Genomic DNA, 72,089 nt, shown 5'->3' on the forward strand with positions numbered 1-72,089 from the left:
TTATTGATCCAAAGCCTGTCTTTAGTTCTGGTAGACAGAGACACGATAGAAGTCGAACAGTAATAATACATGTACCTACTTGAATGTTATGTGTTGTGGTTGCTGCAGTCTATGTTCGGCACCGCGATTGTAAGAGTGGTCCAGTTGCCAAAGAGGCCGAATTTATGAATGGGTACCCGTAAGTTGTGTTGTTGTTGTTGTTGTTGTTGTTGTTGTACAGATTCAAATAAAAAATGCAACAAAGGGGATTTGGGTGGCCCTTGCCCTTTACACGCAGCAGACAGCGAATCAACACAAAACTTTTCGGAGAATTGAAGACTCCCCAACACTGCAGACTTCTGCATTATCCAGACTGTCGGATTCCTGACAGCAAACCCGGGTACTCTCCCAATGTCAGTCAACAGATTGGGAGGTACCAAACCTAAAGCACCGAGTACAAGTTGGTACTTGGGATGCAAGCGTGACACTTCGAAAGCGAGGTCTGCATATTTGCCATGCTTTTCTTGAATCGTGTGAATCATATTAACGTCAAAAGGGACAGAAAATTAATTCAATACTATAAACGATTTCATTGGATTCATCAACAAGAACATGGGTGCCATGGGTGGACCTCTGTGTCAAAACCAAAAGCATGGCGAAGACAGTAATAAATTTACTCAATCATGTCGCTTAAGATACTGTGTTTGTGTCAAAGCTTGACATCCACTGACAATGTGTTGAACAGTCTCATTAAATTCGTTACATGATTTACATTTCATTATTTGTATTTACATTTGATGCATAATCACACATTGACGGTTTCGACTGGGAAGTGACTGATCCTGAGCAACAAACAGATAGCCTTCTGTTTCACTTTTCAGGCCAGACGACTTAATCCAAGGACTCTGCAGGGTTGCCGATCTTCTCATCACACTGCATATAAAATCGATGCAGTGGTCGTTCAGATGGCCTCTCCCTTAAAAACTGAGTCTGGGCCGATTGGAAATGGCACTTCGTTTGGTTGAGCCATCAAGAAAAATCAACATCGACATTGAGATTGTATCCCACATCCTTGTCTCTTTTACGAAATCTAGTAGTAGTAGTAGTGGAATATTCTGCGAATTGTATGTCCGGATTAACGGGTTCATTGTATAAAGCATGTGCGTCTTGTGAGGGGCTTAAAGTTAACCGTTAAGATCTTAGAGATTTATTGCTGTCATGTTGATACTAACAAGTATGTTAATATGTATATACTTGACATTTATACGTGTCGTGTATTGATGTCTATTTCATATGAAATGTACAACCCATGTACATAAGCATGTGGTGTACAACCGTATATACGGTCTGCCAGTATACATATCCCGGTGAATTAAGCCCACGTGGGAATGCCGCATCTGTACAGCCCACGTAGGAATATAGAGCCAGACATTATTCCTTCACCACGATGAAACAAGCCCCTTTTTCCCTCTAGATAAAATTACTGTTACACATGTATTGAGAGAACTGGCATTCATCCGAGGAGGTATCTCTTTTGAAAGCATGAATCATTCATTGATTTGGAACAGATGCATTAACTGAATTAATTCACATTACGTCATCACAATTTATGACTTTGCTATGTAAGGCTAGTTATAGCAATTACATAAAAACAAATTATGTATCCTTTTGTATTTTGTACTGTGAAAAAATAAGTCTTAATATTAATCTAAACTATGATATTTGTTATTTCGATGAAATAAAAAAATACATTAACTTAAAAAATTACAATTACATTACATTCTTTATAAAATACTTCATGATTATACTTACAAAAATAATGATCATATTTAATTTCAATACTATAGAAATACAGTGCATGGGAGAGTAAGAATTAAAAGGCGATTTTTCAAACATTTCGAAATAAATAACATGATTAAAACGTAGGTATCGTTAGTGTATGGAGCAGAAACAGTTGCTTTCCTATCCTAAACACGTACAACTTCTAAAATAACAATCAGTTTTTGTAACTATTTCAGGAAATTACAGTAAGTTCTTAAATGCACCGAAACGAATAAATTCCTTAAGAAACTTACCTGGATTATACTTTAATACCCGTGCAGCGATACGTGTGCGGCGTCTCGAAGAGCTGCCTGTTTTTGTCTGATGTTACATTTACAGGCTCTCTCAGCGGGGATTTGTTGGAGAAACGTATGTAAACACGACCGATTGTGAACGCATCGGTCTATCTAGTGCAATATGAAATGGTCGCCAGGTGTGACGTCACTTTATCACGTGACAAGTAAGTTTCCATCCGCTTGCTGAAATACCTATCACCATCGATTGAAGAACCTCACCGGTACACACCCAAGTGGGAGAAGGGAGATGGGCTTGGTGTGTGTGTGTGTGTGTGTGTGGGGGGGGGGGGGGGGGGGGTTCTATCTGTCTGTCTCGGTGTGTCTCGGGGAAGGGGGATACATGCTGCGGTTTATGCTATTTGCGCCAACCACGACTCGTGCAGTAGTAGTTATATATTATGTATGACATACCTGCCGTTCAAGGCGTGAATGAAGTCATATCACGCAATGCTGCATTTGTGCAAGCTTACAGTACTGTTGAGATACTCCTCACAAACATACACCACAGTATGACATCCCCGCGCACTGTAAGCACCAGGTCGTGTGTGGTCTTATACAGTTGTCACCGTATATGAGATAATTTGGGGTATGATAATATTATGTGGTATTAAAACAGTGTGATGTATTATAGCAGTGTGAGATTACTGCAGTGTGTGACGTTATAAAAGTGTGAGATTGCTGCAGTGTGAGGTATTGCCAGCAGTGTGAGGTAATATAACAGTGTGAGAGTACTGCAGTGTGTGATGTTTTGACGGTGTGAGGTATTATAGCAGTGAGAGATTGTTGCAGTGCTAGGTATTATAGCAGTGTGAGGTATTATAGCAGTGTGAGATTGCTGCAGTGTTAGGTATTATAGCAGTCTGAGGTATTATAGCAGTGTGAGATTGCTGCAATGTTTGGTATTATAGCGTGTGAGCTATTATAGCAGTGTGAGATTGCTGCAGTGTGAGATTGCTGCAGTGTGAGATATTGCTAGCAGTGTGAGGTAATATAACAGTGTGAGAGTACTGCAGTGTGTGATGTTTTAACGGTGTGAGGTATTATAGCAGTGAGAGATTGCTGCAGTGCTAGGTATTATAGCAGTGTGAGGTATTATAGCAGTGTGAGGTATTTTAGCAGTGAGAGAGTGCTGCAGTGTGATGTATTATAGCAGTGTGAGGTGCTATATCAGTGAGAGATTGCTTCAGTGTAAGGTATTATAGCAGTGTAAGGTATTATATCAGTGAGAGATTGCTTCAGTGTAAGGTATTATAGCAGTGTAAGGTATTATATCAGTGAGAGATTGCTTCAGTGTAAGGTATTATAGCAGTGTAAGGTATTATATCAGTGAGAGATTGCTACAGTGTGGGGTATTATAGCAGTGTGAGGTATTTTAGCAGTGTGTGGTATTATAGCAGTGTGAGATTGCTGCAGTGCGTGTGCGTGTGTGAGGTTGCTGCAATGTGAGGTATTACAGCAGTGAGAGGTATTATACTTTTGTGAGGTTGCTGCAGTGTGATGTATAATAGCAGTGAGAGGTATTATAGCAGCGTGGGTACAATGTATGAAGCCCATTTATGGTGTCTCCCGCCGTGATATTGCTGGAATATTGCTAAAAGCGGCGTAAAACCATCCTCACTCACTCACTATTATAGCAGTGTGAGGTATTACACTTTTGTGAGATTGCTGCAGTGTGCGTTAGTATAGTACTGTGAGATTGCTGCAGTGTGCGTTAGTATAGTACTGTGAGATTGCTGCAGTGTGCGTTAGTATAGTACTGTGAGATTGCTGCAGTGTGCGTTAGTATAGTACTGTGAGATTGTTGCAGTGTGCGTTAGTATAGTACTGTGAGATTGCTGCAGTGTGCGTTAGTATAGTACTGTGAGATTGCTGCAGTGTGCATTAGTATAGTACTGTGAGATTGCTGCAATGTGCGTTAGTATAGTACTGTGAGATTGCTGCAATGTGCGTTAGTATAGTACTGTGAGATTGCTGCAGTGTGCATTAGTATAGTACTGTGAGATTGCTGCAGTGTGCGTTAGTATAGTACTGTGAGATTGCTGCAGTGTGCGTTAGAATAGTACTGTGAGATTGCTGCAGTGTGCGTTAGTATAGTACTGTGAGATTGCTGCAGTGTGCGTTAGTATAGTACTGTGAGATTGCGGTATGTGGTAGATATTACAGCATACCAGGATACATCGCCACACATCCTGACCATTGAGCGTGTGAGTGAGTTTGGTTTAACGCCGCTTTTAACATTATTCCAGTTATATCGCGGCGTGTCAGCTTAATGTGGGAGGAAAGCCCGAACATATGCAGGCGTTTACCACTCAGACGTTTACCACTTCGGTGAAACCCACGAGCACAGGTATGGTGCTGACAAACCTTGAAACATAATCGGGGCGAACCGGGATTCGAACCCACAATCATAAGTTTCTGGTGTGCCCAAGGGACGCAACTCTGCACAGCGAATCGCGGCGCCTTAGACGACTGGGCCTCCCGTGCCCCCTCCTGACCATTGAATACGTACATTCGATAACCTGTATTCTGTACAACAACTGTTATTTTAACATGAATGAAAACATGACAAAGACAAATCTCTATTCAAGACGTGTACCGCAAGCAATTACACCCAGCAAGCTAGGATTGTAACGCACACCGGTTCAATTATTTAACGTAATGTCTTAGGGGAGAGAGTGAGTTGGTTTTACGCCGCTTTTAGCAATATTCCAGTAATATCACGGCGGGGAACACCAGAAATAGGCTTCACATATTGTACCCATGTCGGGAATCGAACCCGGATCTTCGGCGTGACGAGCTAACGCTTTAACCACTAGGCCCCTAATGACTAACGTGTTGGTCGGTTAGTTACAGGTAACTGCCTTAAGAGGATATGATGGTTACTAAAATTGAAACAAACAAGAAAGGGTAATTCCATGGTGGTGTAATGAGCAGAGTGAAGCAGGCATTGTCAACTTAAGATTGAGTTGATCCGAAGATGCCAAGTAACGTTTAGATAACGTTTGTAATATTTTGGTCAGATCCTGTTTTCAAGTCTTAGAGTATTCTTACTCTTGCCCGGCAGTTTATTGGTGCTGGTACCGCAAAGGGACCCGTGTTAAACAAGGTTTCTAAAACCCTATTGCTGGTCGCAAAGGGCGACCAAGTGTGATGAGTACTCAAGCTCTGTGCATTGTCTGATTGTGTGTTCATTGTACCCTGGTTATGTGGATCGTTACTCAGGCTCTGTGCTTTGTCTGATTGTGTGTTCATTGTACCCTGGTTATGTGGATCGTTACTCGGGCTCTGTGCATTGTCTGAGTGTGTGTTCATTGTACCCTGGTTATGTGGATCGTTACTCAGGCTCTGTGCTTTGTCTGATTGTGTGTTCATTGTACCCTGGTTATGTGGATCGTTACTCAGGCTCTGTGCTTTGTCTGATTGTGTGTTCATTGTACCCTGGTTATGTGGATCGTTACTCAGGCTCTGTGCTTTGTCTGATTGTGTGTTCATTGTACCCTGGTTATGTGGATCGTTACTCAGGCTCTGTGCTTTGTCTGATTGTGTGTTCATTGTACCCTGGTTATGTGGATCGTTACTCGGGCTCTGTGCATTGTCTGAGTGTGTGTTCATTGTACCCTGGTTATGTGGATCGTTACTCGGGCTCTGTGCATTGTCTGATTGTGTGTTCATTGTACCCTGGTTATGTGGATCGTTACTCAGGCTCTGTGCTTTGTCTGATTGTGTGTTCCTTGTACCCTGGTTATGTGGATCGTTACTCAGGCTCTGTGCATTGTCTGATTGTGTGTTCATTGTACCCTGGTTATGTGGATCGTTACTCGGGCTCTGTGCATTGTCTGAGTGTGTGTTCATTGTACCCTGGTTATGTGGATCGTTACTCGGGCTCTGTGCATTGTCTGAGTGTGTGTTCATTGTACCCTGGTTATGTGGATCGTTACTCAGGCTCTGTGCATTGTCTGATTGTGTGTTCATTGTACCCTGGTTATGTGGATCGTTACTCGGGCTCTGTGCATTGTCTGAGTGTTTGTTCATTGTACCCTGGTTATGTGGATCGTTACTCGGGCTCTGTGCTTTGTCTGATTGTGTGTTCATTGTACCCTGGTTATGTGGATCGTTACTCAGGCTCTGTGCTTTGTCTGATTGTGTGTTCATTGTACCCTGGTTATGTGGATCGTTACTCAGGCTCTGTGCTTTGTCTGATTGTGTGTTCATTGTACCCTGGTTATGTGGATCGTTACTCAGGCTCTGTGCATTGTCTGATTGTGTGTTCATTGTACCCTGGTTATGTGGATCGTTACTCGGGCTCTGTGCTTTGTCTGATTGTGTGTTCATTGTACCCTGGTTATGTGGATCGTTACTCAGGCTCTGTGTTTTGTCTGATTGTGTGTTCATTGTACCCTGGTTATGTGGATCGTTACTCAGGCTCTGTGCATTGTCTGATTGTGTGTTCATTGTACCCTGGTTATGTGGATCGTTACTCAGGCTCTGTGCTTTGTCTGATTGTGTGTTCATTGTACCCTGGTTATGTGGATCGTTATTCGGGCTCTGTGCTTTGTCTGATTGTGTGTTCATTGTACCCTGGTTATGTGGATCGTTACTCAGGCTCTGTGCATTGTCTGAGTGTGTGTTCATTGTACCCTGGTTATGTGGATCGTTACTCGGGCTCTGTGCATTGTCTGAGTGTGTGTTCATTGTACCCTGGTTATGTGGATCGTTACTCAGGCTCTGTGCTTTGTCTGAGTGTGTGTCCATTGTACCCTGGTTATGTGGATCGTTACTCGGGCTCTGTGCTTTGTCTGATTGTGTGTTCATTGTACCCTGGTTATGTGGATCGCTACTCAGGCTCTGTGCTTTTTCTGATTGTGTGTTCATTGTACCCTGGTTATGTGGATCGTTACTCGGGCTCTGTGCTTTGTCTGATTGTGTGTTCATTGTACCCTGGTTATGTGGATCGTTACTCGGGCTCTGTGCTTTGTCTGATTGTGTGTTCATTGTACCCTGGTTATGTGGATCGTTACTCGGGCTCTGTGCTTTGTCTGATTGTGTGTCCATTGTACCCTGGTTATGTGGATCGTTACTCAGGCTCTGTGCATTGTCTGATTGTGTGTTCATTGTACCCTGGTTATGTGGATCGTTACTCGGGCTCTGTGCTTTGTCTGATTGTGTGTTCATTGTACCCTGGTTATGTGGATCGTTACTCAGGCTCTGTGTTTTGTCTGATTGTGTGTTCATTGTACCCTGGTTATGTGGATCGTTACTCAGGCTCTGTGCATTGTCTGATTGTGTGTTCATTGTACCCTGGTTATGTGGATCGTTACTCAGGCTCTGTGCTTTGTTTGATTGTGTGTTCATTGTACCCTGGTTATGTGGATCGTTACTCAGGCTCTGTGCATTGTCTGATTGTGTGTCCACTGTACCCTGGTTACGTGGATCGTTATTCGGGCTCTGTGCTTTGTCGGATTGTGTGTTCATTGTACCCTGGTTATGTGGATCGTTACTCGGGCTCTGTGCATTGTCTGAGTGTGTGTTCATTGTACCCTGGTTATGTGGATCGTTACTCGGGCTCTGTGCATTGTCTGAGTGTGTGTTCATTGTACCCTGGTTATGTGGATCGTTACTCAGGCTCTGTGCTTTGTCTGATTGTGTGTCCATTGTACCCTGGTTATGTGGATCGTTACTCAGGCTCTGTGCTTTGTCTGATTGTGTGTTCATTGTACCCTGGTTATGTGGATCGTTACTCAGGCTCTGTGCTTTTTCTGATTGTGTGTTCATTGTACCCTGGTTATGTGGATCGTTACTCGGGCTCTGTGCTTTGTCTGATTGTGTGTTCATTGTACCCTGGTTATGTGGATCGTTACTCGGGCTCTGTGCATTGTCTGATTGTGTGTCCATTGTACCCTGGTTATGTGGATTGTTACTCGGGCTCTGTGCATTGTCTGATTGTGTGTTCATTGTACCCTGGTTATGTGGATCGTTACTCGGGCTCTGTGCATTGTCTGATTGTGTGTTCATTGTACCCTGGTTATGTGGATCGTTACTCGGGCTCTGTGCTTTGTCTGATTGTGTGACAATGTTCCCCGATTGTACATTACAACATGATGACTGGGGACCAATTCTAACCATGATCCCCACAATGGGACGTGCTTCTGAACACATAGCCACATGATGACTTGGAACCAATTCTAACCCTGATCCCCACGATGGGACGTGCTTTTGAACACATTACAACATGATGACTGGGGACCAATTCTAACCATGATCCCCACGATGGGACGTGCTTCTGAACACATAACAACATGATGATCGGAGACCAATTCTAACCCTGATCCCCACAATGGGACGTGCTTCTGAACATATTACAACATGATGACTGGGGACCAATTCTAACCATGATCCCCACGATGGGACGTGTGCTTCAGAACACATTACAACATGATGACTGGGGACCAATTCTAACCCTGATCCCCACGATGGGACGTGCTTCTGAACACATTACAACATGATGACTGGGGACCAATTCTAACCCTGACCCTCACGATGGGACGTGCTTCTGAACACATTACACATAATAAATAAGAACATCATCACAGTGGACTAGGAAGTATCATCTAGAAGGTGGCACTAATACGCTTCCATATGAATCATCCTGGTTGTTGTTGTTGTTGGGGGGGGGGGGGGGGGGGGGGGGGGGCTTAAACTAAAAAAGATATTTCAGATTGTTGTTTTGTTCTTCACATGTACATTTACTCACGTAAGTAATTTTACACATGTGTAACTATACATACGTGTGTGTATGTAAAATTACTAAGTATGCGTTCACATATCAATTAACTTGGGTGTGTAAATATAAAGAGTGTAAGGCACATACATTCATCAGTCTGTTCACGACTTCACATACAAAGTTGAATGAAAAGAGAGTTACTTAAAAGAAATCTTCGCATGAAGCAACATGTGTTTATTTTACTCAAATTGTACACAAATTTTGGAATCCTTGAAACCCAAAGAAAACACCCTCCGCCCACCTCGGGATATACGCATAAAAGTAAGTATTACTGTTTAGAGAGTAGCGTCAACTTCAGAATACAGAACTGTTGACCATTTTGTTTTGTGTTGGCAAATCAACAGAAATATTAATTCTATCGTCCTCTAACGTTGGCATAAATGTTCACATTACAACGTATATATACAGTGCAAATTTACATTTACATTTGCACCTGCTCCAGACATGATGCAAATGTGCTCCTGGTGTAAATATACCCACATGAGTACGCGTTTACATGACAAGTATACTCACGCGTTTATTTTCACACACGTATGCAAATATGCACACATGTTTAGAGGTGCATGTTAACGGGGTATAAGTTATCTAAAACCATGCGTGCAGTGTTCAAGTATTTTAGCAAAGCTTGTTTGCTCGTTTAACATATTGCATCCAATTATTTTGTAATTATACCTACACTGTTCACAATTCTTTTCTGACATACATGTAGATTCACATTATTATATTTTTACATTTATGAATTTAGGGTCTGCGGAAAACCAATTTCTTAAAAAGTAACGTTTAAAACACCTATGCACCAGTCGTTCCTCAGTCGAAGCCCTCATCTCATCCGTTCAGCGTTGCAGATGAGCCTACAAGCATCGCTTTGCCACCGACATCAGGTTTCTTAAAAACGCCCGACATTCTTATTCTGAAGCGCTTCCTTAATGTTGCGGAAGTCGCGTAATATAAAGGCATTGTTAATCAATAAAGCATCGACCTAAAACTAAAAGCGTATAGGTGTGCGCTGAAGGAACAACAGTGATGACGCACATGTGTTATGTGGTCCAAATATATCCGATAGTAGCTTGCAATATGAGAAAACAATCATTGATCTACTTGTGACCAGTTTAGAAATACATTTAATCCATTCTAGACCTGGAAATAGCTGGCATGGCTTTCTTTGTTCTGCACCCTTGACTTAGTGAATCTATGGACTGAATTATTGATAATGCAGGTAGAACAGACGTAGTTTAGAATAATAAACTTTTCTTCCTGCGATTGTTCGCAAAACGGAATAATAAATCACGCGTACTTAGCATAGTGATTATACCAACTTGTCGGGGTGAAGGTGAGACAACCACAGTGTAGTGACGAACTTGATCTATCCTGGAGATTCCGGGAAAGAACATGTCCTGGTTGGTAATGTGCCCCATGTCGTAGTCTTTGTACCCCGTCACAGTACCCCGTCACTGTACCTCGTCACTGTTCCCCACCATTAAGCCCGTCACTGTACCTCATCACTGTTCCCCACCATTAAGCCCGGCACTGTACCTCGTCACTGTTCCCCACCATTAAGCCCGGCACTGTACCTCGTCACTGTTCCCCACCATTAAGCCCGGCACTGTACCTCGTCACTGTTCCCCACCATTAAGCCCGTCACTGTACCTCGTCACTGTTCCCCACCATTAAGCCCGGCACTGTACCTCGTCACTGTTCCCCACCATTAAGCCCGGCACTGTACCTCATCACTGTACCCTGTCACTGTACCTCATCACTGTTCCCCACCATTAAGCCCGGCACTGTACCTCATCACTGTTCCCCACCATTAAGCCCGGCACTGTACCTCATCACTGTACCCTGTCACTGTACCTCATCACTGTTCCCCACCATTAAGCCCGGCACTGTACCTCGTCACTGTTCCCCACCATTAAGCCCGGCACTGTACCTCATCACTGTTCCCCACCATTAAGCCCGTCACTGTACCTCATCACTGTACCCCGTCACTGTACCTCATCACTGTTCCCCACCATTAAGCCCGGCACTGTACCTCGTCACTGTTCCCCACCATTAAGCCCGGCACTGTACCTCATCACTCTACCCTGTCACTGTACCTCATCACTGTTCCCCACCATTAAGCCCGGCACTGTACGTCATCACTGTTCCCCACCATTAAGCCCGGCACTGTACCTCATCACTGTACCCTGTCACTGTACCTCATCACTGTTCCCCACCATTAAGCCCGGCACTGTACCTCATCACTGTTCCCCACCATTAAGCCCGGCACTGTACCTCATCACTGTTCCCCACCATTAAGCCCGTCACTGTACCTCATCACTGTACCCCGTCACTGTACCTCATCACTGTTCCCCACCATTAAGCCCGGCACTGTACCTCGTCACTGTTCCCCACCATTAAGCCCGGCACTGTACCTCATCACTCTACCCTGTCACTGTACCTCATCACTGTTCCCCACCATTAAGCCCGGCACTGTACGTCATCACTGTTCCCCACCATTAAGCCCGGCACTGTACCTCATCACTGTACCCTGTCACTGTACCTCATCACTGTTCCCCACCATTAAGCCCGGCACTGTACCTCGTCACTGTTCCCCACCATTAAGCCCGGCACTGTACCTCATCACTGTTCCCCACCATTAAGCCCGGCACTGTACCTCATCACTGTACCCTGTCACTGTACCTCATCACTGTTCCCCACCATTAAGCCCGGCACAGTACCTCATCACTGTTCCCCACCATTAAGCCCGGCACTGTACCTCATCACTGTACCCTGTCACTGTACCTCATCACTGTTCCCCACCATTAAGCCCGGCACTGTACCTCATCACTGTTCCCCACCATTAAGCCCGGCACTGTACCTCATCACTGTTCCCCACCATTAAGCCCGGCACTGTACCTCATCACTGTTCCCCACCATTAAGCCCGGCACTGTACCTCATCACTGTTCCCCACCATTAAGCCCGGCACTGTACCTCATCACTGTACCCTGTCACTGTACCCTGTCACTGTACCTCATCACTGTACCCTGTCACTGTACCTCATCACTGTTCCCCACCATTAAGCCCGTCACTGTACCTCATCACTGTACCCTGTCACTGTTCCTCATCACTGTACCTCGTCACTGTTCCTCATCACTGTACCCCGTCACTGTACACTGACACTGCACCCGGTCACTGTACCAGTCACTGTACCTTGCATCTCGTTTACCTTGTCCAACGGTGAAAGTCCGCCGCACTACTGCTGGGATATCGCACGCTTCAAGAGGTTTTCTCTTGGAATTCCGTGGCTCGATCGTAGCGCCACCAGTGGCTACTGCGAGTTTGTCCCTTCAATGTCCCTCCTATTGACCAATTAAGATTCATAATCCTGTCTCACTTTCGTTATTTACATCAAACAAAATGGCGGCGCACAGTCAAGACGATCTGATCGTTAGTCACGATCTATACTGTAATGAAATGGGTCTTATCTTAAATGGATCAAATTACTTAATCACGTTAATTTTAAAAAGTGAAAAGATTTGTAAAATATCTGTCCATTCCCAGGCGGTACCCGTGCTTTGCAAATCATGACCTAAACCTGCACGAACCGGATGTCGATTTCTTTACGCCATGTTTGATTCGTGTATGCGTAGACTCGTTAGGCCAGCCAAAATAAAGCTCAGAAAATCCAGCCATGTTCGGCAGGGTGTAAACTGTTTATAGTCTTTTTATAGACTTCCCTTGCTTGGGGAAATTTCTTTTGGCTTCAGGAGGCCAAAACGCACCAGCCAGTTCTTGCAACAACTTATATATGAAAACTGTCAGTATTACAAATTATTTTGAAAAGAGACTACTTATTGAAAACCATCGTTTTATAAATTTATTATTTTTTGTAGATTCCTAAACATATAAAACTCAAATGTTTGGGTTTTTTACCAAATGCTCATCGACTATTCTAAAATTCCAAAGTATTACTTTAATGGATCGGGTAGTCAGACTCGGTGAGAGAGTGGGTCGTTACTTACAAAACCAATTACCGGTTTACCGGGTCAAGTCTCGAATATGGACAAACAACAGTCAGATAATGTTTAGTGCGGCGTTAAACAACAAACAAATTTAAATATTCAAAGCTAGAAAAAATATTAAGAAAAAGAGGAACAATTACAATCTCACCAACCAATGTAAAGACACGTAGCTGAGAACGAACTATGTGCTGGATATAAAATACCACAGTTTTGGGTACAGCTGTTATTTCACCGAATAACTCAGAATACATGTATGTCATTGATTTACAATTTGATCAATTAAAACCCCTTACATTTCTTACCTTGTGAGATTTATATTTACGGCAAAAGTGATTACAATTTGTTTGGGATTTAGAAGACTTGAAGCCATTTTCGTTGGCCCACTTTTGAATTTTTGTTGTAGTTGTCTTTCCATCGTATGCATAATCTCACCACGACAGGAAATGTTGAAATCGTCTACAAAAAGTGACCCATCAATACAGGTGTGTAAAACTTTAGTGAGACTGTCAGTGTTGAAGCTAAATAGTGAAACTGATAGGATGCTGCCTTGAGGCACGCCCTGATCTTGATCGAAATGATCAGACAGGGTAGAGCCCACACGGTCTTGAAATTGTCTGTTGTTTAAAAACTGAGATAATCTGCCCCTCAATCGAAATTCATTCATTTAAAATACCATGTTTTCACGTTGTATCATATGCCTTCTCTGGGTCGAAATATTTTGATACAGTATGTTGTTTGTTGACAAATGAATTTTTAAAAGTTTAATAAATGATTCTAGAAGCACCAAATGGTCAATGATACTTCTGTTTTTTTCGGAAACCACACTGGATGTCACTCAGGACATTTCCGGTTGTCCATATTTCATGAAATATATTAAGTAGAGTTTCCAAACATGAATCGGGCAAGTGTTTCAGGAGCTGACAGTGAATGTTGTCGGCTCCTGGTATTGTTTTGTGAACCTGTTCGAGGGCAGTATGCAGTTATATTTATAAAGTGAAAATGTTTCATTTTAGTTCTCACCATTACCAGAGTTAAAATTGAAAAAATATCTTTTCTTGCTGTTTTTGCTATCTCTGAAACTGATGGTTTTAGTTAGATGATGACGAATGGTTTGCCAAAGTTACACCAGGTTTAAATATAGTGGGTAGCACCGGAGTGGATTGGGGATGTACACCTCCGCCCCAGTGTTACAATAACCAGCTTTGATAGATTGATGGATAGGTGTTCGAGAAAATGTAATGAGATAGGTGTTGTTTGGCTCCACCAAATACGGTTAATCCTTTGACAGCTAGGAAGGAATGTTGTTCAATTTCCTTGGCAATTTCTCCTTCGGTCATGCCGGACAGGCAGCGAGGTCCGTCACGGACAATGCCCTTACATGAGTTCAGTGTTTTGTGCACTTTTGTGCAACTTTGATACTGATATTGACAAACTTAATTTGAGCCAGATCGACGCTTTGTGACATTTGTAACCTCTCCGCAGATTCCAATGATACCTTGGAGATTCAAATGGTTTCAGTTTGATTGGTTCTTTGTGTAAAGCTTTAATAACCAAGAAACGTGGCCAATAGTCAGATCCAATGGGCGTAGTAGTCTCGTAAGATTCTGTATGTCGTCTTTTTTATCCAGGGTGTTGGGAAGCTATGTCGAAAGGAGAAAATTTTCAGCACCCCTTTACCCCACTGTTGACAGTCTTATGCTGCAGCATGTCTCCATGCTGCAAAGACCGAGGACAAAGGGGTGTTCTACTCCAGCAAATTTGACACGAAAAGCTATAGCTATCTACCGAATAAAAAGTCAGGCTGGTTCGATCCATGGCAATCAATTGGAGACGTACAGAATTCGGAGGTCAGCATCACCAGCTTGCCCCATGAACCGCCGTCTTGTGGGCATATGGCAAGTTTATAGATTGGTACATATATAATAGACATTTAGAATTAATATATTTTCAAATGCCAAATTTTGTGCGAAATACTGTATGCAAAGCGCATGACATGACCAGCTGATTGATAGAATCGGGCCCATTCTACCGCCCGTCTAGGCAAAGTTAGGGTCGAAGTGGTGTGTTGGAGCACTATAGCCTGCTCCGGCGCCCTCATCAACCAGACTCCTTACCTCTGCCGACACAGGGCCGAAACCCACATAACGCTATCAAGAAATAACTGGTTAATATACACAGAAAATGATAAATATGACCTAGTGAAAAATGAAAGCCAATGTTTTTTACAGATGACCTCGTTTAAATAAACTGTTGATACTGATGCGATTGACAACATACGCGCGACAGAAGGGGACGTTACATAGCTAAAACATATCACGTCACAATAATACACTGTGTCATCCTGTTACAAGTTCTCTTTCACTGTATTTGTCATTGTTGTAGTTAAATATCATCCCCTCCGTGGTCTAGTGGATAGAGCGTCTGCTCGGAAAGAGGAGGGGGGGGGGGGGGGTCGATCCCCTGCCGCGTCATACCCAAAAGACGTCAAAAGATGGGACGTGTTACCCTGCCTGACGCTCGGCATCATTGTGTGAAACAAGGACTGGTCGGATCGGAGTCTGTACGCTTGTCTGAATGGGTAGCTCCATGGGCAAACACTTTAAAACCGGCATTAGTACGGACAAACCGGCACGCACGCACGCACGCACGCACGCACGCACGAACACACACACATACACACACTTACAAAATCAAACTAAAGCAAAAGGCCATTTTTTTAAAGTTACGGTATATTTTGTAATAGATGGGCTAAAGAATTTATAACATTTAATAACAATTCTTAAACTTGATTTACACCAGAATAGATAAGTTGATAGTTATGTTTGGGTAAACAACTATAATTAATGATGTCGTGTTGCGTAGCTTTCTCATTTTTATTAACATATAAAACAAAGAGAGGCTAATACATATATTCAATCTTTAATATGTATGAATAATATAATTATGAAGAAAATATATAAAAATGACTTGAATCACATTCAACATGAATCATACAGTATCACGCGACATCAGATCATGACTCCGGTCAACGACATTCTGGTTATTAAGGCATGCCAAGATGTTTAATATATTCATATAACATATCTGTAGGTACGTAAGAAACACACAGACTAAAACAGTCAGAGCTGGATAGTAAAACAATGGATATTTTTAAAATATAACGGATCAGCGCATTTAGTGTTTAGATCATTCCTGGCTAAATGCCGTGCAGCAACGAGCTGGTTACACTGAATTGTAGTTTAAAGTAATATATTAAATATTAATTCGAAAAAAAGTTTTATGGAGCGATTCGGGCACACAGAATTCATTTTAAATTTTGTTCAGAAACAGAATTAAAAATACGTCCATGAGACTAGTTTCTATCTATCTAAAAGGATGAAAATATACATCCAACTTCATGCAGCTGATATAATAGGTCCTTCATGGACACCCAGTAACTTATAACAATATAAGGTTGTATCTCCACCAATGAAATGGCTTCATTCATACACCAGCTCGACCAATGAAATGACTTCATACATCTAGTGAATATAAAAAAAACATCAATCTGATCTGACCGTACTCAAGAACACGACTTTAAATCTTTTGATATTTCACAAGCTTTTGAGTCAGTATCTGTACCGACACGTAAAGCTACTTCTATGTTTACAAAGCACGATGAGAGCTTCCTTAGTATTTCCGAAATCATTGATTTGAGGGTAGAAAACGATAAACTTATAACGTTCAATTTGAAAAATCTAAAGGGAACGTCGTTTTGAATTTGGATGAAAAGTAGAAAGGCTACGTGTGACCTACGCAGTGTCTTAACATATTTTCACACATTCAGAGGGGGAATATAGACTGCTCACAACATTTGTAAGCGTGTGGTAAAAAAAAGAATCGCTGCTTTTGAGTATCATCGATTATCCAGGCTTTATACCTCCATTCGATTTGGATAAATATCATTAATCCTTTCGCCACAATAGCTCCGTTTAGGAAGTGACGTCACCTCCAGCGCTCCTATATCTGACTTTCTCGTGAGAGTAATTTGATTGAACGGCTGTCATTAGCGGTGTTCAAATTGGACTCAGCTCGATGTTAGAGCAGTGAATGGTCCCTTGGTATTTATCATAATAGAATAGGGGTATAATCCACTGGATAATCGAAAATGACAATGTTATTATCCAACACGTTTTTGTCCCAGTATCACGTTGCCCTCTCACTGGACGAAGGTGGTCGTCCTGTCTGCATTCATAAGCATCCCTCGTCTATCTCTGCATAGGGTATATGTTAGATGTAATTTTGAGAGTACCACAGAATTAATTCTTCTTTCTTCATGGTTCACGGCGCTTCGTTGTGTCCATAAGACACCACGGTGCTTGGTCTATCATGACATGCACATTCTGTTTAAGATACATCTTTTAGTCCATTACGAAGCCTGTATCTGAGGATACCCCATAGTAGGTTACGTCAGGTGAACCCTAGGCGAACTTGGACCTTCTAGTATAAATGAAAGAAGCGTTGGTTCTTGTGTCAATCCAACCGCCCCCGTGGTCTAGTGGTAGAACGGGCGAGCGGTTCGATCCCCGGCCGCGTCATACCAAAAGACGTTAAAAGATGGTACTTGTTGTTACCCTGTCTGGCGCTCGGCATTAAGGGGCTAAAACAAGGACTGTTCGGCTCGGTGTCATCATACTGTGTCTGAGTGGGGTATTCATGTTAAACTGCGGCATGGTATCTCAGTGAGCCAGCACTATAAATAGGCATCAGTCCGGACTAGTACAAGCAGCCATACACACACGTGCATAAGTGCAATAATCTTGGACGAGACGTTAAACCCAATTTCACCTCATCCCACCGCACCTTGTGCCAATCAGATGTCAGCTTTCTTAAACAAGCTCATTAAAATCAGATCAAAGTACTCGCTATCGCTAAACAAAGATCTGAGGACATCTCATTACGGGTCATGTCGGAACTTTGATCGACCACTGGAATGACTAACAAGAAGTCGACATCAGTCAATTAGAAAGCAGCTTTCTCGAGCTTTACGGCACTCGTTTCAACCTGGCGACTTCCATTTGAGACGACGCTTGACAAATATGTTGACACAGTTCTCGATTACAATTTTGAAAACTGAATAAACGAACATTCTGGAATGTCTAATATTTGGTTGAGATTTATAGCAGTGCTTCCCACGTACTGTGCAACGCCTCCTCCGTTCAAATGTTTATCCCACGGAAGCGAGAGATAAATGACGGGATCAGTCGTACGGGCCGTAACTGTCGTTCGGAATACCCCGTTTTAACGTTTTCGTGGTTGCATTTATCAGAAAACCCATTCAGACTGTCACTTTCATGATCTGGTAAGTGACGCTTTGATTGGTCGGATGAAACGTCGTTCTGACGTGACCCATAATGGGATGTCCTCAGATCTTTGTTTAGCGATAGCGAGAACTAAGATCTGATTTTAATGAGACTGGCTTTCTTAAATGATTCGACTTTATTCTTTACCGCCTTGATTCGGATATTTTGATTCGAATAAATGAAAACCCGCACAGAAATCAAACATTTCGATCATACTCCCTTTTGGGTGTAGATGCCATGGCGCACATAAGCGATAAGTGAGTGAGTTGGATTTAACGCCGCTTTGATCAGTATTCCAGTATATGACGGCGTGTCAGCTTAATGTGGGAGGAAAGCCCGAAGTGGAACAGGTCTGAGACGTTTACCACTTAGGTGAAACCCATGGGCACGGGTATGGTGCTGACAAACCTTATAACATTGATCTACATTCGGAATTTGTCGTTTGAGTTGGTTCTCGGTTTTTTTTTTATGAATATAATATGCTTGTCTGAATGTTTCATCCAATCGAAGACTCGACAATGATTTGCTGATTAGAAAGTTCACCTGACGCGACCTTCAATGGAGGTGTCTTCATATCATCACGCATGCGCAGAGAGGCATCGTATCGGAGTAAAAGATTTGATTTTAAAGAGGTCTTGTTTAAAGCACCGTCGATGTGAAAGAGATATCTTGTTTATCCAACTACAGTACGTCAAGCTTTGAGACTCCCCTCACTTGAGCTGCGCTACAACCCGTCCAATGCTGGTCTTCACAAACAGTAGATAGTGTTAACTTAACTCCCATCGGTACCATTCCTGAGTTCTCCTGGCGTTTGCTTTCGCCTCAATAACAAATCCTGAACACTACACTTTACTGTGGCGCAGTTCCCCGTTAACACCATTTTTCACAATAAATTTCTCTTTTTCGGCGCTGTCAGATTTTGGTGTTTCTAAATAGAAAGGTCTTTTTTTCTTCTTGGCGACAAAAAGGGCTACGATATAGAGAAGGACGGAACTTCCTCTCGTAACGCAGAACCCAGTGTGGTACTTGAGCTTTAAGTCCAAGAGACTGTACAGAAGACAAGCCCCTGAACCGGAACAGGAAGTGGCCCACGTGCGGCAGGTTGTGTCGATTATCTTCCCGAAAAACACAGGCCCTGGGAACCAACCTGGAAAGGGAAAATCAGTACTATTCTTTTTTTATCATAATTCATGTATAATAGACTGTCTCTGTGGTCTAGTGGTAGAGCGTCCGCCCGGAGAACGGAAGATCCGGTGTATGATCCCAAACCAATAGACGTTAAAAGATGGTACTTGTTGTTACCCTGCTTGGCGCTCGACATCAAGGGGCTAAAACAAGAACTGGTCGGCTCGGAGTCAGTATACTGTGTCGGAGTGGGGTATTCATGTCGCACACACACACACACACACACACACACACACACACACACACACACACACACACACACACACACACACACGAGAATGCTTGTCGGACGCGACGTTAAACCCCATTTCACCTCACCTCATATATAACAATTACTATGAACTGTGAACAATATTTGTTCGAAACAGCTTTCTTAAAATTACTTGACATTCTATTGTGACCACGATAGAAAACTAAATTTTGCTGTTTACATTGTCAATATTTACACGAGAAAACGTAGATTATGGTGTCTCGTTCAAGTAACAGTCTTTCGTGTAATGTTTAATTGATTAAGTAGTTGAATATGGTTCTACGCCGCCTGTAGCAATATACGAGCAATATCACAGAAACTGGCTTCACACGTTGCACCCATATGGGAAACAAAACTTTGGTCTTCGGCGTTACTAGCGAACACTTTTACCACAAGCCTACCCAACTGCTCCTGTATTTGGTTGAGGATTCGATAATATGGCCCAGTAGTCAAAGCGTTGGTTCGTCACACCAAGGACCCAATTTCCACTGCCCAGGTGGTATAAGGTGTGAAATCCATGCTTCGAGTCCCCGGAAGTTATGTGGCTGTAATTCTGCTAAAAGTGCGAATAACCACACTCACTCTTTGTGCAATTTGTGCTGATTGAACTAAGGCCATATGTCCGTGGAGAGAACGACCATTCCCTGTGGTTCTCGAAGATATTTGATAGCGTGTTCATTCGACGAGTAAGTGTGGCTGCAATATGTTAGGGTTCTAGAAACACCACTGCCACACATCATCGGAATAGATCACTTCCAGCTTGTCAGATGGTGAACTGCACTGTGTCTACTAGATCTCCCATATGCTTACCTAGTAAAGTATTCAGGAACGCTGACAAGCCTATGGCGAGGGGTTTATCTGCTTCTGTGACGCTTCTGGAACATGAGAGATTAATGAACGTATTATAACCACGACACAGTTCATAGAAGAAAAGACAGTGGGGGCGTTTGATAGATTTTACGACTGCTTCTCGTAATATCTGCCTGTCAAATTCCCTCCAATTTAGCATAATTATATTTTATTTGTTATCATTTCTTCGGTCGATTTTCTAATCATCGGCTCCGAGGGATGTGTTTACATATCTCTAGCAAAAAATGAAATAAATCATCGGATCTTAATGAGTTCCTGTTTAGCTTCGTTCAAATTTCAGGACACAAAACACACTAAAGGGGGATAACTCAGTGTGACATGAGTGGAAGTTAATACACTGTTGGACAGTCGTTTCTCATTAAAATCAGACCCTTTACTTTAACACGATGCCTTTCTTCGTGAAAATTTGAGAACACCTCTGTACGAGGTCGCGTCATGTAAACTTCAAAATCTTTTAATCAACGTCGATGCATCTCAATTCTCGCATTCATGACCAACTCGTGTAGTTCCGGGACAAGCCGAATAGCTTCTTGCAGGTTACGGAAAGGGGCGAGTGGTGACGAATGCAATTCCCTGTCATTCATGACCAACTCGTGTAGTTCCGGGACAAGCCGAATAGCTTCTTGCAGGTTACGGAAAGGGGCGAGTGGTGACGAATGATTCCCTGTGAGTGAGCGAGGCATTCAGACAAGCGTATCTGATTTCTGTATCTCGGGAACGGTTATAATCGAGGAGTTCCGAATGCAAAAGCTTAACGCCGTGCTATTATTTGTTGTGAATATTTTATATATCCTGTCGTTTCATCCGCCCTGGCAGTGCATCCACTCTTTCTAGGGTATATCTGTGTTCTTTTTATTTCTTCGATCCAAATTTCCGTATCAGGACATAAAGAACCATTTCAGAAAGAGGACATCTTAACATCAAGAATCCACACATCCTTTATCTAGACTAGACGGTCAAAGATAAATAAGCAGGTGGTTATTGTGTCTTGAACAAGATTAAAATGTGCCAGTTATTTGTATATTCCAGCTGTAGGGACCAGACAATCCATTGATTGACATCATGAGCATCGATCTCCGCAATTGGGATAGGCATCAATGAAATGAGCGAGCCTGACCACCCGATCCCGTTAGTTGTCTCTTACGACAAGACAGTCGTTTCTTATGACAGGCTTGGGTTGCTGAAGACGGGTGGCCAGTTATTTAACCAGAAAAACCGCACGTGATAGTTAGTTCAGCTTACCTAATTATATACGATTATCTACAGTGTGTGCAAATAAGGATGATGGGTCATGTATGTATTACTTATGATGGATGGGAGCGAGAGTGGCCCAGTCATCTAAAGAGCAACAATTCGCTGTGCAGAGTTGCGTCCCTTTGGCACGCCAGGAACCTATGATTGTGGGTTCCAATGCTGGTTCACCCCGATTATGTTTCTAGGTTTGTCAGCACCATAAACGTGTTCGTGGGTTTCACCGAAGTGGTAAACGTCTGAGACCTACACCACTTCAGGCTTTCCTCCTATATCAACGAGGTGATGTAACGAGAATACTGTCCAAAGTGGCGTTAAACCCAACTCACTCACTCACTTACCCACCCACTTACAAGCCGCCAGAGTGCTTTGTGAACATGGCGGATGTATAAGGTTCATCTCTACTGACCTAACTGTGACGATAAATCCGGGCATCATTCCGAGGGTCGCTGTGAAGGCACCGAAGAACATGACGGCGATGTAGGGGTAGAGGTTGCTGCAGCCGCTCTCACACAGACCAGGCACTGCTGTGGAGTTGCCGGAGATGCACGCGCACCCCGTGTAATACTGAAACAAACCAGTGTGCTTGAGTTCGCTTAGATAAATGTATCCTCCGGTTTGTGGATAGCAGCAGTGCCACCCATCCTCCATATCTCCACCTACACTCATCCCTGGATCTTGTCTGTCACCCAGACCCTGGAGAACATGCATATTGAAAATAAGTCCAACTAGCAGTCTAGAATGGTTTGGCAAGTTCAAATCGCTTCGGTTCTAGGATTGATCGGGGCTCCATTAAGATTTTATATTTCATATTTTGTAGATATATATTTTTGAAAAAGATAAATGTATTTTTGGGACTAAATGTCAGTCTACCCTTGATCTATTCACAGGGTTCTTGCGATCTCAAATCAATTTGATTTTCATTACCCAATTTGATTTACTACGCTACTCAATCTAACGGACCAATCAGAATGGGGGCTACAAACCAGCCTCAATGTTGGGTTGGCGATATCAACACCATGGCGGTAAGTCGCATGGATAACGATAGAGTTTGCGAAAAGTTCAACATTGAAAAGCTGACAGACACGCAAAAGAAAGCTTTCAAAAATCTTGTTGAAAGGTTGTCCATTAAATCTGCCGGGGGCAAGCCCCATTACCTTTTCCCTTATCTCGACGTCTGATTGGTCGGTAAATGAAAATCAAGGGCGGATACTTTAAAATCGCGAGAGCCAGGGGTAGGAATCCTGGGGGTTGTGTCAATTTATCGAAATTCGACCCCTGGGGATATAGAGGATGGGCGCAGCCGTTTAAATATTGTTTCTGTATTTGTAAACCCGCGTTTAGGGATAATGTTCTGCGCCATGTTGCAATCATACACAGCCTCAAGTAAATGGATGGCTACGAGTACAGGTTATAGATAATTTTAGGGAGCAATCATTCTGGAAAAGAGAATAAGTGAAAAATAATGTCTGCTCCCTTATGTGTCTAGGACTGAACATGCTGATTTACCAACGACTACAGGTTGATGGAAGCTGCTAAACAACACATGGATCACTACCTGACTGGTCAGGGTGAGATTGTTTTCTACACATCTATCACTCGCCCAATTATGTGTCACTGTTGTACCAAGACCAGCACATCAAATCTTGAAAAACATCAAGAACGTGCTCCGGGATTTATTTGCACTGACTGCGACATCCCTCTCCCATCCCTCTTGCCTCCATCTGTCACTGTCACTACCTATGTAAATTGCTTAAAGGAAGCGGCACTGAATGTTCTCAAATTTGCTAACAAAATTTCTCCCGCATACAATGAATATTTGATAAATGTAAAGTAATCGCCTTCTTCTTCAGACAGGTACTTACAGAGGACATCCACGAGTAGGAACATCTAAATTCAGGACAAGTTCATATGACTATTAGGACTCCAGTGTCTGGACCTTCCTGTCCGATGATTTGAAGTTGAATCATTACTGATTTCTGCAGGCTTGTTTCGGAACTGGTCAGGACCCATGTGCAATTGCTACATATGTAAATATGATAATTGCTGTGCCCTGCAGGGCGATGTGGATAAAGCCTTGTGGATAAAGCGTTCGCTCGTCACGCGAGGGCCGGTCGGGTAGCCTAGTGGATAAAGCGTTCGCTCGTCACGCGAGGGCCGGTCGGGTAGCCTAGTGGTTCAAGCGTTCGCTGGTCACGCCGAGGAGCGATCGGGGAGCCTTGTGGATAAAGCGTTCGCTCATCACTCCGAGGAGCGATCGGGGAGCCTTTTGGATAAAGCGTTCGCTCGTCTCGCCGAGGGGCGATCGGGTAGCCTAGTGGTTAAAGCGTTCGCTCGTCACGCCGTATACCCGGATTCGATTCCCGACATAGGTACAATGTATGAAGCCCATTTCTGGTGTCCCCCGCCGTGATATTGCTGGAATATTGTTAAAAGCGGCGTAAAACCATACTCACTCACTCGTTACGACAAAGACCCATGTTAGATTCCCTACATGGTACAATGTCTGAAGCCCCTTTCTAGTGTCCCCCGCTGGAATACAGCGAAAAGCGGCGTTAAACCCAACTCACTAACTGATGTCCCCTATGACATTACTCGAAAACGGGACAATCCGTTTTAACCAAGTTTCTTAACATTGACATTGATCAAGTCAGTGTTTACGAGAAAATGTAAACACAGAATAACAATATATATTTTATTACAAAAACACTGCCCATAATATTGTTTAGAAATAGTTAACTAAGACATTTGTTACCTCAGTGTCAGATGACGGGCATCCGGCGTGACATGGGGACTGGTAGCTGATCCCATCCTCGCCACACACAGGGAAAAAATCGTTGACGTCACAACCACAGCTCGATGTGCAGGTCAGTGGTGGTGTCGTGGTGTTACTGGAAATATATAATATAATTGCTGTCATCGAACCCCCTACGTCTTGGGTCATTGCTCATTATATCAACCATTGGTTTGTCTAGCCAAGACTCTAACATTTACAGGCCGTCTTGTTATTGATGGAACATTTCTGACTGCGGCGTAAAACAACGAACACATATTATACAATTACGTTGTCCTATTTTTATCATAGAAAACTTCTTTTTTTAAATAAACTGTTTTGCTTCAATTGTTATTTCAACAAAATATATTAACACATGTCGAAAATAGTGAACGTGTTGAAATTTTGTCTTTGTTGGTAAGAGTTATCTCCTTCAGAAAAGAGGGCAGATTTACATGCCGCAGATGTGTATATAGGTCAATAGAAATACAGATCGAGTGTTTGTGCATGTCGCAATGTAAACCAGTGGTGCAATAGTATGCATTGGGTAAAGGGGATAATGGTATAAAACACCATACACCCGGAATAATTGCCAGAATAAAAGCAACAACATTCTGCCACTAAACATTCAAGTCAATATCTTCAAGAAATGACGTGAAAAAATCTAATCATATCTAGGAAGAATAAAGAAAATGAAAGTAAATAAAACAAAATAAATAAAAATACAAAATAAATCTTTATTACAATACACTGTATAAAACAGGGCGTTTGGTTTGAGTTATGGGACTGATTCTAAATCCTCACAATTTTAATAAATGTGATCGAGGTCACACTGTACACAATACTCCAGCAAGGCAGAACAGCTATCGGGTTTACATGCACGCATGCGGTATATAGGTGAAAGGACAAAGCAAGCGGGCTTGTACATGTTATATGAGCTATGCGTTATTTACTTAAGCTGCAATAACATACTCTACTGCACTCAACAGTCTCCGTGAGCGTAGGTAATATAATAGGTCAGGGTGAAGTTACCCAGGCACATCAAACAACTGGCTGCTATGTGTTGAGGGCCCTCATTACACAACTGGGGGTGATAGTGTTGCACATTGATAAGAATGTAGGTCTATATTCTTTTCTTAAGACATTGCAAGTTGTGTCTGGGTGAGTGAGTTGGGTGTTTAACGCCGCTTTGAACAGTATTTCAGTAAAGTTATGCCAACCTGATATCGGAGGGAAGCCCTAAGGGGGTCAGGTCTCAAACGTTTGACTCTTTGATGAAACCCACGGATGTGGTGGTGATAAACTTAGGACCTCAAACCGGGATTCGAACCCACGACCACATGTTTCTGGCATTCCCAAGGGACGCAACTATGCATAACGAATTGCGGCACCTTAGACGACTGGGTCGCCACTGCCCCAGTTATGCCTGAAGATCTGCCTTTGTATGATTCTTGAAGTTATCAGCAGTCTGTACCTTAGAGGTATTGTATAGTCCCCAGGGAGCTGAGAATGAGCATAGAGAGCACGCTGATCCATGGACCGGGGCAATAATGTTAGCGAGTTGAGAATGCACCTTGTGTATGGATACTAGCGCAATATAAGCACACACAAATCATTATGATAACTTACAACACGTGTTCCACGTATTACATCACGGACCATGCGTCCAACGTTTACATCTTCTGAATAATGAATTAAGATATTAACACTGCAGACGGAATGTACATTTCTACGTGTTATCTCAAGGAAAGTCACTTTGTGAATACAAATTCAAATTGAACACGATAATTTGTATTGGATTTGTGGTATTATCAGGTGGTGACTAATTAGTGAATTGTCACAAGTTATAGACACTTTTAAAGGAGCATTCTCAGTTAAATTAACAAATATCAGCAATTCGCTGTGAAGAGTTGCGTCCCTTTGGCACGCCAGGAACCTATTATTGTAGGTTCGAATCCCGGTTCGCCCCGATTATGTTTCTAAGTTTGTTAGCACCATACCCGTGCTCCTGGGTTTCACAAAAGGGGTAAACGTCTAAGACCTGCATCACTTCGGGCTTTCCTCCCACATCAAGCTGACACGCCGCGATATATAACTGGAATACTGTTAAAATCGGCGTTAAATCCAATTCACTCACTCACCCAGCTGAGGATTAAATCCTTTTTTCCCCGCTGATAGACAGAACAAATCCTTGATACCCCGCTTTAAAGCAAAATGCCGCACGCTTTTTCGGAGTCAATAGAGGTCACGTGACACAGCACAAGTTGATCACAGCTAAGTTGAACAGATTATTTTACATGTCGGTAAGATAAATTCGTTGTGGAAGGATCATGGGTACATTTGGTTTTATGCGTGCCCCGTTAGGTTTTATACCATTCCGGCTCGTGGCATATAACCTAACGCGGGACTCATAAAACCCCATGTTTCCCTCGTTATTCTGCTACAACTTCTATTGTCCACGTTATGCTTACCTGATCAGCTGAGTGGTATGGTGCCCCACGATGACGGGTTGGGAACAGCCCAGGAAGAAGCCGCTAGAGCTCAGCAGCACGGAGACGGAGTTTATCCCTGTGAGGAAGAGGATGCAGGTGACGGGCCGCATCTTCAGCTTGGAGGTGATGATGCCCCCTAACATGGAACCACCAGCAGCAGCAATGAGGTTCAGGGCACCTGTAACGTTGAGATGAGGCTTGTCAGTAAACGTGATGAACCCAGTCACATAATCCTAAGAAATCCATTGCACGATTCTGACTTTATCATAAGCAAGTATCTATGTCTGATACCAGGTGTTCCCACCAGTGGAACCCGTCACAAACACATGCAAAGTCACTTTAAATAAGTCACTGATCAGACAAACTCCGTTAGCCCGGATCCTGCTTAGCCGGAAACCCCACATACCGGCCAACGTACGGCTATTACTCTAACAAAGGATCTCTGGGAACACCTGATCTGAAATTGCCACAGTAAGTGACTGAGTTGGCTTTAACGCGGCTTTTTGCTGTATTCCAGTTATATCACGACATGTCAGCTTGATGTGGGAGGAAAGCCCGACGTGATCCAGTGTTAGGCGTTTACCACTTTGGTGAAATCCACAGGTATGGTGCTAACAAACCTAACAACATAATCGGACGAACCGGGATTCGAACCCGCGATCATACGTTTCTGCACAGCGAATCGCGGCGCCATAGATGACTTGACCACCCGTGTCCTCGTAAACACTAAAAGAACCGCAGTTTAACATGAATACCCCACTCAGACACAGTACTAGTATACTGACTCCGAGCCGACCAGGCCCTGTTTTAGCCCCTTAATGCCGAGCGCCAGACAGGGTAACAACAAGTACCATTTTGTAACGTCTTTTGGTACGATGCGGCTGGGGATCGAACCCAGGCCTAGACCACGGAGGCCATTACAACCAAGAGAATACCTTCAGGTAAAGTAATTGTGCAACATTTCTTTTTATTGAATAACGGCCATATTATCACACTTTTCGTATGAGAGATACTTATACTCCAAAACAGAAAGCGAAATATGTCATAGTTCACCCCAACGCATTAAAACCTATCGGTATAATGAATATTCAATCCGTATGTAAAGTACAGTACTCTACAATTTGCCTGATCTCTTCCGAGGATAACTTGTATATACGTCATGAGGACCTCATGCGGCAAGTATAATATATACATCATCAGCGAATGTGAGGTGAAATGTTGTTCTAATTCAAAATCATTATACGCGTGCGTGCGTGCGTGCGTGCGTGCGTGCGTGCGTGCATGCGTGCGTGGACTCATGCCAATGTAATTGAGCTGACCAACTGGGAAATCATGCCGCAGTTTAACATGGATACCCGACTCAGACCCACTCGTTGTTTCGTTCCCTTACTGCCGAGCGTCACGCACCGTAACAACAAGTACTATCCATAGACCCCCCGCCCTCCGAGCAGCCGCTGTATCCAGTGGACCACAGAGGCGTGAATGTACCAACATACGTACCGAGTATAATATTTGCTTTCCATGCTGGTATTTGAAACTGGACTTCGATGTATTTAGGCAGGAAGGACAACATCCCACTGATGGCGAACAAGTTGAGGCAGGTACCGAACACCATACACATGTAAATAGGATTGGTCAACAGCCGAATCACCGCCTTCAGCAACTCTTTTCACATGAAAATAAAAAAAGTATTTTTAATTCTCTATAGGCCATACCAGGTCTACAAACAAAATCAAAACCCCAATATTGATTTGTCATCATAATACCCTTTAATTATGTTTGTATATTAAAATCACTGCGACTGAACCCCATAATGGAACGATCCAGTACATCTGCCCGGGGCAAGGATCTTTTCTGACTGTATAAGTCCAGTTTCCAACCTTGCCGAAACAAGGCTGGAATTTCGTGGCTCTATCGTAGCGCCACCAGTTATTACGAGTTATGTCCCTCGTACTTACTTCCTTTTGACCAATTACCTTTCAATATTACTTGCATTTGCTTCAAACAAAATGGCGGCGCACAGTCAAGACGATCTGATCGACAATCAATATCTTTATTGTGATAGAATAGGTCTTTCCTCGTGAAGAACATCAAATCACTTGAGCACCTTGATTAAAAGCATGAAGAGATTTGGGAAAACATTTGTCAACGCCCACTTGACGGAACACATGCTCTGCAAATCCTGCAATCGACCGAAATCTGCTGGGCATTCGCCATGTTGTTTACGAACCAAATGTCGATTTCGTACGCAATGCTGTTTGGACTATGCATAGACTCGTTAGTCCCACTAAAATAATAACTCCATCATTCCAGCCAAGCTCGGAAGGTTGGACATTGTTATAGTCAGTTAATTCCCTTGCCTCTGGAAGATGGACCCGGTAGGAGGCCAAGTAGAAGTAGAATGCCTACGAAGGGAGATAACTCGATCTTACAAATACGTTTCATATCGGGTGCAAATGGGCCTTTTGTTGGCCTACGTCACCCTTATACTATACCGCCACACCTATATTTCATACCATAAAAGTAAGTAACTCACCTGTTACGTCGCGTTTGAAGGTAATCCTCCTCCTTTCCTCTATTTGGGCGACTGTTCGGTCACGTGGTTTGATACGCCGGGGGAAGAAGAAGAGTGGGATGCTGGCGAGAACCCCACCTATCCCGAACACGAGGAAGCCAAGCCACCACGCCCCGATCCATCGTGGATCCCGGGGGGTGAGAGTGGTAGCTAGGGTTAGAGAGGGGTGTTATTATTATTTTGGTCATAGCACAGCCTTTGTTATCTATGTTTAAAGATCGCGCCTTAAATAATGTAATACGTTACACAATCGACGCTTCTGAGACGTGGTGTAACAATCGGATATCTTACCAAAACTTGAACCTTTTCCTGTCGTGAGTCATATTTTCCCGCGATTTATTTCATACCAATAAAATATGTTCTCCGGGACATACGCCCCCGAGAATTAAAAGTTATGTTTACAAGGTGTGAACATTAAATATTTACTCCTTGCGATGACCTGTCCAGAAAGCTATTCAACAGATACCTCTGTCATTGGCCGCAGAAACCATTGTGGTACTACTTTCATTGAACTAACACACTTGACATAATGACTGTCCTATGAGGCGGAATAGGCCGAAAATGCCCGAAAGATGTGCTGACGTACTTACCCTCCAACGTAACAGGGATCTTGCTGAACACGCCACCTAGTGTGAATGCTATAGCTGGCCCAAATATACTCAGACCGGTGATGATTCCTGTAACGAGAGGAAATCGTTGGTTCTCGGACTAAGTTTTAATGTTCTGTTTGTTTAATTCATAAAACTTTCTTGCTACTCAACAACAATCTGTTAACTTGGTCTTGGCTGCTCATCATTAGGCTGATGTTTTCAGTAAGAAAGTACTGGTGGGCTCTAATCTTTCAATTTTGTGAATTGCAAGTACAACTTCGCCTAACGGTTACTTTTCACTTTTACTTTTGAGAAATGGCGACTGGTCTTATCAAAATATTGTAAAACAATTCTTCCTTGCGCTTTTTGCTGATATTGTAATAGGATAACACAAGCTGTTCATGGAAATCCTACTTAGTTGTTTCCCCTAGCCGTACCAGGATCCGCTGATCCGCTGGTCATGGGTTTGAATTCCAGATTCTCCCTCATCATCTACTTTAATTATCAAGCTTACTTCTTAAGAAAATACGCTTAAGCATTTCCCAAAAGCGTTCAACTGGACAGTGATCAATCAATCGATTGAACATTCAAAACCAACTCTCTCTCTCTCTCTCTCTCTCTCTCTCTCTCTCTCTCTCTCTCTCTCTCTCTCTCTCTCTCTCTCTCTCTCTCTCTCTCTCTCTCTCTCTCTCCCCCTAATTTAGAAAAGGACACAGAATGAAACATTGTCGCAATTTGTTTCAGGATATCCGTTGTGATACCAATAAATACTCGGCCATGACATTTGCAACAGAGAGAACTTGATGTAGGCCTTCATATAACAAGCGTAGTCCTGAACCATGGGAACATATCACACACGACGAATGTCCCAATCGTATGTCCGTTCAAAGGTCACCAACTTCAGATAACCGTGTTGTTTATGAAGGCGAACCGTAACGTTGACTATATTTGTGATTTTAATTCTGTACACTAAATCTGTAATGCTTTTTTTCGTACCTTTCTGTATCCACGTATGTTCCTATTATACTTACTTGGGGAGGGTCATGAAAAAAAATGGATTTTTTTTTATAATATAAAAAGCGCTTTTGCATTTTGTTTTTTCAGAGAGGGTCATGAAAAAATGTACATGGACATAGGGAGGGTCAGCGGTATGTTGCTGTCATACTTCTGATCACCATCTTCCTGATGAGTGAGTGAGTGAGTTGGGTTTAACGCCGCTTTTAAAAGTATTCCAGTTATATCGCGGCGTGTCAGCTTAATGTGGGGGAAAGCCCGAAGTGATGCAGGTCTCAAACGTTTATCATTTCCGGTGAAACCCAGGAGCACGGGTATGGTGCTGACAAACCAAGAATTATAATCGGGGCGAACCGGGATTCGAACCCACAATCATAGGTTTCTGGCATGCCCAAAGGACGCAACTCTGCACAGCGAATCGGCCACCCGTGCCCTCCATCTTCCTGATGGGTTCAAGTGCAACCAGCACAGAGCAAACTGATGTGATTTACCTATACATATTTGCGATACTATTAGCGTTAGGGCGGAAACGGGGAGATCCGTGATCTAATGGTCCGCATTTCGCTGTGCAGAGTCACTTTCCTTAGCAGTGGCAAGATCAGCTGATCGGGGTTCGAATCCAAAATTTGCCCTGCTCATGGTCCATGGTTTGACAGCACATACCAGTGCTTGGGGGTTTCACCTAAATGGTAAACGTCTAAAACCTGCGTCACTTTGGGCTTTCTACCACATTAGACTGACAAGCCGTGATATGACTGACAAACTGTTCAAACCCCGATTAACCCAACACACTTAGAACGGGCCAAGACCCTGCATCCTCATCCTTTGCCTCCTCCTTCGACCAATGTCTACAAACTAATGCCCTGTTATATCCTGGCAGCACATACCTAATGCTCTAGTGATTTAAGAAATTAACGATTCTTGATCGTTGTCTATCGTACAATAAAACACTGCAGGGAGAATAAACCTTGCGTGGCGCCCCTAGTGGTTTATTCTCCCTGCAGTGTTTTATTGTACGATAAACAACGACCATGAGTCGTTTATTTCTTATGAGCTATCAACATAATGTACAGCCTCGAGAAGGATGTTAGTAAAAAGTACACGCCTTAAGATATTTTCCCATGTAATGTAATGTAATGTCGGACAAGTCCATTGTATGAACAGGGTCTAAATGTGGTCTTCCCGGCATATTCTCACAATGGTCACGACGATTATCTATACCTTTTCTCTCAATATCGATTGTCATATCTCTCCCACTTATGGAACGATCGTTCGGCCACTGCGTTTATCTACGTTGCCCAGCTTCATCTATTGGGAACAACTCACTAGACACTTCCCTCTGAAAAATAACGTTGTCCAATTTACGACGTCATGACGTTGAGAGCGCATGTTCGAATCTTCAGAAATGACGTCATGAACAATGTTTTATCAAGAAATTGTTCATTGTTCTTTGCGATTTATGGGGTAGATACCTTGTATAATTGATTAAACGTAATCAAGAAAACATGTTTGAAATCTTCGATATGGTCATACTGAATGTATTTTATTTTAATTCTCACACCGAAAAAAGGGGCTTTAAATAGTTGACGCCCAATCTGCACCAAATACCTGGGTGCGTTGTGCACTGGATGAAAATGTGCTACACATGTGGGAAGGTCACAAGTCAAGTCACACTAAAATAAGATCACTGTTAAAGACTTACGACGCCAGAGATATGATAAATGTTCGTATTTATTATCAGAATTTGTACGTTGCATTTATAGTTATGTATGAAATGCAAATGCCTTTATGCCTTGTTTTATTATGCTGAAATATGATAATGTATGTCACAAACACGTGAAGCATGACTTTCTCTTTTCACAATGTCACCATAAAAGCAAAATAACAAGGTTTAAACAACGATAATCATACTACACATATGTACAAATTGGTGGTAAAATCGGAAGTATGAAAGATACATATTGTGAAGATTCAACTGAGAAAATTGATGTTTACTCACATCTCTATTTTATCGCAACACTGTTATCGCGAAATATTTTTGATCATTATTCCAATCAATAGTTCAATGCCAGTGCCACGGTTTTCGCCTCTCGCATTTTGATCTAACGAGACTTTCAAAAACTTCCGGCTATTACATGGTAGCATTCAGAGTAAACTGACGGACAAAAGAAAGTACACACCCATGTTTGATGGTGACTGAAAAGGAAACACACAGGAAATGGGCATTCGACGTTTATGTACTTGATACGGGTGTTTTGACCCTTAAGTTTGTAGTGTTTGGTGATTATTTTCAGCCTAGTAACGTTTTGATACATCGCAAATTTGAATTAAAATAAATAAGCCATTCCGTATTGAATTATGAGAGAATGTAGTGAAGAGTATTTTACAACCTTTATTCAATTACTTTTAGAATAATATAATAACATTGTTCTCTCGCAGTAAATTCCGATGTCAAATAACGAGTTATCTTGGACAGAAAGCCGATGGATATAATGCGTCTCCAAACCGTCATTTTTTCGTCCAATGACCATATACGGGGGGAAACGACGTTTTCGTGTTTGCAGTGTAACATCAGTGATAATATCATCTTTCTCCGTCGTTGCAAAATATCAAAGCAGGTTTTGGCTAGATGTTTTGTTTTGTTTTTTGTAGATTTTCAACTAAAATGAACTGATAACAGGCGTTTAGCAAAAGTTAAAGACGCAAGAAATCATAAACGGGACAATTCAAAAATGAACTTTTTTTCCCAATCACGTTGTTTACATAAGGGGCATATACGTTGATCGACAAGAAGGTTCTCACATCACATAATGGCAACAGAGTGTTTGAGGGCTTGTTTTAACCAGTGGCTCGACGAGATCCTATTTGGGACGCTAGAATTTGTGATGGAAACATATAAATGAATCAACTTACCAAGATAAAAGGTTGTCTTCGTTTTCTCTACGTTATCATCAACGTATGTTGCGATGAACGGGTAGCGAGGTGACTTTCCGAAACCTTGGAGGATCATTCCGATTGCTATCAGAGCAATCGCGAAACTTCTTGTAGACTCGGGTATGTTCGCAATACTAGCTGAATCTAGCCTGTCTAAACAAGTGTCACCATCAGAAAAGTTACTTATACTATGATTTTGACCTATGGTACACAATCGTCCTCCAAGGAGCCGAGAAGTGTTCATCCCTGTTGAATTGACCCAGGGGTGAAGGTCATTTTTGGTAGCAAAATACGGAATACTGCAAATAAGGCCGGAGACTCCAAACAGAATGGTAGATAGACCCAACACCCGAGGAATGTGGGTCCTGCGAGCGATGTAGCTCATGGCTAGCGTAGTCAGCAAGTAGCCGATGTCGTTGCAGCTGAGGAGGAAGCCACTGACGGAACTGCTGAACCCGAACTGTTTTTCTAATGTGGTGATCTGCGAATTGATGTAGATGGAGACAGTGGAAGTCAGCAAGCCTGACAAACTGTACATTGCCGAGAATACGCCCATGGTTGCACAGCACTGCAACGCAGTCGGTCGGCACCCACCTATCCCACAATACACTTCATCTTCCGATGTGACTTCCTCATCCGGTTTCTTCGCCATTTGATTATTGTTGTTCCCGAGGAAGGCTCGACTGTCTTTGGTTTTCGATGACATGCTTAATAGTTCTGTGTCCTTTCACCAGTAATACTACATACAATGACGTCTCAGACCAACAACGCCATGCACCGTCCTGTAAGACTCCAACCTATGTTGCCCCGATGTCTCTCCGTGTATGACCCTGGAACGATATAAACAATATGTAGATATATGATGTCTCTTCACATTGCATCACTGCAGTAGCATAACTCTATCTGAATCCAGGGCACGCGTGGACAGGTCGTTTAAACGCGCCGCTATTCGTTCGTACACCGTTACGTTCTGTAGATCGTGGGTTCTAATCTCAGATTCTCCCTGCCTTCGTCATCATCATACCCATGCTCGTGTGTTTCACCTCGAGCGTTTCCTCCTAACCTGACATGCCGTGATATAACTTATACTGTTCAAAGCGGGATTAAACCAAACTATATCACTATACCCATAAAACCAGGCCAATTCAATTCATTCTTTAATAATGCCATCTGCAAATTTACTCAATAGGCTTGGTCTGGGCGGTATTCTGGAACAAAGAAACTAGTTATTACCATGTAACCATGCAATGGTATTGCTAGTTATTAAAGATGCAATAACCTAAAGCTGGATCGTGAAAAATAGGTTAGCCAAAAATACATAATTAACATACTTGTTTCAAAATGTCTCAAGTAATTAGAACCTGACCTAATTCTTCAGCAATCTATGATTGTCGTAAAAGGCGATGTTATTGCGACAATATATGCCGAGGGGCACTACACATATAGTCGGCATTCGTCAGAGCAAACAAAATAAACTTGGAGATGACGATATTGTTGATGTCGACTACGTTTGTCGTAAGAGGCGACTAACGTGATCGGGTGGATGCATGTCATCGTATCCCAGTTACGTAGATCAATGCGCATGATGTCAATCACTGGACTATGTGGTCCAGGCTCTGTTATTTACAGACAGCCGTCATTTTGCTGGAATATTACTGAGTGTGGCGTTAAATAACAAACAAAGAAGCAAACATATTTTCAAGGGCCCAATTTCACAAAGCAATCTTAGCACTTAGAGTATTGAAAGTCTTTGTTAAAGTAAGGGAGTATACGATGGTCTCAGGGCGAAGGTCGCTTTGTGCAAGCGGCCCGGACATTCAGATATCTCAACGCGGTGTCTTTTGATGTCAAAGATATGATTCGAGTTGAGTATTGCTATATATAATATAAAAGGACAGAATGGAAAATATTATATTTTTTAACCAATGTCCTTCTGAAGCATTAATTACCAGACTGAGTATAAAAACGCATTTAATGTGAAAAACAAGCTGTTGATGTTTGAGATTACCTCTGTAAAGATGGATAACGCTTAATCTTAACTTCCCCCAAAGGTTACATATGCGACTTCATCAAGTGTGATACCCACTCTGCGGATATCATTAAAAATTGGAACTCCAAATAAACGTTCACAGAACAACTGTTAAGCATTGGTGTCATAATTGTCTCCACAGCCTACATGGCGACATGGCGTTGGAATGTCTGCAAGGGAATGAAACTGAATATACTTGCCATAAGTAAATATTTTAATACAATCGGACTTTCTAGTCATTTTCAACCATCCGTTGAAAAACCTTTATGATCGATGTTCCTTTGGCAATGGCGGGCTATTATCCCACACCGAGACGAGGAATATATAGCCCTTGGGTCACCGACATTGTATTATATAGCTCCCGTGTCACCGACCTCTTTGACACCGACTATGCTTTCAGTACTCGTCACATGAAGAAAAACGTGTCCGCGTGAATTCGCCAGTGCGTTGAATCAACCTTGAACCCACTAGGGCTGAGTCATTTGTTTTGTTTGTGTGTACCATTGATTGTGTTCTGTCAACTGGAAATATGTCCTGGCGTAGTAACATTATATACCAATATCACTGTCAGTTTCGTTTCGGGTTTCAAGGTTTGTTTTGTTGACAGGCTCAGTGGCTCAAATGTTTACAGACCGACTTCGTGTATTTGGAATGTTGGTGTGACGTTACACAACCATGTGAGGTTTAACCCATATCATAAAGCAAAAATATATTAACTTGAAGTAAGAAAGATCGAGTTGTCGGTGATTCGTAACAAGCGAAGTGTGGATATTAGTCGACAGTTTCCTCCTAGTCCCAGTGCTTTACTCGATGAAATGATTCATTGAGTAAATGAAGTTGAGGAAAATGTATATGAACTTCTAGGTCAAACATTGGTTATACGTTCGTTTGCTTGTTTGTCTGTCTGACTGTTTGTTGGTCTGTTTATTGTTTAACGCCGCACTATACCAGCTCTTACAGCACGCCGAGGTTGCTGGGGACTACATTCTAATACGACCAGGAAGACTACATGTAAAAAGAATCTATGTAGAAAATACTGAGTATTCTTATTCCATACATTTGGGTATCCAGTAAATCGCAACACCGCTGACAGTATTGCGGAATGGCAACACAGTCGGCCATTGCTGTGTAGAGTTGTGTGCCGGAAACTTATGATCTCGAATCCCCAATGATGTCTCTATGTTTGTTGATATCACCAAATTGATTAACGTCTATGCACTTCGGGCATTCCTCCCAGATCCAGCTGACATCACCAAGCTCATTCACTTACACGTAGCAGAGGTTTATGTGATTCTTTGAGCTTGGAAAACCTACTGTTTGTTGTTTAACACCGCACTCAGCAAAATTCCAGCTATATGACGGGGGTCTGTAAATAATCGAATCTGGACCAGACAATCCAGGGATTGATATCATGAGCATCAATCCGCGCAATTGGAATACGATGACATTCATCAACCAAATCAGCGAGCCTGACAACCCGATCCCGTTAGTCGCCTCTAACAACACGCATAGTCGGCATATATTGTCGCCAATCGTGACATATTAACGTCGGCGACCATATGTGCCCCGGTTGCAGTGATTTGAAAGACCATAGATAGATTTTTAGATGACACCATGATGAAGATGCTTTACATTATCTTTTCATTGGCCCTCAGTTTACGGTTATTGGATGTAATTGTTACTTCTATAGGAATAGATATTATCTGTTTTATATGGAAATACAAATGTAACTGAGGATGTTCATCTCCGACCTTTTGAAAGTTTGACCTTAAGAAATGGGTAATGTTGGAATATACAGAGACAGACAGTCGTGAGGGGGGGGGGGGGGGGGGGTCATCAACAACATCCTCATCTCCAAGTTTATTTTGTTTGCTCTGACTTCATGACTTCATGGGGCGAAACCTTACTGCATACAGAATACGTAAAAGTTCGTTGCACAAGGAAGCATTAAAGTGTGCCCTCGTGTGTATGTGTCAGGAACGTCTCATTCCACATGGCTCGGTTCAGTGAACAGACGTGTCCACGGCCCGATCGACATGCACGGGATACTTGTCCTCGTTTTTTAAAGGGCATGTCTAAAAGCGTTAAGTACATAACGTCGCATCGGCATTATTTTAGCCATATAGCGACGAGAACAAATACATAATCAACAATGTCATAATTACAAATTATAGTTCAAAATAAATTTGTCAAACACATTTGGGCATAACAATACTTCTTACTGTAAGCAAAGTAGGAATATCAGGCACCTGTAGACTACGTCCCCTTTTAAATCACGAAATAGTGTTATTGCTAAAACGCATGCAAATACCAATATTTCAAACATCTTTAGAAAAGGGCGGTGGGGTAGGCTAGTGGTTAATGAGATCGCTCGTCACGCTGAAGACTTGGGTACGAATATTGTTAGCTCGCTATAGGGTGGCATCTTGATAAATATTGATGTCATCACATAACCGATAGAACTTAAGACCCCAAAGAAAGCATTTACAGGGACTGAACCTGGCCCATGGTGGCGTGTCACAGTATCCCCATCGTCTATACTACTTTATCGATTCAAAACCATCACAGAATCTTGACACAGTTGAGGGACGCATATAAAAGTAAATGTTTCTTACAGGAAACAAAGGCGTTCTTCTTTGCGCAGATTGGGTGAGTGGCGGGTGAGACCGTTAGGGTAGGACATTCTTACCCTTACCTGGTGTCATCGCTGATTTTCAGTGACTTTTTCATATAATTTTAACCGCTATTTTGCCTTTCACGCCCTATTGAAATCTGATTCGGCGTATAATTGAGACTGGTTATTCTCTGGCATTGACTTTTTATTTTTAAATAACCGATATCATTGTGTTTCCAGGTGGGTTTGTTCATATTTGGCAGGAACAAAATGAAAAGGGTTTCTCCCTCATCTGTTTTGTTTTTTCTTTTTTTGTGCCGAGAAAAGTTAATTTTCCTTTTTGTTGTTTGTTGAGCATCGATCTACGTATCTGGAAAACGATAACATGCATCAACCAAGTCAGCGAGCCTGACCACCCGATTCCGTTGGTCGCCTCTGACGACGGGATGTTTAAATATCTTTTTAACAGCCTTAAAAACCTCTTGTTGAAACTGAGCCCCGGAACTATCGAATAATGTTTCACGATATGATTCACTCAGACGGAGGATGTGTCATGATAGTGCATGTCATATCATGAAGCCTATGTGTTCATTGCAGACTACTTGTATTGTGTCAAGTGCCTCCGTAGTTATTGATTCGGTGCATAAAGATTACACATTTAACTGTCTCCACTTGAGACAGTTTTATTCGATATAGATCTAAGCTTGTGCACTTGTACTTTCTTGTACTCACTCATGTCGTCACGTGATTTGGCATGATCTATAATGGGAATAGTTTACCCGACGCAAACCATTATTTGAGAAGTGCAGTGTTTTGTGTGGGAAAGTCCACATGACAACAATGAGCTATTCTAAAATGATACGTCCTCACCCGTGAAGATCCGGTGTAGAACAGGTCTTCAGCAACCCATGCTTGCCTTAAAAAGAGACTATGCTTGGCGTAAGAGGTGACTAACGGGATCGGGTGGTCAGGCTCGCTGACTTGGTTGATGCATGTCATCGTATCCCAAATGCTCATGATGTCAATCACTGGATTGTCTTGTCCAGACTCGATTATTTACAGACCGCCCTCATATAGCTAGAATTTTGCTGAGTGCGGCCTTAAACAAGAAACAAACAAACATGATACGTCCTCGGATAAAGCATTTAACTAAGACCCAACTGTTTAAACATAGTAATGTTCATAATCATCCTTATTTTTCGCACTACCTCCGTGGTGTACTGGAAAGAGCGTCTGCCAGGAGAGAGAAGGTCGGTGGTTCGATCCCCCGGCCACGCCATACCAAAAGACGGTACGTAGTTTCTTGGCGTTGCCACCCTCCTTTGAAAATCACTATTGTACCCCAATGACACGAACGAAAATACATTTGCATTATTGAAATTCAGACGAATTGGTCAGTACGTAATCCAGGCATTTGTGATTGTAATACCACCTATGGGTCGCACTGTACATAGAAATTATAGATAAAACTGTGCCCTACATACATTCTGTTTACTGGCATAACGCATAAATATGGACCTTGTGTGGCCTTAACCTTCAGCCTTTTTCCCCAGAAATGTTATGTGTGAAACATATTGTGAAAGACAACACCTGGGTCGTGACGAAGTATTTCGTCATCTCGGACGTAAGAACAGGGACCTTGATCTTGGCATAGCCACAAGTTTGCCAAATCCTGACTTTGTTATTATTAACAGACCGCCTCCGTGGTCTAGTGGTAGAGCGTCCGGCCGGATAGCGAAAGATCCGGGGCTCGATCCCGCGTCATACCAAAATTCGTTAAAAGATGGTACTTGTTGTTAACCTGTCTGGCGTAGCTAAAACAAGGACTGCTCGGCTCGGAATCAGTATAGTGTGTCTGAGTGGGGACTTCATGTTAAACTGTGGCATGGTATCTCAATGGACGACACACACACACACACACACACACACACACACACACACACGCACACACACATTTCACCTCACCTCTGGATAATTATTGACTGTGGTGCTAAAAAACATTCAATCACTTACTCGTATAAACGGGTCGGTCAGTGCAATACAATTGCGTCGTAGAAATAAACATAAGCGTATCATTTTACCAGGTCACAGTACTTTTATAATAATAGAACGGCATTATCTTAACACTCCCTTTTCCTAATATACTGCCTTGTGAGACTCCTGAACGGTCTATTCGTGTCAGCGTGTCCTCTGAATAAATGTTATAAAAAATTCTACCTTGAGAGAAATTGCAGAAGCCAGTGCTTCATGGTGTAATTTATTCACATCGCCAAGCTACTGACTCCTATATGTGCGTAATACTATGTTGACGTTGATATGCCCGTCTCCCGTATGATGCCATCTCAAACTGGGAGAAACACATGTTTCCACACACACACACACACACACACACACACACACACACACACACACACACACACACACACACACGCGCGCGCGCGCGCACGACACCTGCGCACGCACCACACACGCACGCACGCACGCACGCACGCACGCACGACACATGCACACGCACCACACACACACATGCATACATACATGATTTGTCTCAGTGACTCAACGTTGATCACAAGATTGGTCTCCTTCGTGAATTGATTATGTCTTAAGTCCGAATAGAAACCATTATTATTGTATATTTCCCAAATATTATAAAACCAAACTGACATAAACCACGTATGTCTTAACATCACCAAAGAAACAATATATTATCCCACATGTGCTAAGTATGCTCTAACGTCACCAAACAAGCCACGTTTTTTTCTCATATGATTTAAATTTTATTTCAGTCCAAAATCAAATTTACCATATTGAATGAACTACTTGAATAAAGTGCAATTTTGTGACATGAACGAAACCATATTCAAGTGTATATTAGCATATGAATTCAGACTGTCACCCTATATCTTTATATCCTTATATTCATAACGGATCTCACTCTTATCTCAAAGGACAATACCTATTCACCATTAAGATATATTGATTCTCATGTGAGTTAACAATGTTAATCTTATGTCAAAGAAACCATAACATATATTCTCATGTGAATACAATATGTCAACTAAATGTCACAGAAACCATAAATATGCTCATGTGGATTAACTATGGCAACTTAATGTCATCCTAATGTCAGAGAAACCATAACAGATATCCTCAGGTGGATTTACTATGTCATCGTAATGTAACTAAGATATATATATATATTCAAATGAAATAACTTTCGAATCAGCTATATCATAATATCATCACGTAAAACAACAATCCTGTGATCTGATATTTTTTCTGGAATACTGTGTCGGCTAACAATATCTTCATTATCTGATATCATCTGATATCGTGTGGCTGTCCAAGTGATCGGATATCATTGTAGAATCGTGTAGCAGATTCTCATTAGAGCCACTGTGTTAAATATGTGCATGAACTTGAAGCAATATCAAATACACTGACACCCGAACTCGCTCGGCGCAACGCTGGGATAAGGCCAACCAACACGTCTGTAGCGACCAGAACTGGGATAAACAGTCCACAATTTCGCAAAACCCCATTTACTGCGGTAATGTTTTCGGTTAGCTCTAAAACGCATGGCGATATACTGAATATGAACATATTTCCATGTTCCATTCCAAATAAATAACCCACATTAAATTCTTCACTATAAATCGGAAACATCTTCACGTCCACACACCCCTGGTGTTTTATTCAACAGTGCACTATTAATAGCGCATACCAACCATTAATGGTAGCAACTGTATACTTAACCGACCACCTGCAGATATCCAAGGGTAACTTGCCAACAGTGCATTTTGCCTAAAGTTCCATCAAAACAACTTCATGGTTCAGGGGAAACAATAACAAAACCGTCATCCCAATACCGTAATCACTAAAAAAAAGCTTTTACTGTTGGAGATCCGCACTGCAGGCGAATAGAGATGGAGCCTCTCCGAGATATGGCCTTGTTTCTTCGTCTGTATTTTGTGAAGGATGCAAATCAAATAAATTTATACTTCCCGAAGTTAGTGAGTGAGTTTGGTTCTACGCCCCTTTGATCAGTTTTTCCTTGAATCTTTTACCACTTGGGGTGATGAGAGCTTTAGTTATGTCAGTTTCCATGTGTAGGATGCCAACAGTCAGAGGATCTAATTATAGAGAATCTGGTATCCGATGATCACGGCAGGAAAGGGACGTCACCCCGCATAGCAAATTTATAACAGTTTACACCACTGGGCCAACTTTGACCCCTTTTTGTACAAGGCATGTGTGTCGTTTATTCTATGTAAAGTCATACTTCTGAACGATTTATGCAAATATGTTCTAAACATAACTCCAAAATAATATGTAATGCCCGCAATGTGTAAGGTTCGCCCTGCAATGTGCAATTGCAGTGATATGCATACTTACAGGAGTTTGGTCTCCACTATAGTCGACGTCTATAATCTAAACTTCTATTTTGAGGTGATATTTATGATATTGAAGTCCATCTTATTGCAGTTGTGGTAGCGATTGTTTGCGACATGACCCCTCCCACTCCTAGACAGTGGTAGCTGATGTTTCGGCGTGAGTGGACAGGGGTTTAAGCTTACAGTTTCAGGCCATGTTATGTCGGGGGTACTAAATCGACTCTCTGTGACAGTTACAAGATGGCTGCAGGTGCGCGACCGAATCTTTATGAATAAACATGCAGAGTGTTAAATTGTTGAACCGTAGAGGACACCACATGCATGCGTTTGTGTGTGGGGTGAGTGGGGGGTGGGGGGGGTGAGATGAGAGAGAACACCGCGTGTGTGTGTGCGTGCGCGTGTGTGTGAGAGGGAGAGAGAACGCCATATGTAGTATGCGTGTGGGGGTGGAGTGAGAGAGCGCACCATTCACATGTGTTTGCGTATGTGTGTGGGGGGGGGTGGGGGGGAGGGGGCTAATAGAGAACACCACATGCATGTGTGTGAGTGTGTGTGAGAGTGAGAGAGCACCACATTCATGTGTTTGTTTGTTTGTTTGGTTTGGTTTGTTTTTTTTTGGGGGGGGGGGGGGGGGGTGTCATAGACAACACCACATGTGTACAGTATCAAATAACTAATTACAGTATATACCGTCCATAAGTGTTTACACTGATTTGTCATGTTAACATTAATAAGGCCCATACCAACATCCACCACGGCACTATAGTGATACAGACATGTTGACAAGCGGGCTCCTGACACCCAAACGTAACTGTCAGAAGCATGATAAACTACATTATGTGTGTCAAGAGCTCGGGTATGATAAGGGCATTGACAAGAGTAGGTCTCCTTCCCTTGACTAGACACTAGACACCCAATGCGTATACCTCTATGTACCAAACATAGACAATAGTGTAATATATTGCATCGATATCTGCCCCAGACACACCAAGTACTCGAAGAAACTACTTACAGCTAGGACAATCTGGTATAGAATAACAGATTGATAACTGGTCAATTAAATATCTGATCACATGGCATTGCATATATATATCAGTACACCGCCCGCGAGTGCGCCATTCGGTCAAACTCAATTCCTGCTTTGAGTAACGTGCGATATTTACTGTAAATCTACCCGTAAACGCATGACTCGTGTACGTACAGCGTTGTTGACAGAACGGAAATAGATCACGGCACCTCGTTTCCCCTCCGTCGGGTGTGCACAGTCAAACAGTGCAAGAAATATGGGAGAGAACTGTGTGTTTCTTAATGGCGATGTAAGGTGAGAATTGTTTCTTAAATACAGTGTTTAATGCTGTGGTGTCACTCCCATATCAAACCTACTGTCACGGCTAAGGCGTTCAATATGAAATTGATTATTTTATAAAATATAACATGGCACGTACCAAATTGTAGCAATGGTATGCTTATTATTAAGTATGCTTAATAAAAAAAACGAATTAGTACCAGGATAGAATATAAATGCTGTCACTTTACAAAGATGCATCAAAAATAAAGTTATATAACATTTTTGCCAAACAAAATATCTTACCTTATAACAAGCTGCACACTAGGTCACTTGGTCTACGCGAGATGTTAAGCTTTCTCTCCCGTCGTCAGTCAAGTGTCCTCTGGGTATCGTCCTGTATCGTCCTAGGACTAAGGGTTTATCTTCCTCTGAGTGAACGAGACCCGGGTGGGCAAACTTGTGAGACCAACATTCAAGACACGTGACCACGTTCACACACGGGAGGGACAGCCATTGAGCTGAATATATATATATCCTTTCAAGCGCTGTGAGAGCCGAGTGATGGTGACACATTAGTTATCTAACACAAGCCCGTGTGTCTGACATGACATTGTTTATGTAGTACTCTTCATTTGCCCTACACATGACATGCAACACGCAGGGGATTGCATGTATCTTGCCCTCGGCTTCCCTAAACAATACATGTATGTATTACAGCAACACTAGAACACACGTGAACAAATAAAGACGAAATTGTTTAATCAATAGTTGTTGGGTGTGTTTAGCGATAACACATATCTGTAGATTTTACATTGGTGTTAATTGAAATGTTTTAGTAAGACAATGACGATTTCTATGTTTAAAAAAGGTGTCGTAATGGTTACGTAAACATGACCTAATTTCACATCTCCTCGAACTGCCTTGTAGAAGAGAGCCGAGGAATGTTTACAGAAAGTCGGGGACAGATTCCACATGTCCGAAGAAATACTTTAACCGCGCATGCGCATTATATATAGAGAGAACATGCACCTAGGGCAAAAATCAATTAAAGAGTAAATATTTGGGAAATAAATACAGTTACCTTCTCATACTGGAAATACGTTTTGTCGATCGATGGAATATGTGATATAAGTCCATTCCACAGTTATTTTCAATTGCGCTGTTCCTTTTAGGTGACATCTACGGAAGATGTTTGTTCGCCATCAACACACTCGCTGACACATGCACTTTTCCCTAATGCGGCAAATATCTTTACTACGTGTTCAATATGCTTGCAAGGAAGTACACAAACAAAACGACAGCAGATAAATCAATAACGTCATTGCTAGAAGGCTCAGAATTGTGATGTTATATCTTCCGTTAAAGAAAACACACATGTTCATCAATACATTTTAATTTAGATACCAACTTTCGTGAAAGCCCAGGCATTTAATCCCAATTTTTATTTTCAAACTTGTTAACATCGAATGTAGGAAAATTTACATTTATGGTGAACTTAGGTAAATATGGCAGGCAAATTGTGTGAAAATCGAAAGAAGATCCAGAGGTCTGGTGTAAATGTAGGAGAAATAATTCAATCTTAAATCAATGTGTCATTATTTTTGTTTTCCAGAAATAGCTCTTCGTGTGTACGTTATCTGGGACTTTTGGTAGCTGAGAGTCAACTAGCATTATCTCACACACAAGACCTTAGTAAGATATGGTAGATCACGGCGATATAATAGATAATAAACGCACTTGGCAGGTAAACATTAACATGTATACTAGGTTTCAGTCTTTAATTCCAATAAAAAGAAATACACATGCAGTTCTAATCTGATAAAATATACTCAAGGCAACAATAACAATAAACATGCTTTTCTTAATAATTTTGCGATTTTTTTTCGGATTATATTACAATATATATATATCCTCTCTTCTTTTTGAATATTTAAATGTACCGGTGTTTAACTGTATTTAAGTTAGACGCCAAAAATGTTTATACAAATTCGAAATTTCAACTTAAAATTATTTCAAGCAATTGCTGTGTTCTCTGCCAACGTTATTGTGAAATGTCTGGTTATTTCCACATTCAATTAAAGATACACCGCAGTTTAAAAGAGAAATAGATAAATGTAACTTTTTATACCGATACCAATCAGCTTCCCTTATCTGCCTTGACATATGAAAATGTGTATATTTCAGTATTGACATATAAAGCCATATAGCCCCTGAAGATCTTGAATTATAATTAATGTTCCGTTATAAAGGGAATCACAATTTTAAGGTCTTCTGAGTTGCTTCATATAAATAAGTACAGGGGACTGACCGTTTGTTTTTCTGGATTTGATACAGAATTATTTTTCAGTAAGATCTTCAAAACATACATTTTTATTGGAAAGAAGAGAAGTCATAAACATTAAGGTTCAGAACATCCCGCATATCTAGTGAATAATATATTTTTTACTGTGAACCCTGAATACAAATTATTTTCCCAGCGTTTTGGGGAAAATACATGTATTTTTTTATTTATTTTTTTTAGATCCCAACTACTAGCCACTGTTGTGCTGTGTACTACAATTGTTACACATTGACGTCTCTATCATCATTGGCAGTAGGGGCCGTTCAGATTCCCGTGGTCTAGTGGTAGAGCGTCCAGGGTTCGATCCCCGGCCGCGTCATACCAGAATATACATTAAAAGATGGTACTTGTTGTTATCCTGTCTGGCGCTCGGCATTAAGTGGCTAAAACAAGGACTGGTCGGCTCAGAATCAGATTTCTCTGTCTGAGTGGGGCGTTCATGTTAAACTGTGGCATGGTATCTTAATGGACTAGCACTATAAATCGGCATCAATCCAATCCAAACACACACACACACACACACACACACACACACACACACACACACACACACACACACACACACACACACACATAAATTGCTTCTAAAAGACATTGACAGCTTGTTCAACAGAGAGAATCTGGAAGTTGATTAGCGAATGATGATGCATCCTGATGTATGTGAATACTACCACCTCATATAGTGTGTTCAGTGATACAGTAAAGTTTTAACTACGTTTATAACGAACGCGCTTATAACGAACTGACGGATACAACGAACTATTTTTTGGTCGTGTCCTATTTTTTTGGCTGTATATTCCGTGTATTTGCTTATAACGAGCTACGGTTATAACGAATTAAAATGAGTGGTACCTTTGAGTTCGTTATAACCGTAGTTTACTGTACTTAAAAAACGTGCGAAGATACTTCACAGTTATTGATCACCCAGAGAACTAAACTAAATTCCAGCGTGATTCAACTGTTAACAGATGAATCGTTTGACAAATAAATTACTTCATATAAGTAGGTAATATTTTAGCACTAAGTATACCTGATCACTTATATTACTATCAACTCGGTGAATATTGTACAAGAAAGCTTCGAATCCACATTTACCATGCCCCAATGACGGGTACACGTGGTTAACTGTGCTAAGCTTTCTTCCACTCTTTGACAAATGAAGCTGAAATCACAATTCGCTTTATCCTAACTTGGCCACAAATGTTACAAAACAATAACAAGTATATGAACAAATGTGTTTATTTACAGTGAAATCTCGTTTATTCGAAGTCCCAGCCGTTCGGGCCATAACTATACATATCGAGTTATCCAGTGTTCGAGACAAGCGGATTGTCGATTTATTTACAACAGTGCTGGTAAGGCTTCTGGTAGAGCCAGAAATTTACAGCATCTTCAGCGAATGCCTGTTCAATGGAATCCGAGTTATTATAAGGTTTCGCTGTTGGTATATTAGTGACAATTCACGTTTACACAATGGCAAGTACAATGTCAAGTCCGAGGTGTTAATACCTTACAAGTACACAAGTACCAAGAAAAACACACGTACACTTTCAGTTTTTCCATCATCATCATCATCTTGAACACGCTTATAACGAACTGACGGATATAACGAACTTACTTTTTGTCCCGACTTTTTGCTGCAGTTATATTGTATAATATAATTTTATACTTATAACGAACTACGGTTATACTTTTTGTCCCGACTTTTTGCTGGAGTAATACTGTATGTATTCTTATAACGAACTACGGTTATAACGAACTAAAATTAGTGGTCCCTTTGACTTCGTTATAACCGTAGTTTATTGTAGGTCTTTAGTTTGGATTTAAAGGCGACTAATGAAAGGGCGCATCTGAGCTGTAGGGGCAGAAAGTTCCATAACACTGTTGCAGAATGGTGAAAAGATCTGGCACCAAGGGTAATTAACTTTTAGGGAGGTACTTCATAGAAGGAATCAATCCTGACGGAATACCTCATTCGTTCAACATTTTTCACTGAAAAATATTAGGCCTGCGGAAACGATTTGGGTCCAAACGAAGCTAGTTTTGTTTGTGTAATTACTCCGTGGAAACCTCGAAGCGCTGCATAACAAAACTATTCGGGATGTATGGATCTGTACTTAACGTTTTCCCAAAGGAGACTAATTGCGTTCATATAAATATGTAAATTATAACTTGAAATATGTACTTACACAATCAAAAGCTGTAAATTGCTCCTTCACCAACATTTTCAGAAGGTTCCAGAAATCAACCTCAAGATAGATTAAAGTACCATGTCTCTGGCTTTCACTCCGGGGAACCGATATGCAATTTCGGCCTGATGACAATATTTGGGACATGAGAAAACACGTGACCCAATGAGAAATATTACTCACTCCGGGATCAGGAAAGCTCCATGCCTCCAACAAAAGTTAAATGCATTTTCAGCCCATCACATTCTTGTTATTTGCATTTGGAAACATAGTTACTAGTTCTTTAAAATGTTAAAGAAAGTTTGGCATCTTCTATTCATTGGAAGTGGGCCATCGCGACCCATAATTATTTTCATACGATTGCCATCACTTGTCACGCATTATATAACTTCTCCATGCAAAAGACTGATATCGGAAGAAAAATGTATAGTAAATGGCACACATAATTTACGAATCACCTTCACCATGACCTTGACCTCACGATTTTTTCCCGATCGCTGCCCCGTTCTATGGATGACATGTCCCGAGTTTCAATGAAAGTGATGACATGTCCCAGGTTTCATTGAAAGTGAACGCTTCTCGATTTAACTGACGGAACTATTTTTTTCAGGCTATGACCTTTGGGGAGACCTTGACCCTTGACATGATTGGTCAATGTCTCAAAACATTTTCCCAGAAGTATAAATGATATTCAATTATTACTGTATCTTTGCGATGACCAAGGATCGTGTGGTTTCAAAAACATAACGCGACAGCGTCAAATTCTTACAAAACCTCCAAATACTCGTATCCCAATTTACTCGGGGCTGTGGAATGATAATTATGATAACATGGTCTCTACAGATAGATCTTCTAATAACCATTTACACAACAAACCCCTTATCAAGACAGACCGCTCAAGCTACTTAGTGTTATATGTAACATGTCTAAACATGTTTCTCTTTCAAGCAACAGAGGATCGAAATAAACAGACATTTCGCCTCACCAGTGTACGGAACAGAAACATTAAAAATTTAAAACGTTCTCGCCAGGGAAAAATTATTCTCGATTATCCGCCGAAATAGATTCCATTATGCTTAATGGATACGTATAGAAATGGATCACTGAAAATGAGTGATGACACCAGGCGAAAAGGCCATATTCTGCCCTAGCGAAAGCACCAGCCTCGACAGATTTTGAATCGAAACAAAACTAGTGAGTATACTTGCGATTTTGAAGAATGCCATCCAGTTATGTTCAGTTTATTTGTTAATGTGTTTGTGTTGTGTATTACTTTCTGCACTTCACGTAACTTGCTGTTGTATTACTTTACTTATGAATGCACGCCAGAATATATGAATTATTTCCACTCTGTGACTATGGCAGCTGGTAAATGCATCTTTATTACAACTCTACTTTTGTTGTAAGACGAGTTCTATGGATGAACAACTTCTTTATTACAATTAGTGCGACGTTTCGGTGTAGATCCTAACACCTTTATCAAGCAAGTGATGGATAGGGCTTACTTACTTACTTATATTGGAGATTTAACGTGCGCTTTCCGACTGCAAGCGTATGTCGCACACGGGCCCGGCCAGGCCATTTAATGTGTTTCCAAAAAGGGGAAAAGTGAGTTTGTGCAACCCAGGAGGGGGCTTTAGGGGTTACTTATATAGTAATTTTGAAATTTTGAGATTTGGAAAGAATGCCAAGAGTGGGTGGGGGACGAACTAAGGGAGCTGTGTGTGTTGGGTGGTTATCTAATAAGGTAGTTTTGGTTTTAATATTTTATTTGGGGTTTAAATGCGACTAATTAGTCCTGTTTTTATTAGGTATATGCCTAAGGCTTTGAATTTTTCTAATTTATTTTGTGGATTTAGGATTGATTCTAGTGTAAGTCCGGTTTTAAGATTTAGGGTGGTCTGTAGTGTTGTTCGGTGTGTTTGGTAGTGTGTGCAGTGAATGAGTACGTGTTCTGGTGTTTCTTGTTGTTTGCAATGTGGGCAGTTTCCTGTTGTGTGTAGTTTAGCTATTTTACGGTGATTATTTAGTTTGGTGTGGCCTGTTTGTAGTTTGGTAATTATTCTGTCGATTGTTTTGGATGGGTGTAGTATTTTGGGTTTATTTAGGGGTTTTTGAGTACTTTCCTGATTTGGCTATTTGAGTTTTGGTATATATTTTGCCATTTTTTGTTAATTTTTTGTTTAGTGACACTTTTGATTTCTGATTTTGAGCTGGGTAAGTTTAAGCTTATTTCTGGGAGTTTAGGGGATAATTTTGCTGCTTTATCTGCCTTTTCATTTCCAAAGATTCCTACGTGGGCGGGGATCCAAATGAACTCTATAGGGCTAAACAACATAGGTATATATACACTTATTGACATCTAAGTTGTTACAGTGACTAGTTGATGGACACAGAGAGGTGATTAAGCTCATTGGAAGCCAGTGGATGACTAATGAACACAGAGTATACAAGCAGAGTAAACAAGGAGACTGATGGAGATGATGGAAGCCACTGTATTAATTGGATGGACAAAGGGATTAAGCAATTAGGTGATGGTAAGCAGGCGGGATGTAATAGCCTTGGTGGTGTCTAGCCGGGAGAGCCACATTTCAGAAATGGCTATTGCCGGTAAAGCCACATTTTCAGCTGAGTGCATTTCGCCTATTCTAGCGGGTAATTAATTAATCCGATTACCGATACCTTTATATGAGTGTCCCACATTTAAATTACTAAGCGCGGTACTCCCAGACTGAGGGAGGCGACCAGTTCCTACACCGTGTTAGTGACGACATCATCATCTTCACTACAGACAAGAACATTGAACATTTGTGTACTGCAGACATTGTATTTTGTGATGGTACATTTTATGCCTGTCCCAAGTTGTTTGATCAGATTTATTGTTTACATGCTGAGGTGTTTGGCCATATGTTTCCATTAGTTTACTGTTTGTTGTCCAATCGAACAAAAGTTATGTCAACATGTTTCAGTACCTATGCGATTTTGCTAGTAGGGGAGGTCTAGAGTTTGCCCCACTTACAATTCAGTTGGACTTTGAACGTGCAGCTCACAATGCCGTGACTGAGGTATTTCCTGGGACATTAGTTAGAGGGTGTTTCTTTCACTTCACCCAATGTATCTGGAGGAGGGTGCAGAAAGAAGGTCTGGCGTTGGACTATAAGGAAGATGAGGAGATGAAGAAGCTGGTGACAAGAGCTGCTGCCCTCCCTCTAGTACCTCGTGACAAAGTGGATGATGTGTGGCTTGATGCCATTGCTGACTCTCCTGCTGGCCCTAAAGTGACTGCCTTCATGGAATACGTGACAACCTGTTGGGTTCAAGGACGGGCCTTCATGCCAGAGATTTGGAACCATTTCGAAAACCAAGGCCACCGTACCAACAATCACCTGGAAGGGTTGCACAACAAGATAAAGAAACTTGCCAAGAAGTGCCACCCGAACATCTACGAGGTGGTGAAGCTATTTCAGCGAGAGCAGTCACTCAAAGAGGTTGCAGTCCTGAGACTCTCACACCAGTGATCAGAACCTTCACGAAGAAAGAAGTACAAGGCAATCGATGCACGTGTTGCGTCCCTCAAGATCCAGCTCCTGAACCCACACCTGAGTGAGATGGGATATGCTGACCACGTGGGCGACCTCCTTCATCTGCATTATGATATTCATATGCTATTCATATTCATCAATGTAAAGTTTTGATGAATATGTTATCCTTGTTGAATAGAAAATGAGAAAACAAGATTTGTTTTGTTATATACGGTAACCTGTTAGAATCACAAAGCATGTTTTGACAGCATAGCCGCAAGAGCCACATTATACAATCACGCAACCATAACCATTGCCGCGAGAGCCACATCAATTTGGGCTATCTATTTTCGAAATGTGGCTCTGTTGAGGCTGATTTCTGGTTATGGCTGGCTGGATCCTTTTGATGTAGATGGCTTCTAGGAGTTTCCTGATTTTGTAGTCTGATTGGTTGTTGGCCAGGATCTTGATGTTGTTCCACTGGATGTTGTGATCGGGGTGGGTTAGGGTGTGGTCGGAGATGGCTGATTTTGAGTCATTTTTTTGTACTGAGGTCTTGTGTTCTTTTATTCTAATGGGTAGGGGCCTGGATGTTTCTCCTACATAGGAGTCGCCACAGTCACATTGTATGTGCTATACGGCTCCAGCTGGGTCTTCTTTCTTAGATGTAGGGGGGTTGCCATTGGCGCTGAGGATGTTCTGGATTGTCCTGCCTCTCTGGAATACTGTATCAATGTTGGCGTGGTGTTTGAGCAGTCTGCGGATCTGGTGGCTGGCTGTTCCTATGTAGGGAAGACTGATGACAAACGGGGCTGTCTGTTGTCGTGGAGGCCGCTCTCTAGGGCTGAGGATGCTGTTGATTGTTTGTTCAACTAGGCTGGTAGGGTAATTGTTGAAGTTAGTGAATACATGGCGGAGGTGGTTGAGTTCAGTTTTTAGCTGTTGTGGCGTGGAACAGATGTTGACAGCACGTCGGGCTAAGGTGGCGATAATTCCTCTCTTGATTTGTGGTGGGTGGTTAGAGGAATTGCGCAGATACTGATCCGTATGGGTGGGTTTACGGTAGACACTGGTGTGTAGTGTAAGAGTACAGAAAGATCCCGATAACAAACTACACACCAGGATCTACACCGAAACGTCGCACTAATTGTAATAAAGAAGTTGTTCATCCATAGAACTCGTCTTACTTCATCACTCCAACTTCTAAATGCCACTCAAAGAAGTCTACTTTTGTTTGTTTGTTGTTTAACGCCGCACTCAGCAATATTCCAGCTATATGACTGCGGTCTGTAAATAATCGAGTCTGGACCAGACAATCCAGTGATTAACATCATGAGCAGTGATCCACGCAATTGGGATCCATGACATGCATCAACCAAGTCAGCGAGCCTGACAACCCGATCCCGTTAGTCCCCTCTTACGACAAGCTTTACAACAGCACTGTTAAGGCTGATACGGTACCCTACTTGAACACGAGTCGAGAACATGAATTTATCGGAGGTCAATGACCTTTGGTCTTCAGTTCCATATATCTACGAGTTCATTGTGAGTGCAGTCGCCGTTGAAACTGTTGTTGACTAAACACTCCGGGGGACTACTCTGAGGGAAATTAATACGCCCACCGTGAACTCTGCATCAGTCTTTCAACACTGTCAACCTGTGTTATGTAATAATCCCTTGATCCCTTCATTTATTCAGCCCGAAAAATGTTATATAACGTTTTGGCTCTCTTAAAAGGCAAGTGTACACGGATACACTTACTCGAAGTAAACAAAAACGTGATTTCATGATTTGTGATTATTAAATGAAAAAAATGTGCACCAAATCTAATGCTGAACCGTCGAATGTATGCTAAATCAATATGTTCGCCAATTAATATTTTACTTGAGGAAAATATTTCCTGAAATTAAATGGCCGTGGGCTGTTTCTGGGCCAATTGTACCACGATCGTGCCCTTCACTCGAGACAGGGCTTCTCAACGGTTTTGTGAACACCTGGTGTTGCCATGCATGTACAGTAAGACGTGGCTGTATTTTGTTTAATACTTTTGCCTTACACATGTTTGGACAAATATGCATGAAGTTCATTACACCAAGGGTGGCACGGATGGCCCAGTCGTCTAAGGCGCCGCGATTCGCTGTGCAGAGTTGCGTCCCTTGGGCATGCCAGAAACCTATGGTTGTAGGTTCGAATCCCGGTTCGCCCCAATTATGTTTCTAGGTTTGTCAGCACCATACCCGTGCTCGTGGGTTTCACCGAAGTGGTAAACGTCTGAGACCTGCATCACTTCGGGCTTTCCACCTACATTAAACTGACACGCCTGATATAACTGGAATAATGTTAAAAGCGGCGTTAAACCCAACTCACTCACTCACTAAAGAGATTGCACTGGGTGTTACTATATGTAAATTTATAATTGTTCTTGGTTTGACCTTGTCCAGCCTATATTATCCCATGGGTCAGCAATTAACGAGACAATTTAGTTTTGTTTGTGACATAGTACAGAATATGACATGTAGTTTCTTTCTAGGTGTTGGCAGTAAAACACCCAATTTGGCTGTCCGAGGTGAAATGTCGCATTTTTCAAAGCCCCAGAAATGAGATATGATTAGGCATAAGTTGTACAGAAAATGAACAGTTCTTAATACCGAGTGTTATATGCAGATTTTCTAACATGTTTTTTTTAAAATCATGGGATAATAGTTTTTTTTTCAATTTGTTCAATTATCCTTAGATACAAGTAGCATATTTGTGTAATATATATTTTTTTGTATATATTTTATTATGCAAAGATCAATGGATTGCCAGAATTGAAATAAGGACCTATGCAATGATCTAGGCTAGGGCAATCTAATAGAAATAAACTTCGTACCTATAGACAGCTTAAGAAATTATTTCTATCTGAACCATCTGTCACTGAAATCCTACAAAGATCATACCGTAGGTACTTTGCCTCTTGAAATGTAAACTGGTAGATGTTCACGCCCCAAAACACCGAAGAGAATAGAGTTTGTAAGTAAATCACACAAAATATTGGGGACAAAAATAATATTGCCTCAATGTTTTCCCCTAAATAAAGCGTTCACTGGGCCCTGAAAAAAAAACTTTTCTAGGTACAAAATAAGTGTTCTGAAGAAATAATAAGAAAGAGATTGTGTGTCTTGATGTACTGAGAAACAATTATGTTTTTGTTGGCACATCACATTGTGGGTTGCTATTGTGACCTTTATCTCGACGTGTCTACTAAAACCCCACGCGAAGAGCAAAGTTCAAATTTTAAGCATAAACTTTAAATATATTAAGCGAAACAAGGCGTGGCAAAGGTCTTCAGCAACCCATGCTTGCCGTATAAGGCGAATATACTTATCATCAGAGGCGACTAATGGGATCGGGTAGTCAGGCTCGCTGGCTTGTTTGATGTATGTCTTCGTATCCCAATTGCATGGATCAATGCTCATGGTGTCAATCACTGGGTTTTCTGGTTCAGACTTGATTATTTACAGACCGCCGTCATATAGCTAGAATATTGCTGAGTAAGACGTTAAACAACAAACTAGCAAACAAACAATTCACCATCTTAAGATGTTTTGACTTTAGTTTGGAATTTCATCAATACTACAATTAATCATCCAAACGTAATTGCAATAAATTCCGCCATAAAACACAATACTTTTAATCTTCCTATCTGTGTTACACAATTCAACACCTGTAGACCGCCTCAGTGGTTAAATGGATGGAGCACCGTACGGAGAGCTGAAGACCGGTGGTTCGATCCCCTGGCCGCATCATACCAAACGACTTTAAAAGACTTGTTTTACCCCTGCCTGGTACTCGGCGTTGTGGGTTAAAACGAGGACTGGTCGGTTCGGATTTAGTATCGTGTGTCTGAGTGGGGTATCCATGTTCACGCCGTGGCATGCTATCTCAGTGGGCCAGCACAATCAAACCAGTCACACACAAACAACCACCAGCACGCCGCTATATAGTGACAGTGCAATGATCTTTAACGCAACGTTAAACCACTACCCTGTGATGTATGCATTACTAGACCATGTTGTGGAGGTATGTATGTCAACAAAACTCACTCGAACCCCGTGTCATCTACACGCAACACTGTAGATAACACTCTGGAGCCTACCCCAATGACACCAGTTATAAATACTTGTAGTATACCGAGGTTTGACTGACTGACTGACTGACTGACTGACCGCTGCTCATTAACAAACATTTGCTTGTCCACCTCTGCCTCGATTATTTACATTTGTGATTGCTGTACTGTGACTGACGTTATAATTAAATGAGATTCGAATCCAGGACATCTACTGGCATTTTCTGTTGCAAGCATCATGTCCACATTTGGAAAAAGACGTGGTATTCACTTTGGCGTCATAAACCACGCATCCTTTATATGTTGTGTTTGGTGTAATATACATGAGAAGAACTTCAATGCTGTTGGTGTTTCTTCGACTTATGCTAGCCATGCAGGTTTCGTTGTCATTGAGGTATATAACGTTATCCACAGCATCTTGACATCACAGCACTCTGGAGTGGCGTCATGTGGGTACACAGTTGTGTGAGCACACATAGCAAGGATGTGCGACTGAACATAACGGATAAATGGATTGAGGCTAATCTGTTGAGTTGGTGGTGTAGCACAGTTGCGTCCTTAGCCGTCACGAAGTGGCTCCCTTTTAAAAAAATTAAACACGCCTCACTGAGTCTTGTTCCACTTCACAATATAAAATATGTGAAGTCTTATCACACACTGACGTTAACTGAAGGACAATGTGTCAAGATAATGTGTATCTTTCAACAAAGACCATAATATTTATCTGACCAATCTTCTAGAGCTATGTTTGCTATTTTTAGAAAAATACCAGTATTAGAAGTACCAACTGACTGTCAACTTAAACTGTTTGACTATCTTGTTCAACCTTTATTGTTGTATGGATCTGAAGTCTTGGGCTTCGAAAATACTGTTATCCTGGAACGTGTTCATTTAAGATATTGTAAATATATTTTGAAGGATAAGCAAACTACCCCTGATTTCATGGTGTACGGGAAATTGGGGTGATTGATACCCATTAAGTTAAGAATGGTATCATATTGGTGTAAATTAGTTCAATCAGAAACCAAATTATCAGGAATAATGTACAAACTTATGTTGAAATTAAATTGCCCACTCAGAGTTTAAGTTCCTACTAGTAAATGAATGCCAGCGTATTTTACAAAATACAGGTCTGAATCACATTTGGCTGTCTCAGGAATTTCCAAGTGAACAATGAATAAATGGTTAACGTCAAAACTGTTCTTATATATATTTTTTACAAAGCTGGAGCAGTAATAAAGTGAATTCCTCAAAAGGACACTATTATAATTTGTATAAAGATATCCTCCCAGTAGAAGACTATTTATTGTATTTACCTCATAATTTAAAATTTGGCTTACTAAAATCAGAACCACCAACCACCGACTCCCAACTGAATCTGGTAGATTGTATAATCTAAATAGGGAAGATAGGCTTTGCTCTCTCTTTTAAATTAGAATAGGTGATGAATTCCAATTTAAACTAGAGTGAGTGAGTGAGTGAGTGAGTGAGTGAGTGAGTTGGGTTTAACGCCGCTTTTAACAGTATTCCAGTTATATCACGGCGTGTCAGCTTAATGTGGGGGAAAGCCCGAAGTGATGCCGGTCACAGACGTTTACCACTTCGGTGAAACCCACGAGCACGGGTATGGTGCTGACAAACCTAGAAACATAATCGGGGCGAACCGGGATTCGAACCCACAATCATAGGTTTCTGGCGTGCCCAAGGGACGTAACTCTGCACAGCGAATCGCGGCGCCTTAGACGACTGGGCCACCCGTGCCCCCAATTTATACTAGAATGCCATGAATTGGACCATTTAAGAAATAAACATATCCTATCATATTATTGTAAATATCCAAATACAAAAAAATGCTCCACTAACAATTGTCTCATTTCTTTGTATATATGTCTCTCTTGTCAACTTCTTTTTGCCACCACGGTGATTCATGAGAAATAAACATCTTCTTCTTCTTAATAAAAATTAGCTTTCGCGGTGATGCAGAAGTCAAAACAGCTTATTCAATCAGATATGGTTATTGTAATTTAAAATCTGCGATTTACTCGTCAGAATGATGGTATAGAACTCAATATATTATAACACCCGCAAAAAAGTAAAAAACACATATTTATCCCCAAATTCACCCTCTCACCTTCGAAAGAATTCCCCTCATTACACGGAAATGACGGAAGCATAAACGGTAATAATTTACACTCACATAGTGACTCTGCACAGAAATCTTACTTATAGGAAAGGATTGTTACAAATGTTAATATAGTATGACGACCATAGGTTATGCCATCATAACTGTAACGACCACCTTTTTTCGCGACTTATCAAGTTCTCTAATAATATGCCTTCTTATGACAGATATTACAATCTATCAACTCTGTGGAGCTAAAAGTAATTTATTGCATTTCTCACCCAGGGTCATTGAAAGAGAATACCTTTAACAGTTCTATTGCAAAGCAACTTGTATTGTTTCTTATCATTCTGTTTATAGCTTTCATGTATTAGAATTTGTCTATGATTGCACAAAAAGTCACTCATAACCTGTAATAGGTGGATCATTGATGTGTTTTTATATGTGTTTCTCTTGTAAACATGAGGTAGTACTGTAATAAATTATCTGTCTGTCTGTCAGTACAATTGAAAAGATGAACTACAGTAGAACATGGATATAGCCAACTATAAGCACCGGAGAAATCAGTTCGTTATATACGTTGTTCGTTATATACGTTTTCGCTCGGAAACGTCCGCCATCTTGGCTAAAGCAAAACACAATACACATACACGTTTATACACGTTTCCTCCCGCATCTACCGGTGATTCAGTTAAAAGGTACCCAATGATACAACTTCAAAACATTTTGATCCAATTGTAGGATCAATATTTGTTTTACAGACAAGATTGGTCCAAATTACATGGACGCGTAAGATTAACATGATGCAAGTTTAACAAGGTCGAATGGTAACCAGTGATTGTGTTGACTGTGTATTATCATTCGTGGAACAATGCACTATTGGCTCGCAATGAGAAAACAATCATGCATACTACTGCATCTTAAGATATCCCAGCACTCTTACAATCAGAATGTTTTGTTGTAAACACGGACACACATTTCATCTGCGTCCCCAGTAGGAAGTCATCAACACCTTTATCACAGACACTGATCAGTTACCAACAGTTTGATAGTCGGTGTTTAAAGTCATTTCTCCCCAGGACCCCGTCCAGCTCAATCTTGTTTTCTTTCAGTATGACTACGTTCTACGGGTTAAAACTGCCCTTCTTAGCATTTGATAGAGGTGAGGGGAGATAGGGTTTAACGTCGCATTAAAGATTATTGCTGCTTGTACTATTCCGGACTTCTGTGGGTTTTATAATGATAACCCATTTAGCAATATTTTATTTCCGAGTCGACCAGTCCTTGTTTTAGCCCCTTAATGCCGAGCGCTAGCCAGGATAAGAACAAGTACCATCTTTTGACGTCTTTTGGTATGACGCAACCAGGGGATCGTCACTACTAAAGTCTTAACAAACAGCAACATAATATGTCATACATAAAGGAACATTCACTATTAGTATATATAGCATGCTTGAAAGTGTTGAAGTCAACCAACGAAGGATGCTCTTACATTCGGAAGTCAATAAGGCACCTGGTAGGAACGATAAGCTTGTCACACCGCCTCGCTTCAGACGACCATTAAGTGATTTAAAATTACTCTACAGAGCAGATAACACGTCCCATTTTAATTCTGGAAACCCCAAAGTCCAGAAACTCTACTGACTTTTCCCAGTCTCGGTTATAGGTATTTACAAAAATAAGCAAGCTGTTTTCATGGGAACATACTAAGGAAGAAAAAATGAAAAAAAGAAGAAGTAAAAAAACTCAATATTTACACAATATTTTCCTTTACTCAAAACTCATGTTTTTGTTTTGCAAACATTTAACTTGTATTCCATCAAGTATCATACACAAAATTTAACACATTTCAACTTAATTCAACGATTTTATAGCGATATTAAAATATTTCGCCCATGGGCGAGAAAAAGGCCTGGCCCATGGGCCTGCCCATGGGCGAGAATATTTTCCTTTACTCAAAACTCATGTTTTTGTTTCGCAAATATTTAACTTGTATTCCATCAAGTATCATACACAAAATTTAACCCATTTTAACTTAATTCAACGATTTTATAGCGATATTGAAATAGTTCGCCCATGGGCGAGAAAAAGGTTTGGACCATGGTCGAGCATAGTTTCCTTTGCTCAACAGTTTGAGCGACACGTGCCCGTATTTAATGGGGAGAAAAACCCGATTCGTCTTTTATTGCATAACGTCTAGCTGAATATCTCACATTCTAACGAAATCTCGAAATAATTATTTCATTATATGCGGTACGATGTTAACAGGCGATTGAGTGAATATTATGACACTAAAGCAACTTTTAAATGCATTGTCACTTTTGGTATGAAAATGGTAACAGTTCATAAAAAAAAAACAGCCTTCTTATGATAATTCTCATATTCTCATTAGTACGTTGTATCTAATTACAGTGTCGGCAATATTTACAGGTGATTCTACAATACCTGCTCTCGGTCAATTACGATCTACCACGCGCGAATAAACAGTTATGCAGGTGTTGCTGTGGGCAAGTACCTAGCCTGTATATGTATATTTTTTTGTGGATACTTGTATTACATATTTTCGAGGAAATATTAAGCTCAAAGACAACAAAAAAAGTTCATGAAAGATGAATTAGTGCCTTGATATATTCAACGAGATGTGTTTCATCGTTTGATGGCCCATTCAATAAAAGTATGTTTGGAGGAGATATCAAAGGAGCCGCCCAATATACACAGTGTCATTCGGCGAACTACCGCCCCATCCTGTCCGTAAGAGTTATGTAATCGGTACACAAATGTATTTGATGCGGTGTCAGTGTGTAAGGAGTTTGAATTACGTCCGCCACTGGCCACAGAGGTCACTGCCGTACTAATTACCTAGTGACGCACGTAACAACGACTGTCAATCTGTCTGCTACAGCTACCATACCATCATCCCTGTCACAACTGGCATATCAACGGCTTATTCAAAATATTAATTGTAGAAACGTCGTTGAGAGACTAACGTATGTGGTATACAGTCCTCATATTTGATAAAAAAAAGAAGTAAATACGTCAACTGGGAATTCAACTGGATGTTACCTTCCTTATATCAGCTAACAGCCCTGTTTGTGAAAATATGTACTAGACATAAGATTTATAGACTAATAAAATCAATTGTAAGACCACATAGACCATAAAACCGAATTAAATATGTCTTGGTATCATCGCTTGTGTATAAGATGATGGTAATGACCTGAAATGTTTTAACGTTAGATTAGGAAGGAGAGACATTAAAGTGTTTTATAATACTTGGGAACATGAGCAATAAGATGTAGCAACATAAACATGCATGGAAGAAAAGGAGTTTAATACAAAATTATTGAATTAAATAACTTGCCACAAGGGGTACCCAAACTGGTTCTGGACGGGGGAGCGAAACCTAGCCATTATGAACTCTAAAATCTCTTCGCTTTCGTGAAGCTACAGTAAGACTGGTCAAGCTACAGTAAACACTGGGTATTGCTTGTTTGACAGTTATTCGGGTGTTGTAGACTGTCGAATGGGACTCATGTGTGTACGTAGGGTACACATATCTATTGTAAGTTTTTGTGTGTGTTGATATGATTTCTATTTTCGTACATGATATGATTTCATTTTTATCTTTGGCTGCTCTGTTTATATATGTTGGAGTAGTTGTCTGTCCCTCATAAATTGACATTGCTGCCTCGGTATTGCATCTCTTGACTACAGGAGATCTACAACATGTAGCAGATCTAACTGCAATTCTTGTTTTAACCAAGCCCGGGTTTGACATTCCAGTAACTGGATTCAGGTTGATTGCAAGATATGCATGACTCGTCATAGTGATTGTTGTGAATTCCTCAAAGTTTTGTCTGTTTGTTAGTTAGTTGTTTAACGCCGCACTTAGCAATATTTCAGCTATATGACGGCGGTCTGTAAATAATCGATTCTGGACCAGACAATCCAGTGATTGACATAATGTGCATCGATCCACGCAATTGGGATCGAAGACATGCATCAACCAGGTCAGCGATCCTGACCACCCGATCCCGGTAGTCGCCTCTTACGACAAGCGCTGTCGCCCTTTTACGCCAAGAATGGGTTGTTGAAGATCTGGGCAGCTCAGTAATTAGGAGGTAAGACCAGGCAGGTACACTGGTCACACTTGACTGGTCTGTCCGATGATAAGGTCGTCTGACATTTGGGAGTGAACCATAGCAAGTACAGCTGGATTGTTGCTCCTTTTATAGGACCGATTAGTTTTATGACCACGGGCCTCGGCACAAGCGTGGTGCTGGAAGACAAGTTATTCATGTACATCCCATATGGTGACTGTTTTTCGCTATTGATATTCTAAATTCATTCATAATACCACAACATTTAAGAACTCCTTGAAACTTTACAATCACTTCAATATGTACAATAGATTAAACGAGAACAAATGATATATTGCAGATTATTGTCATTGTCTCTTTTATCAGCCGCTACGTTTGTATCGTTTGCATTGTACAAAGAAATATTTTGTCTGTCCTTTTTCAGATTTAGCCCCAGAATGTGCTCATTCGAATTAGGAACGAAAATAATTGCTTATCATGCATATATGATACAGTTAAAAGTTACTTGTACACAGTAGATGTATTCACGTTAAAGTCGTATACGACCTTCGCGAGCGAGTTATATGATCCAGGTTAATTGGAACGAAGTCTAGAAAGGATTATAAAGTTTTGTATTTGGTAATGTGTAGGTTTGTTAAATATGATTTTTTAAATTCCTTTTATTCAAAATGTAAAAAAAAATGATTATACGCTGAAATATAGAGCCGACTTGATGGGAGATATGGCGTTAGCCACCTGAGATTGTCTGGTGGACACGGTTTAACCTTACTGTGCCCTCACCCTGGTAGTCTGTCTTACAGACCCTGATACAAATATATCAACTACAGCCCATGCAAGTCTATAATGTTTGGCAAGTCTAGATAAAATGGAGAGAATCACTGGGCTCGCTTTTTATTATATTCTTTTTAAGATAACTGAACAACTGGTTTTTTGTTCGATATGTTTATTTCAGAGACTATATGTTAGTCTATCACCCTGGTTGTTGTTGTTGTTATAAGGGATTGGGAGCTACAGCTCATTGCATTTTTGGTTACAGTCTCTCTCACTAAAGTGGACATGTGCAGGTGAACTCTGTTCAATTTGAACTCCAGACAATAATAACCTGAGAGTAAATCCTTTCTGCCTTTCCCCTCGTTCACCTGAAATTCAGTGACAATGTTGCTGAACAGTTGAATCTGACGGACGTATTGTGCAGAACCTGTTTGACACTATTGGTTCCCGGACCACTAACACTGGGAAGAGTGGCACTCTGAGCTGAAAAAAGTTTGGTCCTAACCGCCCCAAAATCTACAAGTTTGTAAGCTTTTTGACATCTTTAAGAAGAAATTAACAGTCCCATGCTGAGACCTTTCTCAAAATTCAGGCCGGTGGCAGGCTGCCAACAAAGAGAAGAAAATATCGCAACCTCGACACAAGTGTGCTCAGTCAAACGATGAACTTACGACCGGCAGAAAACAACTCCAGTTGAGTATGCCGATGCTGTATCTCAACTGTGTTGGCCTGAAAAATTAAACATGTTAATTAAACCCATAATCGTATAATTCTTTTTAATAGAAACCGTATCTTAGTTTGTTCTTGCACTGTATCATATCGTGTATTTCATCTGTATAGGTGTAATGTGAATATGTATAAATGACTACACTTTTACCGCATATTCTGCAACAGACAATAATTAATCAACTTATTATTGTCTCTCCATTTACCATGGCTGACTGCACTAATACCCTTTTAACAGTTCACGCCGATTTCAGTATAATTGTAGGCTTTTTGTTTAAAAAGGAATATGCAGGAAATTATATGTAATGGCGTTTGAGGTTTATAATACACTCTACAACAATTTAGTCGTACCGATCCTAACGTATGGAGCTGGAGTGTGGGGAACAAGGGAGTTTAGATGCATAAATAATGTTTACCACCGCGCTTGCAGATTTTTCCTTGGAGTTGGCGCGAAAACCCTTAAAATAGCTGTGAGAGGCGAACTGGGATGGTACTCATGCCTCACCCTACAACAGATTGAAGTAATCAGACTTTGGAAAAGGATCAATCGTCTTGACCCAAATAGAACGCCTAGAGTGGTCCTAGCTTGGTCTCTTCGATACAGGAAAGGATGGGCAAACACAGTGATTACTCTGCTTCAAAGACTGAACTTGAATATTCAGGATATACACAACATGAACGAATTTGAATTCAACTGTGTCAAATCAAAGCTGTTAGAACTTGACAAAGAAAAGTGGCTTACAAGTCTCCATGATGATAGTGGACAGAGTAATGGAAACAAGTTACGGACGTATAGGATTTTCAAGACATACCTGACAACAGAAACCTATGTAAACAAGATAATGCCAAGATCACACAAAAGTATCCTAGCTAAGTTTCGCTGTGGAACTCTCCCTCTAGAAATAGAGACCGGTAGAATATGTAGGCCATCTGTACCGCTGCAAAACAGAGTCTGTAAATTCTGTCACCATTCATGTGTCGAGGACGAAATGCACTTCCTTTTAAAATGCCCCTTTTATTCTAATTTTAGAATCTTACTGCTCGAAAAAGCAAATCTGGCCAACGCGACCGTACATGATGTAGATAAACTTAAGCTCTTGATGAATAACCCACATATACAAAGTGTTTTAGATACAACAATATCTACACATCGACAACAGTCTAAAACTATGTCTTTTGAAATTAACATTTGGTATTCTTACTAGAAGATATTCCCTAACATTTAAAACTTGCACGTAGGTGCTAATCAAATGGTTTAACCATACTGGTGTTAACATACACATAAATAGGTGTTTTGATGGTTATTTTTTCCTATTATTTTGTACTAAAAATAGACAGCCATTTGGTAACTTACGATCTTAATAAGCACATAGAACGTTAAAATATGGTGTCCAACAAAATTGACAGTTCCTTGGCTGCTGGGATAAGAAAGGATGATGTTACAATGTTTTACTTAGATACTTTTATACATGTTTTAATGTACATACGATGTCTTATAAGCCTGTAAAGGCTGGGTGCAATAATGTTGATAATTGTTTAAATTGTATATGTTATTTGCACGTGACATCTTAATAAAATATTTTCTCTCTCTCTATGTAACAATTAACTGTGTACTAATTACACGTTTGAATGTTATCAGTTTTGCGTTCTGAGATACAGTGATGTAAGCATCTTCTACAATTAACAATACATGTATATAATAAAATACAGAACTCTCTGCCGGAATTTTTCGTGGAAATCATTCGATAAAGTATAAATGACTGCGTGACAAGACAAATCAACTATTTATACCCGATAAAAGAAACTGGCCTATTTTAGGAACAGTGCTACATCAGGACATTTGAAATTTCTAACCAAGCAGATACATTAGAGACAGTGACTAAACTACATTTACGTAATCCGTATCAATCAAAGGTGTAAAATAACTGAAAATCATATCTGTCGGAGACCTACCACATTTACCAAGATTTATTATTACTATATTTATACAATGCAAATACTTTAGTGATACATTTTTCAGAGGAGAGGGCATACATACAAGTATTTTGCTTCCGTGTGTGAATCCAGGTGATACTTGGCATCTCAGCTCTCAGTTTTATACCGGTTGTATATCTGAATTTGTATATGGAACCATGCGTACAGCATGACAATTACTTGCTAGTCGTCAGTCTACAACGCACATAACACAGTCAAACAATTTTGGGCACCGCTTTTGCAAGTTATTTATTACAATAATGTTTTATTAAAATCCTTTTCAATTTGTTTTCACCATTTTCCCTATTCCATTCCATGCATGTTTATGTTGCTACATCTTATTGCTCATGTTCCCAAGTATTATAAAACACTTTAATGTCTCTCCTTCCTAATCTAACGTTAAAACATTTCAGGTCATTACCATCATCTAATACACACGCGATGATACCAAGACATATTTAATTCGGTTTTATGGTCTATGCGGTCTTACAATTGATTTTATTAGTCTATAAATCTTATGTCTAGTACATATTTTCACAAACAGGGCTGTTAGCTGATATAAGGAAGGTAACATCCAGTTGAATTCCCAGTTGACGTAGTTACTATTTTTTAAATCAAATATGAGGACTATACCACAAACGTTAGTCTCTCAACGACGTTTCTACAATTAATATTTTGAATAAGCCGTTGATATGCCAGTTGTGACAGGGATGATGGTATGGTAGCTGTAGCAGACAGATTGACAGTCGTTGTTACGTGCGTCACTAGGTAATTAGTACGGCATTGACCTCATCTTTCATAAACTTTTTTTTTTGTCTTTGTGCTTAATATATCTTCGAAAATATGTAATACAAGTATCCACAAAAAAATATACATATACAGGCTAGGTACTTGCCCACAGCAACACCTGCATAACTGTTTATTCGCGCGTGGTAGATCGTAATTGACCGAGAGCAGGTATTGTAGAATCACCTGTAAATATTGCCGACACTGTAATTAGATACAACGTACTAATGAGAATATGAGAATTATCATAAGAAGGCTGTTGTTGTTTTCAGAACTGTTACCATTTTCATACCAAAAGTGACAATGCATTTAAAAGTTGCTTTAGTGTCATAATATTCACTCAATCGCCTGTAAACATCGCACCGCATATAATGAAATAATTATTTCGAGATTTCGTTAGAGAGAGAGAGAAGAGAGAATGTGTTTATTTAAGTGTCACGTGCACATTATATGATAAAATACAAAATGTACATTCATAGAATGATAAAAAGCACCCGGCCATATGGCCTATGAGATACTATAATCTAAAATATCACAGAACAACAATAAGTTAAGAAACAAATGTCACAAATGACAAACAGTCCCTACATTCAATATATAATAAAAACATGAATTATACCCAAACCTGCATGAGAACAATCATACAGGTCTATCAACAACGTAGATTCTCGCACAAACATGCATTCAGCCGAACGCATACACACATCTACATACACACACGCATACACACACATACATACACGCATACACACATATCATACACTTAGACCCACAGACCATACATACACACATACCTACATACACACACACACATACACAAACACACAGACACCTACACACACCTACACACACACACACAAATGTGAGAATGTGAGATATTCAGCTAGACGTTATGCAATAAAAGACGAATCGAGTTTTTTCTCCATTAAATACGCGCACGTGTCCCTGTATATTGCATATCTATTGTCACTTAATTTCGCAGTGTGATGTATTAGCGATACATAAAATGGGAAGTGAAATAGAAACAAACTAAACTTTAATTCGTTGAAAAATAACGCCAATGAATTGGTGTACACTCGCATAAATTTGTATGATAAACTGTCAAAACGTTTTGAGAGATAAGGCCGGGTTTATTAAAGATCGTTGCAATATGTCAAAAAGGTGAAATTTGTAAAACTTCTGCAAAGGAAACATCCAACCAAAGGCCCTTTTAAAATAGTAATGTAATGATGAATACAAAGTGTGTTTCACATGATACAATATACTTTGTAAACAATTAGTTAATTCTTTAAAGGGACTGACGAAAACATGGGCGAAATATTTTTATAACGCCAAAAATTAGTTGAATTAAATTAAAATGAGTTAAATTTTGTGTATGATACTTGAAGGAATACATCTATGGATTTGCGAAACAAAAACATTAGTTTTGTGTAAAGGAAAATATTCTCGCCCATGGGCCAAGCCTTTTTCTCGCCCATGGGCGAAATATTTCAATATCGCTATAAAATCGTTGAATTAAGTTAAAATGGGTTAAATTTTGTGTATGATACTTGATGGAATACAAGTTAAGTATTTGCGAAACAAAAACATGAGTTTTGAGTAAAGGAAAATATTCTCGCCCATGGGTCAAGCCTTTTTCTCGCCCATGGGCGTTAATTTCAATATCGCTATAAAATCGTTGAATTAAGTTGAAATGAGTTAAATTTTGTGTATGATACTTGATGGAATACAAGTTAAATATTTGCGAAACAAAAACATGAGTTTTGAGTAAAGGAAAATATTCTCGAGATGGTGTAAATATTGAGTTTTTGAACTTTTTTTTCTCCATTTTTTCTTCCTTAGTATGTTCCCATGAAAACAGCATGCTTATTTTTGTAAATACCTTTGACCGAGACTGGGAAAAGACCGTAGAGTTTCTGGACTTTTGGATTTCCAGAATTAAAATGGGACGTGTTAGATGTAATCATCCCAAATATAGCCCTTCATCACGACACATACATTTCAGTGTGCAAGTCAGTGAGCAAGTCAGTGAGCAAGTCAGTGTGCAAGTCAGTGTGCAAGTCAGTGTGCAAGTCAGTGTGCAAGTCAGTGAGCAAGTCAGTGTGCAAGTCAGTGTGCAAGTCAGTGTGCAAGTCAGGGTGCAGGTCAGTGTGCAAGTCAGTGTGCAAGTCAGTGAGCAAGTCAGTGTGCAAGTCAGTGTGCAAGTCAGTGTGCAAGTCAGTGTGCAAGTCAGTGAGCAAGTCAGTGTGCAAGTCAGGGTGCAGGTCAGTGTGCAAGTCAGTGTGCAAGTCAGTGTGCAAGTCAGTGTGCAAATCAGTGAGCAAGTCAGTGTGCAAGTCAGTGTGCAAGTCAGTGTGCAAGTCAGTGTGCAAGTCAGTGTGCAAGTCAGTGAGCAAGTCAGTGTGCAAGTCAGTGTGCAAGTCAGTGTGCAAGTCAGTGAGCAAGTCAGTGTGCAAGTCAGTGTGCAAGTCAGTGAGCAAGTCAGTGTGCAAGTCAGTGAGCAAGTCAGTGTGCAAGTCAGTGTGCAAGTCAGTGTGCAAGTCAGTGTGCAAGTCAGTGAGCAAGTCAGTGTGCAAGTCAGTGTGCAAGTCAGTGAGCAAGTCAGTGTGCAAGTCAGTGTGCAAGTCAGTGAGCAAGTCAGTGAGCAAGTCAGCGGTAAGGGGAAAGTTGTACTTGTTAACCATCTTTAAGACTTAGTTTTTGCGCTCGCGTACGCCGGGATTAAGCTTGATAGACCAATGTATTACTACTGTGGAATCAACAATGAAACTTTGGTGTTGATTTTAAATCTCTATTTTGTGTTCTACGCGTTGTTTGTTTGGTGTCGTTTTGAATGCATTATATTGAAAAGGTACAATGACAGTTTTGTCTGACAACGTGTTAACCTATCACAGTTTTGTTTCATCATATTAATTCACAAGGCTTTAAACTGTCTCCTGACAGACATTGATATGCTGCATTTGGCTATTCTATTTCAGATCGTGGACCATGAAGATCCGGGTTAGAATTGGTCTCCAGCAACCCATGCTTGCCGTAAAAAGCGACTATGCTTGTCGTAAGAGGCGACTAACGGGATCGGGTGGTCGGGCACGCTGACTTGGTTGATGCATGTTATTGTATCCCAGTTGCGTGAAACGATGCTCACCATATCAGTCACTGGGTTGCCTGAGTGCGGTGCTAAACAACAAAGAAGTAAAGTATTTCAGATCCTGCCCTAAGATATCCTTACTGGTTAACTGCCAGATATGTGGTAACCTCAGTTGACTCAGGTCACCTACATTTTGTTCATCAAATATGTAAAACGTCAACACCAGACAATAACCAGTCTCAATTATCAGACGAAACAGATTATTCAATCGGGCGTAAAAGGAAAATAGCTGTGAAAAGTATATAAATTGATCACTGAAAATCACTGATGACTCCAGGTGTTCGCGAACAAAGGCTCGTACTGTAAAAATACCGTGACGCATATTACGTAAATTCAACAGAAGCCGTAAAAGTTTCCGTCCTGTGTGACGCCATGACTGACGCTAAATCACGCACAACGATGACGGTAGTTGTCTGCATTTCTGACTAATTCTCTTTGATACATTGGAATACATGGTAAACAAATAACAGTACGCCGATTGTCAGAATGTTTCTGATTACCTACGTGACACATTTATGTGTATACGATCCCTCAATCAACGAAAACCTTCTCTGGAAATCCCGCGTAATGTTGTCAGTGAACACGCCATTTTATAAAAGTCGGTCACCTGTAGTGATGTCATACGGAAGTAAACATTGTTTTACATATTTAGTAATTTCTTTGAGGTGTAAACTTTCAACTTGGCACCCAGCGTGTTCTTGGTTTTTGTCTAGTATGCATTTTCATCATCGCCTTGATAATCCACAGATATGACGGAAACCCTTTTTGTGTAGGGCCGCATTATTTATGAGTAGTAAGCAGCACATAGGATGACGTCACTTATGACAGAGGTGTTACGTATTAATGCGCTACTGCAATCATGAGAATAGACAAAATTCATCGGTTCGCTCGTTAGATACGTTTTGAAACAACTCGTTGTAAGATCAATGGTATCTGACAGGCACGAGTGCAGTAATCTGTTTCTTACACACCCTAAAATCGCACCTTTTTAGCATCGAACCGATGAATTTTGTCTATTCTCATGATTGCAGTAGCGCATTAATACGTAACACCTCTGTCATAAGTGACGTCATCCTATGTGCTGCTTACTACTCATAAATAATGCGGCCCTACACAAAAAGGGTTTCCGTCATATCTGTTGTTCGTCAAGAACATTGTTATTGTTCGTTTAATTCAAGTTAACCAGCGACAGAAATTCTGTAGTAGGTTAGCGATACGGGTGATGGAGATAGTGATGTCACTTTGTAGTGATGTTTTGGTGGCGTATAGGCGTATAGGTGTAGGGTATGTAACAACTCGTTGTTACAAAGCGTATCTAACTCGCTTTCGCTCGTTAGATACGTTTTGAAACAACTCGTTGTAAGATCAATGGTATCTGACAGACACTCGTGTAGTAATCTCTATATCTCCATTCCATGATGATATACATACCCTACACCTATACGCCACCAAAACATCACTACAAAGTGACATCACTATCTCCATCACCCGTATCGCTAACCTACTACAGAATTTCTGTCGCTGGTTAACTTGAATTAAACGAACAATAACAATGTTCTTGACGAACAAATCTACAAATCAAAATAGTGGCCGCGTTTGAGTGAGCCCTCGATACTTTTCAAATGAAGGAGTTTACATCGAATCATAATGAACTTCTATCTGAAAAAAAGATATTATCTTCAGGAAAAGACTTCAGGAGTCTAGTGTTTGTAACATTGTTACTTCCCCTTTACGGAATTCACGTGACCAACATTGAATAATTTGATTGGCTGGTTATAATTAGAGGACTCAAAATCTTGATGAGATGACGAAAAACACATTAA

The 72,089-nt window shown here is 41.0% G+C and overlaps 1 protein-coding gene across 1 annotated transcript; it reads right to left on the bottom strand.

Moving 5' to 3' along the window:
* Nucleotides 1–18,373: 18,373 nt before the first annotated feature.
* On the bottom strand, nucleotides 18,374–45,078 carry LOC139463874 (solute carrier organic anion transporter family member 2A1-like). The gene is made up of 10 exons (XM_071245282.1): nucleotides 44,784–45,078; nucleotides 34,135–34,985; nucleotides 30,208–30,294; nucleotides 29,579–29,767; nucleotides 28,543–28,707; nucleotides 27,022–27,220; nucleotides 24,533–24,668; nucleotides 22,187–22,344; nucleotides 20,467–20,531; nucleotides 18,374–19,368 (listed from the first exon to the last, which is right to left on the bottom strand). The coding sequence occupies exons 2-10, from the start codon at nucleotides 34,859–34,861 to the stop codon at nucleotides 19,064–19,066; spliced, it is 2,031 nt and encodes a 676-aa protein (XP_071101383.1). The 5' UTR covers nucleotides 34,862–34,985; nucleotides 44,784–45,078; the 3' UTR covers nucleotides 18,374–19,063.
* Nucleotides 45,079–72,089: the final 27,011 nt, after the last annotated feature.

The sequence above is a fragment of the Haliotis cracherodii genome, unplaced genomic scaffold (assembly GCF_022045235.1).
Source record: "Haliotis cracherodii isolate W230 unplaced genomic scaffold, xgHalCrac1.p SCAF_1, whole genome shotgun sequence".
NCBI classification, from domain to species: domain Eukaryota; kingdom Metazoa; phylum Mollusca; class Gastropoda; order Lepetellida; family Haliotidae; genus Haliotis; species Haliotis cracherodii.

Coding starts and splice junctions, on each gene's coding strand:
- LOC139463874 (XM_071245282.1), bottom strand. CDS start 34,861: ATGTCATCGAAAACCAAAGACAGTCGAGCCTTCCTCGGGAACAACAAT. Junction 27,221..28,542: donor GAAAGCAAATATTATACTCG/GTACGTATGTTG, acceptor TCAACGTTACAG/GTGCCCTGAACCTCATTGCT. Junction 22,345..24,532: donor GCCCGTCATCTGACACTGAG/GTAACAAATGTC, acceptor GGTTTGTTTCAG/TATTACACGGGGTGCGCGTG.